This window comes from Alnus glutinosa, chromosome 7 (genome assembly GCF_958979055.1).
Source record: "Alnus glutinosa chromosome 7, dhAlnGlut1.1, whole genome shotgun sequence".
NCBI lineage: Eukaryota > Viridiplantae > Streptophyta > Magnoliopsida > Fagales > Betulaceae > Alnus > Alnus glutinosa.
This window is the reverse complement of record NC_084892.1, coordinates 29,967,680-30,029,981: the sequence shown is the minus strand read 5'-3', so window position 1 is coordinate 30,029,981 and position 62,302 is coordinate 29,967,680. Positions and strand designations below refer to the sequence as shown.

General features: G+C 36.6%; 7 protein-coding genes and 1 long non-coding RNA gene across 12 annotated transcripts; 5 read left to right on the top strand and 3 right to left on the bottom strand.

Annotated features, from left to right (window-relative positions):
• The first annotated feature begins 6,482 nt into the window (after positions 1–6,482).
• Positions 6,483–15,633, top strand: LOC133872547 (phospholipid-transporting ATPase 1-like). Of its 3 annotated transcripts, XM_062310102.1 has the most exons (10): positions 6,483–6,939; positions 7,043–7,127; positions 7,251–9,062; positions 10,312–10,648; positions 10,767–11,559; positions 11,758–11,881; positions 12,303–12,522; positions 13,450–13,908; positions 14,000–14,298; positions 14,968–15,633. In XM_062310102.1, exons 3-9 carry the CDS (start codon positions 7,343–7,345, stop codon positions 14,178–14,180), a joined length of 3,834 nt encoding a protein of 1,277 aa, XP_062166086.1. In that variant the 5' UTR covers positions 6,483–6,939; positions 7,043–7,127; positions 7,251–7,342; the 3' UTR covers positions 14,181–14,298; positions 14,968–15,633. The 3 variants fall into 3 exon arrangements, with proteins under 3 accessions (XP_062166086.1, XP_062166087.1, XP_062166085.1); XM_062310103.1 differs by having other exon boundaries at positions 7,043–9,062; positions 10,318–10,648; XM_062310101.1 differs by having other exon boundaries at positions 7,043–9,062.
• Positions 15,634–20,579: 4,946 nt separating this feature from the next.
• LOC133874181 (WRKY DNA-binding transcription factor 70) lies at positions 20,580–22,482 on the top strand. Its single transcript, XM_062312030.1, has 3 exons — positions 20,580–20,993; positions 21,113–21,217; positions 21,784–22,482. Exons 1-3 carry the CDS (start codon positions 20,647–20,649, stop codon positions 22,244–22,246), a joined length of 915 nt encoding a protein of 304 aa, XP_062168014.1. The 5' UTR covers positions 20,580–20,646; the 3' UTR covers positions 22,247–22,482.
• A 5,642-nt stretch (positions 22,483–28,124) lies between these two features.
• Positions 28,125–33,245, bottom strand: LOC133872765 (glycine--tRNA ligase, mitochondrial 1). Its single transcript, XM_062310365.1, has 10 exons — positions 33,087–33,245; positions 31,776–32,169; positions 31,254–31,636; positions 31,047–31,164; positions 30,703–30,897; positions 30,362–30,586; positions 29,920–29,979; positions 29,687–29,767; positions 29,179–29,584; positions 28,125–28,669 (listed from the first exon to the last, which is right to left on the bottom strand). The coding sequence occupies exons 2-10, from the start codon at positions 32,142–32,144 to the stop codon at positions 28,437–28,439; spliced, it is 2,070 nt and encodes a 689-aa protein (XP_062166349.1). The 5' UTR covers positions 32,145–32,169; positions 33,087–33,245; the 3' UTR covers positions 28,125–28,436.
• A 1,481-nt stretch (positions 33,246–34,726) lies between these two features.
• Positions 34,727–35,844, bottom strand: LOC133873536 (uncharacterized). Its single transcript, XM_062311251.1, has 2 exons — positions 35,558–35,844; positions 34,727–35,286 (listed from the first exon to the last, which is right to left on the bottom strand). The coding sequence occupies exons 1-2, from the start codon at positions 35,738–35,740 to the stop codon at positions 34,744–34,746; spliced, it is 726 nt and encodes a 241-aa protein (XP_062167235.1). The 5' UTR covers positions 35,741–35,844; the 3' UTR covers positions 34,727–34,743.
• Positions 35,845–40,744: 4,900 nt separating this feature from the next.
• LOC133873468 (uncharacterized) lies at positions 40,745–44,169 on the top strand. The gene is made up of 5 exons (XM_062311170.1): positions 40,745–41,081; positions 41,664–42,594; positions 42,976–43,071; positions 43,208–43,344; positions 43,786–44,169. Exons 1-5 carry the CDS (start codon positions 40,858–40,860, stop codon positions 43,967–43,969), a joined length of 1,572 nt encoding a protein of 523 aa, XP_062167154.1. The 5' UTR covers positions 40,745–40,857; the 3' UTR covers positions 43,970–44,169.
• Positions 44,170–44,966: 797 nt separating this feature from the next.
• On the top strand, positions 44,967–45,763 carry LOC133874382 (uncharacterized). Of its 2 annotated transcripts, none has more exons than XR_009901257.1 (2): positions 44,967–45,181; positions 45,412–45,763. It is a non-coding gene; the product is annotated as an uncharacterized LOC133874382 (long non-coding RNA). The 2 variants fall into 2 exon arrangements; XR_009901256.1 differs by having other exon boundaries at positions 44,967–45,201.
• Positions 45,764–48,028: 2,265 nt separating this feature from the next.
• LOC133872552 (vacuolar-sorting receptor 1-like) lies at positions 48,029–56,856 on the top strand. Its single transcript, XM_062310110.1, has 12 exons — positions 48,029–48,751; positions 49,424–50,116; positions 51,750–51,838; positions 51,955–52,024; positions 52,120–52,203; positions 52,563–52,639; positions 52,755–52,836; positions 54,024–54,106; positions 54,649–54,712; positions 55,298–55,426; positions 55,792–55,895; positions 56,486–56,856. The coding sequence occupies exons 1-12, from the start codon at positions 48,457–48,459 to the stop codon at positions 56,582–56,584; spliced, it is 1,869 nt and encodes a 622-aa protein (XP_062166094.1). The 5' UTR covers positions 48,029–48,456; the 3' UTR covers positions 56,585–56,856.
• A 554-nt stretch (positions 56,857–57,410) lies between these two features.
• Positions 57,411–62,097, bottom strand: LOC133873020 (protein FATTY ACID EXPORT 3, chloroplastic). Of its 2 annotated transcripts, none has more exons than XM_062310728.1 (7): positions 61,798–62,097; positions 60,604–60,994; positions 60,133–60,300; positions 59,062–59,108; positions 58,936–58,973; positions 58,027–58,131; positions 57,411–57,828 (listed from the first exon to the last, which is right to left on the bottom strand). In XM_062310728.1, exons 1-6 carry the CDS (start codon positions 62,050–62,052, stop codon positions 58,041–58,043), a joined length of 990 nt encoding a protein of 329 aa, XP_062166712.1. In that variant the 5' UTR covers positions 62,053–62,097; the 3' UTR covers positions 57,411–57,828; positions 58,027–58,040. The 2 variants fall into 2 exon arrangements, with proteins under 2 accessions (XP_062166712.1, XP_062166710.1); XM_062310726.1 differs by having other exon boundaries at positions 57,411–57,795; positions 61,798–62,096.
• Positions 62,098–62,302: the final 205 nt, after the last annotated feature.

The following is a 62,302-nucleotide window of genomic DNA, read 5'->3' as shown; positions in this document are numbered from 1 at the left end:
CTAATAGGTATGATTCTTATTTGGGTCTTCCTACTTTGGTGGGTAAAAATCGGATTAATGCTTTTAAAGAAATTAAGGAGAAGGTAATCCGAAAGCTTAATAATTGGAAAGCCAAATTGTTGACTTTGGCGGGTAAAGAAATCTTGTTAAAAGCTGTTGTTCAGGCTATTCCCACTTATTCCATGAGTGTTTTTCTCCTTCCTATTAGCCTTTGTAAAGACTTAAATAGGCTAATACAATCCTTTTGGTGGGGGTACTTAAGCAATGACTCAAAAATCCATTGGATGAGTTGGTCTAAATTGGGGAGATCTAAAATTGCTGGGGGCCTAGGTTTTAGAGACTTGATTATGTTTAATAAGACTCTCTTAGCTAAACAGTGTTGGAGATTAATTCAAAATCCGGACTCTTTGATTGCCCAGATTATTAGAGCCAAATATTACCCTCGTTCCTCTTTTCTGTAGTCAGAATTAGGGAGAAGACCCTCTTTCATTTGGAGAAGTTTTATAGCAGCTAAAGAGAATCGGTGATGGGCAATCAATTAAAATATGGGGAGATAATAGGTTGCCAAATGTTGGTTCTTTGAGTGTGTTCCTGGAGTCTGGTCTTTCTTGTGATGCTTTGGTGGCGGATCTCATTGATTCTTCTATTTCGGGTTGGAATTGCTCTATTATTGATAATATGTTTCCAGCTAATGTGGCAAAGATCATTAAAAGCATTCCTTTATGTCATTCCCTGCCTCCGGATAAAATTATTTGGAGTGGTACTTCGAATGGTATGTTTTATGTGAGAAGTGCTTGTCATATGGGGCTAGAATTGTTAAGGAAACAAAAGGGAGAATGTTCTTCCAGGCTGAGTAGTGCTGATTTTTGGAAAAAACTTTGGGCTATTAAAGTTCCTAATTCCTCTAAAATTTTTCTTTGGAGAGCTTCTCAAAATTTGCTTCCTACTAAACAAAATTTATTGAAGAAAGGTGTGGTGGAGGATGATTTATGCCCTTGTCGTAAAATTCAGGAGGAGTCCATTATTCATGCTTTATGGAGTTGTCCCAGTGCTCAAGATGTTTGGGGAAGTGGCTCTATTATTTTCTAAAAATGTCCTACATTTCCAGGTATGATTGAGCTTGTTTCATTCTTGTTTAATAGATTGAATGATGATTTTTTGAGTTTAATGGTGATTGTTTTTCGTAGTATATGGCTGAGAAGGAACAAAATGGTTTTTGAGGAGCAATTTTCTTCCCCTTTGACAGTCTTCAATGATGCTTCTAGGCATTATAAGGATTTTCGGTTAGCTCATTTGAAGGAGAAAATGGTAAGGCAGTTAAATACTAACACCTTTAATAGTAGTAAATTATGGACAAGCCTAAATTTGGGGTGTGTTAAGGTGAATTGTGATGCTTCTCTTAATTCAAGAAATGGAGTTATTGGTTTGGGTTGTGTCATTCGAAATGATGAAGGATTGATTGTGGGTGCTAAATGTTGTGCTTGCATGGTTGAAGTGGATCATCTACTAGCATAAGCTATGGCTGCCCATTTAGCTTTAAATTTTTGTAAATAAATGGGCTTTTCTAAAATTGTGTGTGAAGGTGATTCTCTACAGGTGATTAAAGCAATTTGTGATCCAGGCTCCCATTATGTTCGAATTGGGCACTTTGTAAAAGCTATTAAAAAGGATGCTTCTGGGTTTACTTTATGCTCTTGGATTCATTGTTGTAGAGAAGCAAATAGTGTTGCCCATAATTTAGCTAGAGATGCTTTTTTTTTAAATGTTTGTCTAATAGTTAGTTTGAGGAAGTGCTTTTTTTTTTATTTATGATGTTTCTTATAAAGACTTTTTGGTCTCTAGACTGTAATTTGATTATCTCTTTTTAATGAGAAGAATTCCAATGTTCAAAAAAAAATATATAAAAAATTAAAAATTAAAAATTATTTTTTAAAAATAAAATAAAATAATAGAAAAACGTGAAGGGATGGCTACTGGTTGGGCAGTCAACCCCAGGCCTGGGGGAGGCCACACGCCACCCCTAGTTTCTCCATAAATTTGTTGTACCACATAAAATGATTTATAATTTCGAGTAACTCTAAAGATTAGTAATGCAATTAAGCCTTTTTTTTTTTTTTTTTCTTTTTTTTTTTGCTTCACCGTCGTTGTTATTAGAGAAAACCTTCTATTCGAATGAGGTGTAAAAACTCACTTTTACGGCCTTCAATAACTACTTGACACGTAAGCTAAGAAAAAACAAATACAATATGAAGGAAAACATCGAAACCTCATTTCTCAAGCACTTCTCAAAGAAACCTCATTTCTCTGCACGCGCACCACTACCGATAAAATATCAAGCAAAAGAAAATTTTCCATAGCCTGACCTCTGACTAGTGTTCAATACTGTAAGAGTATTGTCCATGGTCACAAATTGGCTTCTACTCCCTGAAAAAGACACAACCATGATGAATAGAAACATGATATGGCAACAAAAATACAAATTGGCTTCTACTCCCTATACGAACAATTCAATTTTGTACTCAGATTCACGGTTTCAAACCCAAAATCAAGATTTTGCCGTGTGGGGCGGGACAAGTAGTGCAGGTATTGCAGGTTTTGCCCACTCCTAATCGGCCCTCTAACATTGCGTTATGGATGAGTTTTAAAGTTTTCTAAAATTGAATATGTAGATAAGCATGCAGCGTTATCTATATATAATATTGGCAGTTTACATTATTTTTACTCTCTCACGATGAGTAGCTTAGGAAGCAATAGTAATAATAGGTAGTAGGCACTATTATTTTAGTACTTACTAATCAAGTAATGTTATAAATTATTTTCTTTTTCTCTCTTTCAAAGTTGGCGTGTTTTTAAAAAATTATTATTTAACTAATATTAAATTTTAATTAAATGATAATTTTAAAAACCGCGTCAATTTTAAGATGATAGAAATATGGTCATTGGCATTACAAAAATATAGAAAATCCGAAAAGATTTATGCGTAATAATAGGTACTTTTTCTAATTTCATGTATTCTAATGTTTGAAAATATTAAAACAAGCTCGAATAGTCTAAAATAGGCCGTCAAAAGATGCCAAAGTAATGCTCAAAACACTAAAATAGACCAAACTGACCCATTACATTAAAATCAGTTAGCAGTTAATAACCACCAGCCAATAATAACATTAGTTAGTAGTTAAATTAGTCTAACGGTTGCGGTTATTTAAAAATAATAACTGCCTAAAATAGTTGCGATTAAAAAAGAATAACCGCAATTGCTTATAAATGCCTACGATATTTTATATAAGAGAAATGCTACATGTACGTAAACTTTTATAAATGGAGCCTTAATAAGATGATGTAGAAGTTATTCATTGGTACTCGTATCATTTATTTTTATTAATTGTTTTGATCATCTCCAATGAATAAACTCCACATCAGTTAGTAAAGTTCTATTTGTAAAAATTTAAGTACATGTAACATTTTTCTTTATATTACTACATGTTGACATGTCCAAATTTGTAAAATAATTGTAACTGTAATATTACACATTGTTCAATACAAATCATAATTTATGTTGCTGTCTTATCAAATTTATAATTTACATTCGGCCTCGGGATTTCTACTCCAATTACATGATGCAAATAATTGTTTAATGGCATTATATTGTATCATATATTCAGGAAATAATAATAAAAGTTCAAACACTCCAAATTTAAGTTATCATACTCTAAAATGTTTGTAATTTTACCCATTCATTAAGATTTTGGATTAAATAAAACGGTCAAAATGTAAAATGACCTTTACATCTCTATAAACTTCATAAAATTACAAAATTACCAGGCCATTTGATTATTATTTTTTTAAACAAAAATGATGATATTTTGGTCATTTTTACGTTCTCCACTAGGATTTAATACAAGCCACGCACCCCTCTTCCACCATCTCTAGCTACCTCTCACTTTATGACGTCTTTCGTTATGGTGTGAATGTAGCATGCGCCGCAGCAACCCAAGTGGGCTACATGCGTTACCGCCTTCCTTTGTTTTTTTTCCTTGCTCTTCACCACAACAGTGACACCCCCAACGGCCACCGTGGTGCCTTAACTTTTTTCTAAAAAATATTTTTAATTTTCTTTTATTCTATAAACATATTTCTCAATTTTAAATTTTAAATTTCTACAAAATAATCTGTCAATTATCTAACTTTTTCTGGTTCAGAACCCAAAATTTTAATCAAACAGCCTCAGATTTGAAAAATCAGGTAAAAGTTAAAACACGTGTATTTAAGAGAAAGTGCAATATCATTGAAACATTACATTGCAACGTCTCTCTCACCTTGGACGTATGGGTCGGACAATATATAATTTCTGCCTTGAGAATCCAGCAAAATCGATCTGCCGCTCAAAAGCTACAAATCGTGAAGAAATACAAATACGCCAGCTAGAATTTGATTCACTGCATCTCATACTTATTGTTTGATACGATTCTTTTAATTAGCTCATCCGAATATACTTTTAACTTTTAATTACGTGTCAAATTTTGATATATATGTTTATAAATTGTTGGTTGCTTTAATTAATTTACCTCTTGAAGTTTTAAAAACACTCAAATATTACTCATACCCTTGAGAAATTTTAATTTCTTCAATAAACTACTGAAATTGGGGGGGAAAAATGATTGAAAATTCAATTTTAAAAGCTTTAAAACAATTTAATATTTATTGTACTGCCTTTCACCATCATTAGTGTCACTAATTTAGTGAATGCCAATCGTTGAGAATGATAAACATCATTTTCGTCAGTATTTTTTTTAAAAAAAATTGGAAATTAGAATGTCATTAAATATCTGAAGTAATTTGCTCAACATTTACAATTTCCGATAGACTGATTGGGTAAGAGTCAACCCATACCTTGTTTACCTGCTCTAAAATAGCAAGTTTTGCAAGGTGATGGGCAGCTTTGTTTCCATCTCTCTGGACATAAATTGCCTCTCATGAGACAAAACCCGTAAGGATATTTCTAGCATCCATAATGAGGCTGTCATATCTACCAAACCCATCATTCACACGACCCAGAGCCCACACGACCTCCTTTGCATCTCATTCAGCTCTAAGTCGCGCACCAATGTCTTCTGCTATAGTGGGATCTGAAATGTATTTATGTACGTAGCACATAGAGGCTAGCACTGTACCCAAATAGTCTTGGGCAATAATACCCACCTCCATCAAACTTTTCTTTTGATCCACCGCTGCATCCCAGTTCAATTTGATTCTTCCAACCATATGGTGGCTCCGACTACAGTATCTGGTGATGGTGAAAACACATTATACATAGATGACTCGACTTCTGTTTGCAACTCAAAACAAGTGGCATAGGTGTCAAATATCTCATTCTCTTTAACTATGCAATATATGCTGCATGAGGCTTGCTACACAGGGAACGGTCATCCGTCTTCTATGAGCATTTTTTTAATAAAAAATTAGTTTTTTATTAAAAAATTGGCTTTGATGGACTTTTTAATAAAAAATTATTTTTTTATTATAAATGGGTGATGAGGGACGGATGAGTGTCCCCCATCAAGCATTTCCCATGCTGCATAACATGCTCACATGAGCAATACAAATACATTTAAATAATATTTTATGTAATTAACAATTGCTCTTCATCTAATGATATAAGACAATGATACTGGCAACATTAAAGTATTTTTAAACTCTCAAAGAAATTATCGATAAATAAAGAATAAAATTAGAATTTTGATAAATAATTCTATGACTAATATCATATTTTTGATCTCTCTATTTTAATTTGTGCTTATTAATGATTAGCTGTACCCATGAAGCAAGTCTTTAAAAAGCTGTGTTCGCACGTGCATGCTCTCAACCCTCAAGTCTTTTTGTTTATTCTTTGAAGTTAATAAGTTATACATAGCAAGCATATATTTTTTTTTAAAAAATGATATATATTACATTTTATTTTATTTTATTGATATGTTATTGTCAATTTTAGTCCTTAAATTTTATTTTTTAACGCCTATATTGACGTGTTACGTGTACTCTAAAATCTAACCATGTGCATGATCTTATTTAGCCTTTTGAACTCAATAAAAGAAGGATCGAGAAAATGAAAGTAATCATTTCTCATAATTATATCATATTTTAGGACAAGAAGCATAAGAGAGTTTAATGGCAAAAAAAATAAAATAAAAATCATATTAGACATAGACAAACAGGGACCTTTCCCCTATTACTTGAAATTGAAAAAAAAAAGTTATTTTATTATAAAAAAAAAAATTATTTTGTTTTGTCTGTGTGATAAATATGTTTTTACATTATTTAAAAAATTTAAATAGCGTCTTACATAGACCAACAAAATAAAATATTGGCATGAAAACCCTAAACCCTTGGCATTAGTTACAGTACAATAAATGCTAATAATCTTACCACGTCTGCCTATTTATCATTCTTTTGAGCGATTTTAAATGGAAAAATGAAAAAACAAACACAAGTAACACGGCCCTGCCAAAAGGAACCAGGCGAGACGAGGGAGAGAGAGAGAGACAGGGAGGTCAGTAAAGTGACCAGGCAAAGCCAAGATTCGTGTGGTGTACCGCTCGTCTCTCTGTTGTGTCCCTGCGATTTTCTCGGCTTTGGCGCCCCCCCGTTCGATCTCCCCCAATTTGAACAAAATTACAAACCTTAATCATCCCCCAAAATTCAATTTTCAATTTTGTTTTTTTCTCTTGCATCGAGTCCTAAGTTTTACGATCTGTGGTTATTACTCTCTGATCCCACTCTGCCATTTCACTGTGATTTCGTATTCAGTGCATTGAGAGAGATCTGATCCCGTCCGATCAGGTCCGTTCTCATCGATCAGCTCCGTTTCACCAATTCCGAGACGATAAGGTGCTGCGCTTTCCTTGTTTTGCACCCATTCATCTTTCTACGCGCGACAATTAGGTCTGGTCTAACACATTTCCCTGGTAGATTCGCGTTACGGATTGCAGTGATTTTCTGATGTATTTTCTGATCGTTTTGAAAACTGTCTTATTTGTGTTTTCAGTTTTTGGCATTTGCACGGAAGATCCGTAGACGTTTGTTGCCATTTGCTTCAAAGAGGAATTGTCGACATTGATTTGAATCGAGCTGTTAGTAAATCTTCAGCCAGCTTCTGATTTTCTGATCCTTTTTGCGTGTGCTTGTAAGCGTATTATCTTCGCCATCATCATTTTATTAATAATTATTGTCATTTCTTGTTTATATACACAAAGGGGAGCTTAGTGAAACACAAATCAAATTACTATGAATTGGAATTCAAACCGGTGGAGTTTCGGTGTGGTTGGAGAACAAATACTATCTTTTTATGAATTCTGATTCTCATTTGCCTCTGAAAATCGGTTCCTTGAACTGTCTCTGCCACAATGATTCCCCCTCTTCTTCGATTTTCGACGAGTCTCAATGCAACCTATTAGGCGACTTCAGTCCGGTCGCTTCGATCGGAGGCGAGAAACCGCCACCACTGGAGCATCATCGCACTTGTTCTCTGGCGCAATTGGAATCGGCTGCGGAGTCTAGGGTTTTGGAGCAGTTTCCATTGGAATGCCCCAGGCAGGAGAGGAGGCGACGCCTGGTGTCTTGGGGTGCAATGGAGCTGCAGCATAATCACATCAGTAACAATAGCATCGATTCCACTTCCGCATCGTTTGAAATCTCTAGTAGTAAGCCTCGGAGGAGCCTCCGCCGTAGCCGCCACAAGAGCTTGCAGTTTGAGGATAATTTTTCGTCAAATGAAGCGAATCCGAGGTTGATCTACATTGATGATCCAAGGAAGACCAACGACAAGTATGAGTTCTCTGGGAATGAGATTCGAACGAGCAAGTACACGATCATAACCTTCTTGCCCAAGAATTTGTTCATTCAGTTCCATCGCGTTGCCTATTTGTACTTCCTAGCTATTGCTGCTCTCAATCAGCTTCCGCCTTTGGCAGTGTTTGGGAGAACTGTGTCACTTTTTCCCCTCCTGTTCGTGCTTTGTGTCACGGCTATCAAAGATGGGTATGAGGATTGGAGAAGACACCGATCGGATAGGAATGAGAACAACCGGGAGGCTCTCGTGCATCAGAATGGTGAATTCCGATCGAAGGAATGGAAGAAGATACAGGCGGGTGAGGTGGTGAAAATCTGTGCTGATGAGACCATCCCTTGTGACATGGTTTTGTTAGGGTCCAGTGATCCTAGTGGACTTGCATATATCCAGACTATGAATTTGGATGGTGAGTCGAACTTGAAGACAAGGTATGCCCGGCAGGAAACTGCTTTAGCAGTATCTGAAGGGATATCAGGGCTCATCAGATGTGAGCAACCAAATAGGAATATATATGAGTTCACTGCCAACATGGAGTTCAGAGGGCAAAGGCTTCCCCTTAGCCAGTCGAATATAGTTTTGCGGGGTTGTCAGCTGAAGAACACGCAGTGGATAATTGGTGTTGTGGTTTATGCCGGACAGGAAACAAAAGCAATGATGAACAGTGCAGCCTCCCCTTCCAAGAGAAGCAAATTGGAGAGTTACATGAATAGAGAAACCCTTTGGTTGTCTATTTTTCTGTTTGTCATGTGCCTAGTGGTGGCCGTTGGGATGGGCCTATGGCTCCTACGCCACAAGGAAGAGCTTGATACCTTGCCTTATTACAGAAAGATATACTTCACAAATGGGAGGGATAAATGGAAAAGATACAAATATTATGGGATACCCATGGAGACCTTTTTCTCCTTTTTGAGTTCTATTATTGTGTTTCAGATTATGATTCCAATATCTCTTTATATTACAATGGAGTTGGTTCGTTTGGGTCAGTCATATTTCATGATTGAAGACGGGGATATGTATGACAGTAGTTCTGGCTCAAGGTTCCAGTGCAGATCATTGAATATAAATGAGGATTTGGGTCAAATACGCTATGTTTTTTCGGACAAAACCGGGACACTTACTGAAAACAAAATGGAATTCCAAAGAGCAAGTGTGTATGGTAAAAATTATGAGAGATCCTTGCTTATGGTGGATCCACTGCTCGAAAAGAACATTGCTGGTAAGACAAAGTACTTAGCTTTTCACAATCTTCTTAATTTTGTGAAAGAGATCATGCTTATAGTTCTGATTAATTTTTTCTTTTTTCTTTTTTCTTTTTGTTCTAGAAAATTAACTTCTTTCAATTGTTGTAATCAAGTTCTTATTTGTTTCTATGCCATAGTTGTGCAGGATTTTGCATTGTTATTTGCTCATAAACTGTAAAACTGAGATCTAAATGTTATTACTTCAGGCTAGTTTTTGTTATTGACTGAAGGATTTCTAGCTTCAATAGCTACTTCTTATGCAACAATTGGTTGGTGCTTGAATTCTTTGTTTCAAAATTTTGTGTTGGACTATTTGCATTGTGTTCCTATTCATGATTTTTTTTATTTTTTGTTATTTTTATAAATTTTAAATTTTTATTTTTTGCAGTTGCCTAGTCTTCCCCTTGCCTACAAAGTCATTCAACATAAATCATTTCTCTTCCTAATTTAGATAATAGACATCAATGTGACATGGCCCTCTTGTAGGTCGGTCCACATTCCGCATGCTTCATGTAGCACCTCAGCTTCCACTATCTGGAAATTGATGGGCATGACCATGTTTACGTTGTTCAAAATGTTGTCCGTATCTATTGCCTTCAAGAAAACCTGCAGCAGTATATCCTAGGTCAAACCATTAAGTCAGGGATCATGGGGAATTGATTGAAGCGGAATCAGGCTTGTTAGAATTGTTAGATGGCAACATCATTTTTGTTTTCAATTTTTGAGATTATATGTTCTTAGGGATTTATATCCTCCATCCAGTTAAAAGCTTGGGAGACATTTGATTGTTTATTTATATTGTGAGATGAGAATTGATGTCTTGTCATGCAGTCCCAATGTCCCAACATGGGAAAAACTCGTGACAGTTTTTGTGGTAAGATTTCATCAATCTGCAAATGAAGTTTATGGTACATGGCATTCTAAACAGAGAAAGATTTGAATATAAAAATCTATTCTATTGATTATTGATTGATCAAAATCGTTACAGATTTTGACTAGTGTAAACATTGTTTATATGTTTCTGTGAGCGTAAACATTGTTCATATGACTTATTGGTATTTGATACTATCATATTTTCTCAGCTGATAAGCTAAGGTCAAGCTAGTGATATAGATGATGAATCGATGATCTTTTTCAAAGTATTTTAAATGATCTGGAATTGAATATCTATGATTCATGCATGGTGCCCGTCTAATTTTCTCTTGTATGCTTTTGTTTTTGCAGCAACAGATCGAAGGAGGTGGAAACTTAAATCTGAAGTTGCCGTTGATTCTGAACTTATGGAATTGTTGCACAAAGATGTAATTGGAGATGAAAGGATTGCTGCGCATGAGTTTTTCCTCACATTGGCTGCATGTAATACTGTGATTCCTATTCTTGACCGTGGTACATCTTCTAGTTGTATTAAGGGTGAATTGCATGAAGAGGTAGAATCTATTGATTATCAGGGAGAATCTCCTGATGAGCAAGCACTAGTTGCTGCAGCCTCTGCATATGGATATACTCTTTTTGAGCGCACATCTGGGCATATTGTGATCGATGTCAATGGTGAGAAACTAAGGTAGAAATTCTCTCACTGATGACATACTTGTATGTGATTACACCAAGGCATTTGTTTTACACGTGTTTTCTACACTTCTTAACCAACAACTTCACTAAATGTTTTTTTGTGCATCTAGGTTGGATGTGCTGGGGCTGCATGAATTTGATAGTGTACGAAAAAGAATGTCTGTTGTTATCAGATTTCCTGACGGTGCGGTAAAGGTGTTGGTGAAAGGAGCTGATACTTCGATGTTCAGCATTTTAGCAGATGACACTGAGATGGGTGATCATATAAGGAATGCCACTCAAAGCCATCTTAGTGATTATTCATCACAAGGTTTACGTACACTTGTAGTAGCTGCCAGGGATCTTACAGATGCAGAGCTTGAGATGTGGCAATGCAGGTATGAGGATGCTAGCACCTCATTGAATGACAGAGTGATAAAGCTACGTCAAACGGCAGCTTTTATAGAATCCAACTTAAAGCTTCTTGGGGCTACTGCAATTGAGGACAAGCTACAAGATGGTGTTCCAGAAACCATTGAGGCTCTCAGGCAAGCCGGAATCAAGGTCTGGGTTCTGACAGGTGATAAGCAAGAAACAGCGATTTCGATTGGTCTCTCTTGCAAGCTCCTGACCTCGGATATGCAGCAAATTATTATAAATGGCAGTTCTGAAGATGAATGCAGAAATCTTTTGGCTGATGCTAAATCCAAATATGGTGTTAAATCATCGATTGGAAGAAATCAGAATCTGAACTCAGGGAATGCTGAAACAGACTATCTTGAGATACCCGTCGATATGAAATTGTCCAATGTGCCTAGGTGGAATGCAGGGAAGGAAGATGGAATCTCAAGGGTGCCACTAGCACTCATAATCGATGGAAACAGTTTGGTGTATATCTTGGAAAAAAAGGATCTCGAGTCAGAGGTAAGAGAATCCTCCCCCCCCACCCCCCAGAGAGATTATGTTGCAGTATGATATGTATTTGAGAACTGTTCTACTTCTCTTTATTCTTGGGATAATGCTTTGCTTTCATTTCATAATTTCTCTAAGTGCATTCTGTTACGTTGCGTTCCTTGTGTATATGACTTTTGCTAAAGAATTACTTCTTTCATCTCTCTACAGCTTTTCGACCTTGCAACTTCTTGTAGAGTTGTGCTGTGCTGTCGTGTTGCACCCTTGCAAAAAGCTGGAATAGTTGATCTGATCAAGAGTCGCATAGATGATATGACGCTGGCTATAGGTGATGGTGAGTTGTAACGCTATTAATATTTTTACTATTGAGGCAGAGGGGGTTGAGTTTTAGTTTGGTGTTTTTTGGCAAGCTTGTGTTAACTTATGTACATGTGTTAACTCTTGGACAGCTGCGTTCCTCGCCCCTTTTGTGCTTAGTTTTAATGTTTTCCTTGTATTGTTTTCTTATTCTTCTTAGCCACCTATCTTGTATACACTCGGTGTACTTGATTGCGCTCTGCGTTTTTTAATGATATTACTCTTACTTAAAAAAAAACTTATGTACATGGAAGTTATACCATTGATTTTAATCTGCTCTCTTCAACATGTGTTTTTGTGGTTGCTACATGGTGCATGTAAAATCAAGACTTTATTCAGTCTATCTGTGTTCTTCTTCTTTCATTTGAATCATTTATCTTATTAATGACATGTGGTAGGGGCCAATGATGTTTCAATGATCCAAATGGCGGATGTTGGTGTTGGAATATGCGGCCAGGAAGGGCGTCAAGCAGTGATGGCATCAGATTTTGCCATGGGACAGTTTCGGTTTTTGAAAAGATTACTTTTGGTGCATGGACACTGGAATTATCAGCGTGTCGGTTACTTGGTTCTGTACAACTTTTACCGTAACGCTGTCTTTGTATTGATGCTATTCTGGTATGCACGGTTTCCTTTCGGTGTTACTGGATTGCTATCTATGTTAGATACTAGCAGAATCCCTGTTCACTGCTCCATGATCTAATTGTTTGTCTTGTCATTCCCATCCCTTCTCTCTCTCTCTCTCTCTCTCTCTCTCTGTATATATATATATATATATATATATATATATTAAATAAAAAAAATAAAAAGTGCAAAAAGAATTTCCAATATCCAAGTGATATAGGCACAAGTAGGTAAAAACATCTTTCCCTTCCCCACTATATTCCCTCTTTCTGGTTGATGTATTAAAAGAGTGTCAAATTGATAAAGATTAAAGAAAAAAGAAGTTCTGAGCACTATGATGTGGGCTTTGGTACTGTGCTATCGAAGCCCTTGGCTTATAATAAATGAGAGATTTAGATGTTTGTGTTTGTGAACAGGAATGATGTTGTTCATGCAGTTATCTTCATTTTTGTTTTTGCATACTAGTAAAGTTGGATTTAGAAAGTATAGAATTTATGAAATCTTGAATCTTGAATGTTGAAATCTTTGCAAATTCTTTATCAATTATTGTGTAGTAACAACAAACTAAAACAATTGTGGAAGAGTCTCTAAACTAAGTTCTCTCAGAATTAGATGTAATGAGGCTGCATATATTTTTGCCCAATTTATTATTGACGCGTTATTGATCTGAGATTTTTTTTTTAAAGATATAGTTATGGGCCAAAGGGTAATAACTCAAAATGTGGGGTGTACCTATATTTTATTCTGAGAATTCAAAGCTGTACATATATTATGGGGCGTACCTCAAAATGTTATGGGCCAAAGGGCAAAAATCCAATATTTTGATTGAATTCTTTGATGCACAATACTCTCATTGCTTTGAATTCCATTTTATGCAACTTCTCTTGCAGTTGTTAATGTGAATTTCTTTTTTATTCGTAGGTACATATTATGTACAGCTTTTTCAACAACTTCTGCTTTAACAGATTGGAGCAGTGTATTTTATTCTGTTATTTATACTTCTATTCCTACCATTGTTGTTGGTATTCTGGACAAAGACTTAAGCCATAAGACACTGTTACGATATCCAAAGCTCTATGGTGCTGGGCATAGACAGGAAGCTTACAATATGCGTCTCTTTTGGATCACGATGGTTGACACACTATGGCAGAGTCTCGTTCTGTTCTATATACCCTTGTTCACCTATAAAGAAAGCTCAGTTGATATTTGGAGCATGGGCAGTTTGTGGACAATTGCAGTTGTTGTTCTGGTGAATATGCACTTGGCTATGGATATTTGGCGCTGGGAAATATTTACTCATATTGCAGTGTGGGGATCAATTTTTATTACATACGCCTGTATGGTGGTATTGGATTCTATACCAGTCTTTCCCAATTACTGGTTAGTCATGACATCTAACATTACACTTTCTGCAATCTAACTTGTGATGATTTTGTAGAACATAGCTAACATTGCTTCTAATCTTTGGCAGGACAATTTACCATCTGGCAAACTCACCTACCTATTGGCTTACCATTTTGCTTATTATAGTTGTAGCGTTGCTTCCTCGCTTCCTTTTCAAAGTTGTACATCAGATATTTTGGCCTTCAGATATCCAGATAGCTAGAGAAGCTGAGATACTAAGAAAACATGATGGTTGGGGTCAAAGCTAGATCAAGCTGCCAGTTAAGGTGCATGGTCCCTTGTACAGACGAGCCTCATTTTGTATGGCTTCCCTTGGGTTTGTCTATCATATGGCTTTCTTGGAGAGCTTTGTTGTAAAGTTTAATGGTAAGCATGTGTTTAATTTTTCTGGTGTTTTTTCCATCCTACGCACACTGTTTTTTCCTGAGCTTCTATACACTTCAAGAAATTACTCATGATTGTCCTATCCCATCTGAACTATGTGCAAGTACCACAAACCTTGCTTGGGGTCGTGACATCAGAATTCTCCAAATCCTCTATTATTACTTATATAGGAGAAGAATAATGCTACAAACTACACTCACATTTCACTGGGATGATGTGGCAGTGCCCATCAGCCCTTAGATTATTTATTTGTTTATATAGGAAAAGAGTAATGCTACAAACTACACGGATGATGTGGCAGTGCCTATCAGCCATTAGATTATTTATTGGTTTATTATTATTTTTTAAACAAGAGCTTATGGATATAGTCACATCAGCACAATGGGATAGGAGTATAGTATGTAGCATTAATCATAAGAGAATGAATGAGTTCATATTTTTTTTCTTCATGTTTTTATATGAATATAATGTCTTGTTGTACAACAACTAGACTTTAGATGTTTTACCAGGTTGGGTTTGATCACTTATCAACAAATACTCTAGCATAAATGTAAATCATTTGCCCGTTTTTGTAATTTTGACATGGTTATTACTTCTTCAAGTTCTCTATAATTGTTTTGACCTATATATTTTCTGCATCTCATTCTTCAGATGGGTGGCACAATATAAATTATAACCCCCAGCAAGCAAAACAAGTTATTGACATTGGACAACAGAGCGGATTAACCAGCTGAGGATAGACAGCAGATGGATAGCTTATGCCAAGAAGAGTGTCTTTTGGTGGATGCAGGTAGGGGAGGGAAAAAGGTTGCAAAAGGAGGTCGAAGAGACCCATCAAGATAGATCTTCAGCAATTTAATTAATTTTTACATGATTTGGTGTTGGCGGAAGTGAAATAACAGTGTGGTGGCTGGCCAAGCACAGAGAGTTGATGTTTGAAAAAAGAGAGGGGAAAAAAAAAAAGGTACATAATAGTTATACAGGTTTGACTTCTTTTGCGGCTTAAAATGAATGAGAAAGTGTAAAAAATATATAGTTTAGTCTTTCTCAATTACCATCGGCCATATATTTGCACCTTAAAAAGAGTCTATAAACTTTTTAAATGGTAAGCCAACGGTTTTGCCATTACTGTAATTAAGGCAATTTTAAGTCGCTCTACCCTAATTCAGGGATGGGGGTTCTCAGTTCGGTTGACTCTTGGATGAAATACTAGGGGCTGAGAATCCTAATACCTGTATTCACATCCACTTGATACTCCGGTTGGCAGGGGATCAAGAAATTGTATTCAAAGTCGAATCAATTAAAGCTCAGTTGGTAGGCTGGTTTTGGGTTAATTTTTTTATTCTTCTGTGGTCCTATTGGGAGACGTTATTAAACAATAGAAATTAGTTCAACTTTTTGAAGAAATCTTTTGTCTTGTTTTGTGAGCCAGCTTCCTTTTGGATTTCTCTCATTCTTCCAAGGTCACAACTAGGACCACACCAGTCGTAATTGCCAGTTAAAAGGATCCGAATCCCATGTGCTCCTTATATATTCGATTGTATTTTATATAACCAACAAGCTGTGCCATTTTATATAACCAATAATTTGATGGTCCGTTTGAAGCATAAACATCAGCCCTAAAAGCACGTGTCTTGTTTTATAACGAGCACAAGGTAGTTGATAGAGCTACACCTTATTAACCTTATAAGCCAGTGACGTAAGTCATATTTCAATTGTTTTTTTCAGACGTGTGTAAGTTTGGTAGACTGAGTTAGAGAAATTTACTTAAACCAGTTTGAAAGAAAATTTTATCATTTCTTTTATAATACGGTAGCCTGTATTCCTTTCACTAACATTCTGTTTTTCCTGCTTTCGTATTGGTTCATACATGACAATAACCCAATCAGAAGCAAAGTTCCTTAAAACCCAAAAAATAGTACTAGGCAGCTCTTTATGGATCGGGTCCCCTGCACTTGCTTCAGTTGCTTGTTTCGATTGCAGTGTAATCGGAGATGCCATTGAGAGAGGCTCTCTCGATGGGGGTCCACGTGTTTGAGGATGAATTGGGCTGCCCAAACACGTTTGAACATATGGGCCCATTAATAACCTCTCACAATTGGAATCAAACTGGCTGCAATCTTTGTCAAGATTAACCCTACATGAAGTAGGATATATACGGAGAGAGAGGTGAGCAATTTATTTGAATTGAAAATTTTCAAAACAAAATCACTAATCAGTAATGTTGTCTTCTGGCATATTTATTGTCTTCTCCTTTTGTCTGACTTAACTTATTCATAGATTATTGAACATAAGAAGCTCTACTGTTCGGGACAAACGTTTTAAAAAAAAATAAAGGATAGCAAGAATGACAAGAAAAGAACGAATTCAGTGTCTTCAGCACAAGACCTTAACTGTCTTTTCAATCAAGTTTCAATTTATTATTATTATTTTTTTATTAACTCTCTTTTACAACATCTGAGAAGATGATTTGGCCTGCTGGTAGAAATTTAATCAATTTTATTGTTCAGAACGCTAATGAGATGTAAAACACTAAAACTCATTTGTTCGAACAGATTTTGAACAATTCACTTTTTATTCGGACAGATGAATTAAATAACAATTATTATGTTTAAGTTTATTTTGGTACGCATAATGATTGTTTCATTAAAAAAATAAATATTTTTTATTGAAAATTAAAGAATAAAATGAAATAGTTTTGAAATTGTTATTTTTCTCCTGAACAATAGAAATTACTATTTCAATGAAAAAACATATATATATATATATATATATATATATATATATATATATATATATATATATATATATATATATTTATAATAAAATAGCGAACGTACAACTAGAATTGCAATTCTTGGGATCCCGTCCATTAAAAACCGTATATGAATCCGTTGACTAGAATCTTGTGAGCTGTGACTTGTGAGGTAGGGAGTGTGAGTCGTCCTAAATGGTAATTACCAGTGTGAACGCGTTTTTCTCTTCAGACTTGTTCCAAAATGGTCTATTTACCAGTGTGAACGCGTTATCCTTGTCACAGACTTGGTCCCTCCACGTTCTTAATTGATTTTGTACAGGTACAGCAACCCTCCATTGAAAAAGGAAGGAAATAATAACCAACATTTGAATTTGGAAGCATCATTTTAGTTTCTCTTTTACTTCTCAAATTGTTAGATTATTAATTTGGATGATTCAGTATGAGTCTAAAAGAGAGGTTGTTGCCGTTTTTCCAAATTGCTTTGATGAGATAAAGATGGTCCCATCTGGCATCAACGTCTTGCAGACAATTTCAAAGCTGTTTTTTTTAATTTTTGTACTTCTTAAATTAATTATGCCTTATTTCAAAAGTTGAAGACTTCTTCTTAATAACTACAATATTTAATACACCTTTATCCCAACTTCTACTCCGTTGGACTAGTATATGAAATTGCTAGTTTAAGTTCAAAACTCGAAGGCATGTAACAATTTATTGGCACAAAATAAAACGGATGTTTCTCACTCTTTGTAGGAAACTCCCTTTAAACCAAAATATGAGACCCAAAAAAACAAAAAAAGTTTCAAACCCAGATGCAAAACAACATTGGAAAAAACACGAACAAACAGGTCTTAGGTGAAGTCGAGAGAGAGTGAGAGACAAACAAAATCACGATCGGGGGCTTTATGCATAGGAGCAGGCAGTGCAGTGGCTTTGGCTAATTTAGGCGGCGGTGTTTGGCTTTCGAATGATGGTGTGGGTGGATCTGGTGATTTCTAAGGAGGAAGAGGAAAAAGAACACCGCTTTGGTTGATGACAAACTATAGGGCGTTGATCCAATGGTTTCATGTGTATTCTATCTTGTATTTGAAATTGACACGTCAAACAATTATTGAATGGTGTAAATGTTGGGGTTCACAGCACATGCGGCTTTGAATATTCAAGTTAATAATACTCTATTTTTCTGACAGTATTTAAGGCAGAACAAATAACGTTTGTTTGTTTGTTTGTTTTTTTTTTTAACAAAAAATAATAATAAAAAGAATTCAAAGCCCACTGACTTGAAGATGCAGTGGTATCAAGATCGAATATCCTTAAACATGTCCTACTTGTATTTGGTGATCATTTATAAACGAGTAAAGCAAAAAACCACACCCCTCTCCTAATTCTATTTTATTAATTAATTTATGGATAGTTTTTAGCATTTCTTTTTTTGTTTTCTAATTATTCAATAAAACCAGCCAATGCAGATAGGACAGAATTTTTTTTTATGAGTGTTAAAATGTTGGTTAGATAACAGATAATAGATAATAGATATTTAAATTATTTAAAGAATCCCATACACCCTCCCTAGTCCCTATACTAGAAAAAGAGAACATTCTAATTAATGACGACAGAAAGGGATGCATCTGGGAAGGCGCATACATGAGGCACATGGAGGATGATGATCCTTTACTACACACTATCACTCCCCACTTAATGCTTATCCAATAGCTCATATTAAAAAGAACCAGGACTTCAAACTTCAAGCTTCAAACTACCCGCTTATCGTCGTATTCTATTCGTACAACTATAGGAGAAACCCAGAATACCCTTTTCTTTTCTTTTCTTTTCTTTTCTTTTATTTTCTTTTCTTTTGGTAAGTTTGCCGAGGTGGCGTTGATGTGTCAAATGTGGCAAGCTTCGGAGATGGAAAAAATTGTAAAATTTGACATAAAGGGATAGAAAGGCCTATTTAAAATTTAAATGAAATTTAAGAAATTGATGATCGAAATTCAGGAACTAAATTTAAATAAGCTAAAACTCAAGAACTAAATTTTGGGTATGTTAGATAATGTGTTTTGGTTTTTCTTTTTTTTTTTTTTAATTAAAAAAATATTCTGATATATGACATAAAGATTAAAGTAATTTTTCTGTTTTGAGGAGTGTTTTGTGAACAAACTTGACCAAATTTTCTTCTTTAGAACTTAGAGCACTTGTAACATTTTTCCTAAACTCTTTTGGCTTTCTTAAATTTAAATAAAAACCTTCCAAAACTTCAATTGAGCATCTTCTCCAATCGTTTCATAAACTATCATCCAGTTATAGTACCACCATATATTTGATTGGCAATGTAGCTCATCCTATCAACTTGTTTATTCACAAAACTCTCTCTCTTTCTCTCTCTCTCTCGTGAACGACTAATTTGGTTCTCTTGTCTCCACTGACGAAAACTAATGAATGATTAAGCAGTATTCTGATGACTCCGACTCTAGTGGCAGCGAGTGTGTGACAACAACGTCCGTATCATCGTTAGCATTTTGTTTTTAATGTTGTCATTATTGTTATTGTTATTGTTATCCTTGTTGGTGGTGGTGGCCGGTAACGGTAACGACAACGACGTCGTCAATGATGGTCAAAACGGCAGTGTTGAGGTCAAACATATGGATCTCTAAGAAAAAGATGCCTTCCTCTTTAGTCGCATAAGTGATTTTGCTTCTAGTTAATTATGGCTTTCGGTGTCATTTGGCGAAAGATCATCGTCATTAGATGGATTATGACTTTTGGTGGAAGGTCATAATGTGATTATGGCTTCTCTCTCTTCGTTGCTGTTGGAATTGGGTTTTTAGCCATTTTTCTTTCTGTTTGTTTTCTGATTGAATTACTTGAAGTTTGAGAGGGGTGTGGACCGTTGGATGTATGAAATGGACGGTTAGGATTGGATGAGGATAATGTGATAGATCTTTTGATTTGTTTTCTAATTAATATTGATTTTGGAGGTGTTGGAAAAAGAATCAAGAAAAAAATTTAAAAATAAAATATTTAAATACTATAAAGAAAAATTATAAGAAAGTTAATATTTTGAATTGCTGATAAAAAAAGAAAAGAAAAGAAAAGAAAAATCACTATGATTGGCCTATTGCTCTTAGAAACCGAGAATATATCCCTTGCTTTGCCTTTCTCAGCTCAAGGTTGTAATCGTCTTTGTGTTATCTTTAATTTATTCAATTAGAGAAAATGGTGGTACCACTTGGAAATATTTACGATTAAGGGCCCCGCGTGGGTCATGCTAGTGACGATTTCAGCCTGACATAAGACCATGACGTCGCATACGAGTCGTAAGAGGCAAAGCACCTTACCCACGCGCTATCAATGTAGGTGCGAACATTTATCGGTCAGGATGAAGAGAGTGACGAACAAGTTCTTAACGGCGAGTGGAGTTTGCAGACCCCCCTAAACGTGAGGAATTTTCCCTCTAGGTTCCTCGGAATCTCTTTCTTTTGCAACATAAAAAGACTCCCTCGGCTTGCTTCACCTGGGCAACTACATCCACACCAAATCTCTCTCTCTCTCTCTCGCGCACACACTCACCAAAAATGGAGTGTTCTTGGCCGGAAAACTCGCCCTCCAAGCCCAGAAAAGCCATTGAAGAGCTAGTTCAAGGCCATCAACTAGCAAAGCAGCTCCGGGGTCTACTCAGTAGTTGGCCGGGAGAGGATGGGTCAGCCCCGGCGGATGATCTTGTTCTGAAAATCTTGAACTCGTTCACAAACAGTCTTTCGATATTGAATTCCGCCGCCGAGTCCGATTCCGACGTTTCTCAGATTCAGCCCAATGCCCGAGCCAGTTCGCCGTGTAGGGATGCTCCCAAGTCGGAATCTTCCGGAGAAAGTTGCAGGAGTATCTCTACGGTGAAGGATCGGAGAGGATGTTATAAGAGAAGGTGAAAGAGGATATATATACCAGTATTTAATGAAACAAGTATTTTCGATTTTCGTCCTGAAATTTTCAAGTAATTAAAAGTTTTCTCACAAATAAATACAAATTCTTAATTACTTGCAGGAGGACTTCACTGACGGTAACTAAAGACACCCCTGCTCTGATCGATGACGGCCATGCATGGAGAAAATACGGACAAAAACCGATCCTTAATGCGATATACCCAAGGTATTATTTCATATATATTCACACATTATCTTTAGCTGGTTTATAATTATTTCGGTGTTAAAAAAAAAAAAAAAAAAATATTGTTTTCAGATATTATATTTTGGCGTCTCGCTCAATATTTCGCATATTTATATATATATATATATATATATATATATATATAATTTAGAAGCTACAAGGAAGAGAGACGAAGAAGTGTTGTAGAAAAAAATATGTCTGAAAATAGAAGATGTTGATTGTTGAGGTTGAGGTTGAGATTTAGGGTAATTGTTGTCCATATTGACCCTAATTTGGGTAGCCAATTGCGAGAGGGTTTTGTTTGGCTCCTCTGTTTTGGACAGATGTTTGAGCAGTTTAAAATCTGTTTGGTCAGGTAAAAGCTCACAATTGACTAATATTTTATGCTGAAATAAACAGAATTTTAGTTTATAAATCAGAAAAGCATGCAAAGAAAAAACGATTTCAAAAACAAAAATAAATAAATAAAATCGTTTTTTTTTAACTATTATTATTATTAATTATTTTTTTAAGTATAGCACAAATTGATTCCATTTTGTGGTATGCAGGCATTACTACAGGTGTACTCATAAATTTGATCAGGGATGCCAAGCAGCCAAACAGGTGCAAAGAATCCAAGAGGATCCGCCGATGTACCGGACGACATATATTGGCCATCACACTTGCAGAACTTTCCCAAAAGTTTCTGAATTAATCTTGAATTCTTCTCCTACCGGCGGCTCTCCCTTTGTTCTAAGTTTCGACAACTCCTCCACAAACAAACAGAATCACCCCTTTCTCTCATCCTACCAACTAGTCAAGCAGGAGCACAAAGAAGATATCATTCCGAGCGATGATATGACCTACAACCAATCATCGTCCTCTGATTATCTTGTGTCCCCGGATCGGACGGCATTCGAACCATTCTGCAGCAACATGGCTGTCTTATCGTCATCGATGGAGTCCGATAATGGGGATGTTATTTCTGGGGTTGACTTTGCCGATGATGATCTGCTATTCTCTTCTTTTTAAGGTTTATATATATGACTGTCCCTAAGGGGTAGTTCAATTGATTAGAAACCATGCGTTATGAAGCGAAGGTCACTAGTTTGAATCCTCCCTCCCCCTCTTGTGTGGACATGTCAAAAAAAAAAAAAAAAAAAGTACCGTTAGTTTCTTGGAACAGAGCGCTACTAGTTGGCAGCTCCATTAGTGTATGGACAAGATGTAACCCTCTTTAATTTTCTAGTGTTTACCATTTTTGTATAGTGTTTTTACTTCTTATTAGTGACGCTTTTTTGTTAAGTGTGATGGTAATATTTAGTGTTAATGGACTTGTAATTGGATTAGGAACCCTAGAATTCACTTTTTATAAGTTTAGTTAGGGAGCTCAGAAAATTTTAAGGAATTATGATAAAGATTTTCTATCCAACCAGGAGCTCTCTCCTATTTGAACATCTTCTTTAGACTGCGGGCCATTTGGGATCTAACTTTCTGTGAATTAATCATAAAAAGGAGAGAGCGCATAAATAAATAAAGTGTAATGTTGAGAATAAATCAGTGAATTAATCTCTTTATATATATACATATATAGCGTTGGATTTTTTAAAACACAAAATTGCATACAATAGAGGTATGAACAAATATCTTGAGTGCAATTCGGCTAGGGCTTTTCTTCTTCTCTTTGTGTTGCAAGGCTAAGATTAGGTTTTCAATTGTGGTTTGAGACGAGAGTGTGTTCGATTAAGAGTTGATTTTTACTGTCACGACATTTTAATTGTATGATAGTCTTTCAACAGTCTATGAATTGAATGACATTATTTCTCATAAATAAATAAAAGAGAATTACTTTTTTTTTCTTTTTTGTTGAAATTTCATATATTCAAGGATTTCATATGAATATTAGGTTAGGTTCACTGAATCTTTAAGGGCATATAGGATAGGACTATCCTGGTAGGCCCTTTGGATTAAAGATGACTGCGATGGCCTGTGGAAATTAAAATCGTATAATAATCATGCTGTCTGTCCTTTGAAAGTGAATGTGAAGGGATCAGAAAAGGGAAAGAAAAAAAGAGATGGGAAACTTGGAGGCCAAGCAGTTGAATAATCCTTATCAACGTACCACGTACGTTGAAGATATGAAACAGCCCCCTTAATTCTTCCCACAAAATTGAAAAAGTAAAAAAAGTGAAATGTGAAGCCGAGTTGAAACCGAATTTATGTGCAATAGTTTTTTTAATAGTATAAAAGTAATTTTATTTGATTAATTTAAAACACAAAATACTCAATAATTATTTTTATTTTTATATCAAATTAAAACACCTTTTCAAACAAAAAGGATTATCTAAAAAGTTTTGTTAAACAAATACAATGAGAAACTTCCTTCCCCAATAATGTCACTATCATGCGCAAAGCGTATAGGAGCCCGTCCCTGAGCTAAGAGAAAAGAACAAACTCGACGCGGCCACGAAACCATAAATAGATCGCTCAAGGGAGAAACTCAAGATAGATGCAAGATTCTTTTTCCTACCCTTCACTTAGAAGGAAAATGCCTTTTTTTTTTTGGCATGACTAATTCCTACGTTTTGCCGGCTGATTAGCCTTCTTGTGAAGGGGTAGAGATCGAAAATACTTCGAGCCAATGTTCGAATACCAAGAGTTATAAGCCTATAACATTGAAGTAACCCATGCCATATATACTTTCAAGAAAAGCTTGAACAACTTTCAATAAAAGGGTACTTATACTCGAATCCGACATAAATAAATAGGTAAAGAATACTTAAGAGCGCAAGACAACTCTTTCTAAAGAACTCGACAAAATAATTCCGTAACTTTGAGAGAAGCGGTGCCTCCTCACAAAGAGGGTGGTTCTTACCAGGCCAAATAACTGTTTTCCAAAAACACATGTATACAAAATATTCAAACCTTTGTATGGGGCTGACTTATCATCAATTGAAAAGAATCTCAGGAGTGCATGATGATAAAAAAAACGTCGTCTCATTGTTGACATTGTTTTATGTAACAAACACCTCCTTTATGTAGAGATATGGGTTCATTTTAGCTTCTTAGAGTACATTAGGTTGACATTTTATTTTATAGAAACTAAAGAAAGAGAGACATAAAGTTGAGAGTCGAAAGGTATATATATTTCCTAATCACATGGATTTTAGAATGAATTTACAAGATCCGGAGTAGGAACAATGTAGAATATAAATTGAGACAATTTGTTCCAAACCATGTTAAGGAGGGATTCAGATTGGTATCTTCAAAATGTTTTTCAAAATATAGACTGCCCACAAGACAATGAAGACAATTACAAAAATGTCGGTAAAGCTTCTGGTTTGATGACGTGTCGCCTGGGAATGCGCTTTCTCCACCACCTACAAGACAAAAATATTAACCAAAGGAGCTTGTCGAGTGTGCTAACAATGTCTTACTTCGATGTCTAAGTCAGATTTTTGTAGACAAAAATATGGGAAATATGAGACCAAGAAAATTCAAATTACCTTTGATACTTGGGGATAATAGTCTATTTATAAGCATGTAGTTTTAATGTATAGAGAGTGATTAAAATTCAGCTAGGATTCTAATCCCACATAGAATGGGATTAGGATATATCAGTAGGGGAGAATCCTATTCGACTAGGACTGTTCCCTCATTGAATTCAAATAAATCACCAATCCTATCTCGTATCATGCGGGATATGAAGTTATCCTGAAAGATTTGGGATTGAGACCTTCCAGCACCTTTCCGGGGATTATAGGTCAGATCTTTGCTATAATTCCCTGCTATAATATTGGAATAAGAATCAGTGCATATTTCATCCCAATCGCCTCGTGGTAGTCTCGAAAAATTTAGTCATGGGACTATTTGGATATGGGGCATTCCGTATAGATTCTTTTCGTGTTCCCAGGATAGTCAACTCCTGTGACTTATCGATTACTTTTATTCCCGGTCCTGGCAACCGAGGGATATTTGTATTTAGAAGTCCTTGATTGAGTATTACAGCATGAGATTCTTTGAGTAAGCTTGGAGCATTCGAGATGTCCTCTATCCGAGGTCCCTATGAGCCAATTTCGAGGCATTTATAACCAATCGGATCTTCATGGGATTCTGACGAAGTATGACTCCTGGTTGGGCTCTATGGACCAAATGGATCTACAGACTCAGTCGTGGCTTGTACGGACTATGGGAATAATAATTTTCCCAACAAAAAAAGTTTCTAAAAATTATAGACCGTATATTGGAGAATATCAATCCTCAATTAAGATTCGACATGTCCATCACTATCGAAGAATAAGCTATCATCCTTAATTAGAAAAAAGAAAAAAGAAAAAAGAAAGAAAAGCTATCATCCTCTTATCTTTTAAAATCCATCCAAATCTCACACTAAAAGTCACCATGAAGCTTTAATTTTGTACCAAGTGAGACAAGGCTATGTCGAAAATTGTGGTGGGAGAGAAAGCAAAGAAAAATATAACTAGGGAGTTTTAGAATGAAAATTATTTTTGTAATTTTAGGAATATTGTTACGCTTGAGTCATTTGTTGATAATTTTTTGTTTTAAGAAAATAAAAGCAAAATACATAAAATAAAATTTTAACAAACGGAGCCAAAGTCCGTAAAATGGTGCTCTAATTTTAAACTTTTAGATATTTATTGATTGGTAATGTTTTTAAATGTTATTCATATGATATAATAGTTATAGGGCATCAAAGGGGAAGACATGAAATTGAACCCTTAAAAAGGAAAAGAAGTTGGATGCACCGCAATGGTACTAGAGTCCCTATCCTACGAGAATGGTAGGTGGACGCGAACAATTCAAAATTTATTCGGACAAGCAAATTGCTCGGGATTTAAATGCATTATATTACATTATTCTTTTCTTTTAGTGAGTACTATATGTAGCAGCACACATGAGAAAAAAGGTCGTTTCATTACCAACCACTAAAAGACTGTAAAAGGGCAAAAAGAAGAAGGAAAAAGTAATAGAGGGCCTTAGAAAGTGAGAGGGGGCAATCAATGAACAATCGTGCCTTGAAGGTGCTCGACAAATGTCCCAATGGAGACTAGAGAGAGAGCAGGGATGAGGCCCTTTCTCTATCCACGTTGCCTTTTCAATCCTCGTGCCACGAAAAGTAATCAAAGTATGACTCCTCGGTGCTAAAGACAAAAGTGATGGCATTGGGCCATTCCGGCCCATTCGCACCCTGTGCGTGTGCGTGGGGGTGAATAAATAAACAATAAAAGAAGGCGACAAAAATGTGAGCAAAAGGCGCAGGATTTATCGTCCTTTGATTGACCATTTTCGGCCACATGAACCCATCTATCTATATATCTTCTTTAATATTTATTTATTTATTCATTTTACAATGGAAAATGTTTGGTTACTACTATTTTCTTTTAGGGAAAATTGTACCGTTGATTTTGTGGTATGCCATAATTATTTTTCACTCCTTATGGTTTAAAAAGTTCATGAGAGATCCCTGTGGTATGTAATAATTACAAATCGATCCCTGGTGTCAAATTCTGTTAAATTTTTAACAGATTCCGTCAAATGCCACGTCAGTGCCACGTGTCGTCATCTTATTGGTGACACGTGGCGCTGACATGTCCAATCTTAATAAAAAAATAAAAATTTATTAAAAAATAAATAAAAATACTTATTTTTTTAAAAAAAATTAAAATTCAAAAACAAAAAAAAAAGAAAAAAAAAAAGAAAAAACAAAAATGGGAAAGGGGATGGCGCGCGGCCACCCCCATTGGCTGGAGGGGTGGCTGGGCCACCTCCTTTCCCATTTTTGTTTATTGTTTTTTTTTTTTAATTTTTTTTTAAAAAAAATAAGTATTTTTTTTTTTATTTAGATGGACACTTGTCGCCAATAAGATGGCGACACGTGTCGCTGACGTGTAGGGCTAACAGATTCCATCAAAATTGTGGATGGAAAATCGACCCAGGAAGTAAAACGTAATTATTGCATACCATAGGGATCTCTCATGAACTTTTTAAACCATAGGAAGTGAAAAATAATTATGGCATATCACAGGGACCAACGGTGCAATTTTCCCTTTCTTTTATATATAATTGGTTTTTTTTTTTTTTTTTTTTTTTTTTAAAAAAATACTTACCAGACAGATTACATAATTTACGTACTCCAATATGAGTCACTAAACAAACTAAAAAAAAAAAATAGCAGGTAAATTTATTTGTTTAAAAATAGCATAGTAAGTGTCACTTTCAATTTTTAATAAAAACTATAATACTTAATGCTGACAATTTTTGACATAACTCGTGAACTTGATATGAACTTAACGCGAAATTAAAAGATTATGTTTAGCAGTTTAATCCGTTTAATTAAATGAGAGTTCGTATCTTCCCACAATGGCCAATTGAGCCTGTGGAAAAGGAGCTCCACTCAGTCTTTTTTTCTTGGATAGCACTATTGGGGTTGGGGTATGGCTTAATTATAGCATTAAAAGGTCTTACCCATTTAATTCAATAAATTAAATTAAGATTAATCATATAATTTTAAACTTATACTTCGACACGACCCGCACCTCACATACAATCACAAATGGCTACCCGACATACAAAGACATACAAACACAAAGGGCCACACGAATCGCTCGTTTAGTTTGATTTTGTTAGCAACCATCACGCAAGTCAATGGACCAGAACAATATTTATTTGAGCCACACAAACAAATCTTAAACTGACATTGATCCGCACACATTACAGCAATAGCCAAACCATTATCGAAGTTTCTTTACAGGATGCAACTCTCATATATCCAATGGAAATAACAAAACCCTAAACTCAGGATTTGACAATAGACTGATTATCAAATTCTTAAACCGATTCGGCTGGTGGACCGACCTCTATCGAATAAGAAATGTGAATGCAAAAGGCCTAAAATTGAAACATCCTTTCGATTCAGAAATGCACTTCAAAAATAGCAAATAACCGTCAACCCGGTCAAGTTACACAGCAGGGAATGGTTGCACTCATTGCAGGATAGCCTGCTTCCCACCACTGTACAAAGCAAATTGCTAAGAGAAACATGGAACTGCCAGATTCTGCTTAGCAGACACCTATACTTTTCATAATCTTATAATTGCATATCACAATGCAAAACGATATTCCAGGAATCAGTATAGAGTAAGTGTCTGGCTGAAAAATTTAAAAATAGGCAATTGCTTTAATGGTTGTTCCCACTCAAACTTCACTCATCTGCAGATCCAGAGGACTGATGGGGAAAAGTCGACCACACATCAGCCCACGTCCTCCTTCCTTCGGTTACATCCTTAACAACTGTTGCTGCCTCTTCCACATTAACACGAACTTGATCCTTGCTGTCCCTCTCCCGGATTGTCACCGAGGATGTTGAATCAACAGTGATTGCAAAGGGTACACCAAGTTCATCGGTTCTTGCATATCGTTTACCAATTGAGGTCCCTGTAAAAATCATTTGAACATACAGACAATCAGTACGAAGCCCATATACACATGCATTGTGCAGCATTTTCAATCTCATAATTTTTTGAGGCAAACAATCAACTTTTCTATTGTAATTGGAAGTGGAGTCATCACCCAAATGATAAAGATGGAAGCGGAGCATAACTATTAAATTCTAAGAAGAGTTTGAATAGGCTGATCAACAGAGAATGCCTACATGAAAATAATCACTTGGACATCTATGGGGGTAATTGTACCTAATTTTTTTTCCCTGGGCAAAGGTACCTAACAGCTTTGGTGAAAGTAAATGAGTCACTAGTTTAATACTTATAAATTGGAAGGGACTATAGATCACATAAATGGATGAAGAATTGAGAAATTACAACTTACATATAAACATATGCAATCAAGCAAGCAGGTGAGACGACATGCCTATACCAATGTCCATCTTCACACATTTATCCAATGACCCAATCAAGCCAAAGCAAACCAATGGAAAGATGAAATACCTGTAATGTCTATCTTATGTGATATTCCAGCTGAAGTCAATGATTGAGAAATCACTTTTGCCACCTCCTCATACTTTTGATTCTGAACAAGTGGGAAAACTGTGCATTTTATAGGTGCTACAAGAGGCGGAAAACGGAACACATTTAGCTGTTCATCCCCGGCTTTACTTGGCCTCAGGTAGAAAGAATGTTCAAAGAGGCAAAATATTATCCTTCCAATGCCAAAAGAAGGCTCGATTACAGATGGTGTGAAAACTCTCTGGTGTTCTTTCTTTATCTCTCTTGAAATTGCCACCATGTTCTTCTTAATAGTTACGTTTTTTTCAAGAGTACACACATAGAACTCCATCTCTCCCTTGGATTCTAAAGTGTCCTTCATTTCGAAAGCTTCTTTTTCATTCATTACCTAATGCAAAAAAACAAGTAATATATCAAAAGAAAGCAGGCAGAAGATTTTCTAGCAATCGTGGCATTAAGGACCAAAGAGGGGCGCAATTAAATTGTTTACCTCCAAAGCTTCAACCACCATCTTTTGGTTCCCTTTGAATGCAAGGCCCAGCTCTTTTTTCACTGGAGTGATAACTAGTTTCTGAAATTATACACCGTCACTCGATTAATGTTAGCCAATGTCAAGCAGGTGGATTAAAGAGCTTATTGTTGTCTTGTCAGGTAAGTCACGCACTCATTTCTATAGTACTAATTATGTCAATGATGTGTATGGTTAATAAACAGAAGCACTACCTCCACTTCTCTGGGTTCCAGGAATTTTTCCTGAGCCACAAGAGGGACACCACTTTTCTCCTGTCACGGATCAATTAAACAACACTCCATAAGCATGTAATATTATTATGTCAAGATAGCAATGCAGATATATGCCTAGCATTTTCTTTTATCTAGCACTTGTTCTAAGACTCGATACTACAGCAGATATGCTATTAGCAGCAGGCAACAAAAGCATTATCTTACTGATTATGGTAAGTAAAGAGGAGATTCAGACCACAATAGCAAGCTTTCGGAACAACAATGTGGCTACATGAAATTAAATGATCCATTTCATTTTTTAAAATTATGCCATGCCACATCATAATAATGACTGGGCCATCTAGTTTAAAATTATGCCATGCCTCACCATCCAGTTTTTCTTACTAATTTAATCCTGAAATAATAACAATCAAATTCTTACCGAGTGAGCACGCAAGTCATATGCAGACCTATCTGCAATACCAACACATTCAATCCACCCATAGGAACACTCAATCTCAGCATCCCAACAGTCGGCGGCATAGTGGGCCATTTCATTGGCAAGATGCTGCCGGAACCGTAAACGGTTTTTGTCTATACCAAGGCGAGTTAAGAACAGATATACTCTCCCAATGAAGTACCCAAGAGTTTCGTTGTTGACAATCCCCTAGTAGACATTTAACCATAGCATTGTCACAAAAAAGAAGCAATAAAGCAAGCAGAGAAAGAAGGAGCAAAACCAAACACAAATAAATAATAAAAGCACATATTCTTCAAACCAACCCTTGAAACTGCTTCACCCAGTGGAATTCTCTTTGCAGAATGGCCAGACATCTGTTCTTCCCTTGGGAACATCAGAAACTCCAAGTTGGCAACTTCTGAAAATTTTGGGTGGGCCTTGTTTTCAGGATCAACAAAGTGCTCAATCTCTGCTAGTGTGAACTCACGGACTCTCAAAAGGCCTTGGCGCGGAGATATCTGCCCACACAATAAAGCACTTTCAGATCAGTTCTCTCAACACAAGGAAACAGGAGTTGGAAATCATTCTAGTTCCACACAATATAGCCATTTCCATTAAGAAATATCATGCGCACACACAACTTTGCACTTCTAAAGAGAGAATTTACCTCATTTCTGAAAGCCTGACCAATTTGAGCTGCAGCAAAGGGTAGCCTGTTCCCATTGTAATAGTACAAGTCCTTAAAATTAACAAATATGCCTTGCGCAGTTTCAGGACGCATATACCTGCAAACAATAAATTAATTAACAATTCTATCAACCAAGGGTAAGCATGCATAGTGCTGCACACAAATTCAAGCCTATCCAATACTCACCCAGGACTCAAGCCAGATGGGCCTATTGAGGTTTGAAACATTAAGTTGAAAGGGTAAGGATCAGAGAGCGGATTCTTTGTGTCAGGAGCTGTAATTCCATACTCCTTGATCTTTGAACCCAGCTCTTCGGACGAGAGATCGTCCAAGACTGCTAGTACCCGTTTTAGCTCTGCTGCCTTCTCTGGACTAATGCTGAGGTCTTTCTGTAGCTTCTCGTTGCAAAAGTCCTTTAGCAAGTGGTCTGCACGGTAACATGTCCCAGTTTTCTCGTCCTTGACCATAAGGTCTGTGAATTTTTCAACGTGACCGGATGCCTTTAGAACTATCTCCGGTGTGACACAAGGGCAGTCCACTTCAAGCATGTTCTCCTCGAGCACAAAATGCTGGCAAAACACACAATGTATGAGATAATTTTGTGTTTATGTTCTGTTTGAATCTAATTCCTAACAACAACAAAAATGCAACGTTTTGGTCAAATTATGGAGTGTAATTGATGTGTTAGAGAGAGAACTTTGGGCTTACCTGGCGCCAGAAAGCGAGGACGTTAGACTTTACGGCACAACCCGGCGGGCCATAATCGTAAAGCCCAGCAACTCCACGATAGATTTTGAACGACGGAATATAGAACAAACGCCGTTCCAGAGTGTTCACCACCGCTTGACGGAAAGCTTCCCTATTGAGCGAGCCCTCGCTGCCACTGACGGCAGCTTGGAGCTGCCTCTCGATTGAAGCCTTCTCGAGCTTCAACCCGTTCAGAGCTTCGATTGCAGCGTCGATCTCCTGCTTGGTAGCACCAGCGGCTTTCATTGTCCGGACGGCGTTGCCTTGGGCTTCCAAGGCTGTTTGCTTCTCAGCCATGGCTTTCCGGAGAATGTCCTCAGAGGTGTCCATTGTGCACGAGATTTTGTGATTCACACTGCAGATATGTAACAGATATTACCCAACGTACAAAAGAAAAGCATAGATGTGTGTGTAGCTGTGAGTGTGTGCAGTAAGGTGAGCAGAAGATGCAGACGTTGCAGACAGGAGATGTGTGTATGTAGGCGTGAGTGTGTGTAGTAAGGTGTGCAGTACAGACTGCACAGTGTTCAGTACAAGGAAGAAGATGTTGGCGTTGCAGAAAGGAAAATAGAAGGAGAGACGATGATATGAAAGAGTTTGAATTAATATTTAAGTAAAATAGTTACAAGGCTCACATTGATTGTAAATTTCTAGTATCTTATAATTCAACCAGAACAACTCATTAGACACAATTCACTAACATTTTTATTAAGACCCAGTAATTCAAAGTACAATAAAAATCTCTGCTTATTTGCCCGTTACATGCAAGAAAGATAAAAGACAAACAACCAAAATCTACTGAACCTTACAATTGTGTGGCGTAATATAAAATTCATTATCGAGCACTAATACAACACAAGACATAACAAAGATAAAAGATAAACAAATCACTTTCCGCTCCGCTTGGCTACCGAAAAATAATGAGAGAAGACAAGAATAACCAAAACCCTTCAATACCCAGTAAAGCATTTTCCCTTGTTTCATCCCCAACCAATCAGCCAATCAGGGGTCACACAACACCAAAACCAAAACGCACAACAGCTACCCCCGTTTGGTTGCTGGGAAAATTCAAGAGAGCGAAATCCTACATCATGGGATCTAAAATTCAACGTTTTGCGATCTGGGTATGTCTAAAACAGCCATAATATCTCCTTCCAGATGAGTACAACCATACAATTTTCGTTTTTTTCTTTTTGGGTAAACAACAAAATACTGTAACCAAAAGCAAACATCAACGCAACGACAGAAGTGCAAACGTAAAGGAGAGCTTACCAGACACGAAGAAGCTGAGAAGACTCAGACAGAGCACTGCGCGGCTGCGAAAGAGAGTGGGAGGGGAGCTATGAGGAAGCGAAGGATAAAAGATGTAAGCGAGAAGGCACTGAAAAATTCGGGTTTACCGAGTTTACATTAAGTGTGGACGTGACCACATAGACTCGCACACTCAATGTCAAATCAGGTTCTAATTTTTATAGTATTGGCTGGGCTGGGCTGGACTTGGGCTGGGCTTGGGCCGAAAGATTACTTACTTATGTTGAACCCTACATTACGAGGCTAGCCTGAGTGTTAGGACCGTGCTTGGTTTTGACGGGATGCTCGTGACCAGCAAAAGAATATAAGTAATGTTAAATACTATAATTTTATTTAATATTTATTTAATAAGGTTAAAGTGGCATTTTGAACTAATTATTGAATTAATTATTGTTAATAAAAAAATTGATACTAAAAATTATATTTTTTTATATAACTATCTTATAATGCTGATGTGACAGTTTCAACCAATTTTTAAATTAGTTATTATTACAAAAAAGTATGATTTATAAGTAAATTGAAATGCGCAATTAATATTTAACCTTTTTTATTGCTACTATGAGATTTAGGTTTGTATCAAATTGCTTATTGGGATTTTAATTTCTCTAATCAGTTTCATGTATTTACCTGGTTTTCAAATAGATGTTTTTCTGATTATGTTGTTATTATTGATTTTCTAATAAATAAAAGTGTTGCAATGTATATAGATGGCCACATCAGACTTATTAACACACGCTTCCAAGTGTCTTGAATACAATATTAGATTTGTTAAAAAAATTATAAATGTAAAATTAATCTTTTGGTTTGGAGTTCTGACAAATAGTTTGATAGATTTTTAAAAAGTGATTAAACACTTTCTAAGATAATTAAGCAACAACCAAAAAAGAAAAGAAAAAGATATTGGTTCATGTTGTTAGAAAAGTTGATTGAATTCGTTAATATGTTAAATCAACATCAATTAACAAGTATCACTTATAAAAAAATATATATATATATATATATATAAAACGCAAGGGGTAGTTGGTCCACCCCATATGACCAAATGGGGGGTGTTTCGACCACCCCCTCAACATATCTAGGGATAAAAGAATCTTGTCCCATAATAAAAATGAGAATCGCTATATATCACATTTTTATCTTAATAAATACATCACAATAATTATGTCATAATCTTGACTAACCCTTGAAATATTTGTGGGATATTTAATTTGTATAATAAAAGAATATATATTGTCTCCTAATAAAAATGAGTAATGATATATATCACATTTTTATCTTACAAATATATCACAGTAATGATGTCATAATCTTGACTAACCTTTGAATTTGTAGGATATTAATTTGTATAATAAAAATGTAGTTTCAAGCATTACTCAACAAAAAGATAAAAGACATTAAAAACATAAAAAAAAGAAAAAAAAAGAAAGTAGAATAAAAAAGAAACAAGAGATAGAGAGCGAGTAAGAAATGAAGTAATCAGTCGATTGTATTATATATGAGAGTAGCTTTTCCATTCAGCTGTCACCTCGTTCGAGTCGTTCTCTTTCAATTAATCAGGTTCATGAGTTTTTCATCTTAATTAATTTGCACAATATTTAGAATTCAGATGAATAATAAATCATGCATACATATTATGTCCAGTACTGCGCATGCGACTAATTTGCATATCGCCACTAATCAATTTCCCAGAAAAATCAAGTTCATAAAGCCCCCAAACTAATCCCACCGAGGACAAAGCCACAAGCACTGGACCAAGCATCCATAGCAACAAAGGGAAGCTAATGCAAAGCACCCGGTTCCCAATTAGAGCCAACATGAACCCTCGCTCGAGCATGGCATGCGTGTGTCCAGGAGATGATGAGAATTCACCACCGGAAGCATTTATCAGGAAATTGGCATCGATCAGGTATCCAACGGACATAGAGCTGCATAAGAAGCTAAGCAGCAAAAGGAGTGACACCGACCCAAACTTAAGGGCCAAGATCCCGCCCGACTGCAACCCGAAAATCGGGTTGTTTAGGAGGTGGCTTGCTGTGAAGGCGTTGTTCGATAGAGCTGCCAGTGCCACGTTAACAAGAATCGCTATTGAAGCTGTGAGTATGGTGGCCATTAGAGTGTTTCTCAAGCTTTGGACTGCCAGCATACCCTTCTTGTCACCAGCCTACATATATATATATATATATATATATATATATATATATATACACACACATTATTAGCAAATTAACCATGCATATATATCAAAAATTATCATAGATATATGAATAGGGAATGAGAGAGGGTGCGAGTGTGGGCGTAGCTTGCACCCTCTGCAACTCAAGGACATGCATGGACACCCTGTGACCCGCATCTTCTTCTCTCATTCTCTGTTAAAATTTTCAGGAATTCGGACGGGCCGGGGGATCTGGATATATCTATATATCTTTGGTTACCTCTTTTATGTCATGAAACCATGCAGTCCTCCTTAATGCGTTGATTCCAATGGTGGTATTACAGGGCTTGTTCTTGAAGCTGTGCCATAGATAGGCATGGTAACCAAGTGTAAGGAAGAGACTCAAGGGGACCAATATGGTGTCCAGAAAAGCCACCACTTCCATATCTTTCAACAGAGGCATGGTTTGGTAGCTCAAGGAGCCTATTTATGAAGGCCTATAACCGAGTGATTTCTAGCTAGCTTCTTCTGCAAGTTCAATTCATGGCAGTAAAGTTTAGCTGACGAGGTGGTGCGCGCATTTTCTTTTTCCCGTAATGGGTGGGTTCTTTTGTGGAAATCTCAGAGTGGACATTACATCCTATTGCAACATGCATGCCTAAAAATATCCCACTAAAAAGCTTACGGTATGGAATATTATTATTCAATGATGCCATGCCTTCCCATTACGCAACAATAAGATAATTAATTATTTCATTTGCACCACAGAATTGATCCCCAAAGAGTCTACTTGGCTTCATTTAAGCCAAGTTAATCTAATTAGTACTCTCATCTAATGTATAGTTTAGGCCCAAAATTTGGTGGGGTACGGTGTTTGTCTTTAATTGGCCATCTATATATATATATATATATTACCAATTCTCTAGAATCACGTTTTTTAATGGTTGCAAACTAAGCATTTTTTTTTCCAGAAGTCTTCAGAATTTTCTAGATTGAGATGCCACTTAGGTGGCGCGCATTTCGGCGTGACATCAGAAATTCTGTGGAGATAAAGAGATCAAGGACCGAACGATTAGATCAAATGGTGGCAACTTTTATTGGGTATAAGACTCGAATTTTTTTGAATGCAAATAATTTGTTGGGGTCACTCTTATTGGTAAAGTCGAAGTCTTATTTGATTGGTGGGGAGTGAGTGCTTTGTATGGATCTAAAATTTGCCCGAAATAAAATAAGTACACGAAATAACCGTGTCTTAGAGAATTAATTCTCCGTCTTCAAAAAGAGAGGGAGAGGAGTGACTTAATGGTAGTTGTTATTGACAATTATTTGATCAGTTGATGGCATGATAATTAAACTCCGAACCACGAGAGGTAGAAAATAAGATCCGAAAATTGCTGGAGATGTTGGCCGGTGATAACTTTGATATTTAATATTTAAGTTAACAATGATGATTGATGACTAGGAATCTCTCTTAGAAAGTAGTAGAAAGATGAAGAATGTAACCCAATAATGATGGGATATGGTCGATCTCTCTACCTGCGTGGATTGCACGCCTCTCCTTATATGAAGGACTTGCAAATGATGCACGGTTTCAACTGAGTGTACATTCTAATGTGTATCCTCTAGCAAGGCATGTCCTTGGTCAAGTGTCCGAAGTGTTACAATTTTAATTAGTTGTAAATTCTCTATCTATTATTAAGTGTTAAGAGTTTCACATTGTCAATATATACTTGGGTTGTAGACTTTGTAAGCCTTGAACAAACCTCTTCCCTTAATATCCCTTTTGTAAAAGAGTAAAGTTCATTGGACTTTATTATAGTATCAAAGTTTTAGGACTTTGGACAATGTTGAGCATTTTTTCCTGTTGTACACGTGTTTGGGCAATAGTCTCACGCGTAAAGGGGTGTGTTAAAAGTCCCTCATTACTAAGGTATATATAGCGTCTTTCGTTTCTGTTCCTTGCTTCATGGGTGGCGGCACCCTTTGCGGTTTTATACCATCAGCTCTAGGCATATAAGCAAGCTAGATCCCAAGCCTCGTGAAAGTGATCGAGCATCGCTGTTACTAGATACGGATTCGGTGATCACTTACATGATTCCACTGAAAGCATACTCGCAGGGAGAGAAAGAATAATATGTATTAGAATATTACTGGTATAATAGTACGTAAAAAAATGTAAAGTTACTAATTAAAAGAGAGTGAAGTGACTCATTCATATGGGGCACAAACGGTAGAACAAAACAAGAAAATTGAGTTATGTAAAAGAGTAAGACTCAATTAATTTAATCATTATTATCAAAAAAAAAAAGAATTCTATCATTAAGTTGTGGTAGTCTAATGTGGTGCAGAATTGCATGCCAGCTGACATATTAAAAGCGTTGCCTTATTTTTTTCATAAAAAATAATGGGACAATTAAGATAGATAAATCAATAAGGAATTATTCTCAGCAATCCCTCTAAGTTGTTATCTAAGTAGTAGGTGCATGGCCCTTCAGCACCCATGACTCGGGCCTACTTCCCTGGACTCAGACCTCTATTTTCCCACTGGACTGGTTGGGAATAAACTGGATATATCACAATTAATTTTTTTTTTTTTTTTTTTTTTGAAAAAATAAAATCTATTTAGGTTGTGATCTGTAGGCTGTAGGCTATTGAGCATTGACATCGATCGGACTAAAGAAATGTCTCTAGGAAAAAAAAAGGAAAAGAAAAGAAGATGCCCACTCACTTATTAGTTTCATGTAAAGTGAGTCATGCCATTATCTCATCATTATTTATTAGAAATAAATAACCTTACCAAATTGCTTATCTAACGGGTTTTAATTGGTTATCAAATTGTTGTCACCGTTAATACTATTTTAATTGGCATTCTTTTTGAGGCGAAATTTCAACTCGACTTCTTTTGGGGCCAGTGTGTCAGAATATTACAATTTTGAGTTGAGATTCAAAGTACCGGTTTGCTTGGCCAAGTTTTGAAAATACTTTTCAAATGTAACCCCACCATTATATAGGTATAGGAACATTTTGAAACCATACTATTTCTTTCTTTTTCTTTTTCTTTTTTCGAGTGTAGAGACATGCCTTTTTATTTGTAAAAGAATTTTAAAAAATAATAATTAAAAAAACACACAAACACAACAAAAGACTAGCATCCACCATATGGAAGTTGCTCGTTCACCGGAGGTTGGAGACTCATCTCAAGTGTTCATCCCCACAAGGAAAATTGGAACTATGCATCTCTTGCGAAAGAGACTCACTCTCTTTGTGCCTCTTGTGGAGGTGCGAGATTTGTCATTGACCCTTTAAATGAAGGTCATTTGATAGAGGCGAATTCACCCGTTCTCCTTTATTATTGTCTTTATATTTTTGTCTGGAACTTCACATGAAAAAGAGAGGATGACCCAACTCCTTATTTACTGGCAGCTCACTCCAACGCACATAGACATACATCTATATGTGTGTGTATATATATTAATGAGGACTCTCTTTATAAAGGAAAAAATTAAGCAATCCGATTTCTCTAAAGACAAATTTTTTGTTCCTTTCTCTAGATAGAGGTTAGGGGATATCGCATAGGCTTGCTTGAAAAGATTGTTATACCATTCATTTCGACTAGACTCTACTCTACTAGTCATTAGATTAGAGGTCCATTTGAAAAATGGGCTCTAATTGTTAATGTATTTTAGGGAGAGTTTTTTGTTTGAAAAAATATTATCGCGTGAAGTAAAAGTGAAAATTGTTTTTTTTTTTTTTTAATAATATTTTGTGTTTTGGTTGTTTGATAATATTTTTACTTTAAAAAGAAAAAAAAATCAAAAAACATTTTGACCCAACTCTATTATAGTAACTTACCCAAAAAGAAAAGAAAAGAAAAGAAAAAAAACTCTATTATAATAGTGACTAGATTCATTATAGTAGACCTTACAGTAGGTTTGACAATTTTTGACACAATCCGCGAACCCGACACGAAAATACAGGGTTTGAGTTTAGCATAATCGGGTTCGGGTCAACCCGATTATATTCGTGTATGACGGGTCAACCCGCGGGTTAACCCGCTAACACGATTATGACCTTTTTTTTTTAATACTGAAACTTCAAGAGAAAAGTAGAAAACCTAGCATCCCCTAGCCGCACGCAGCACCCACTGCTTGGCTGCGGGGCCTTCTTTAGTTCTTCTTGGCCTTCTTGGACAAATCCTTGTTATCGGTCTCGGAAATCAGCCGCTTTGTCACCGCCGACGATCTTGCGGCCAACGACTAGGACGAGGCAGGCTTGAATCTGGGCTTGGTGGCGGCCTTCACTCTTCAGAGCCGAGTCTTCCATTGGCTTCAAGCTCGTGCTTGGGGTGGCCCTGGAGACAGGTTTTCCGAATCAAACCCGGATACAGATGAGTCACTGACCATTTCGCAACTCTTATCAGAGCAATTTTTTTTCTTCAACCATCTGTGAATTTGTAAATTTAGGAACTTTTTTATGATTATTTTTTAAGAATTTTAAAAAACCCCTCTTTTTCTTTTACATTTTATTGTTTACAAATTGCCTCAGATTCTCATGAGCGGCGATGGATTTCAATGATTTGTAACAATGTTTTGTTTGGGTTATGAAGATGGAGCTAACGATAACCTCAAATCTCAAATGCTTTGTTTGTATGGTAAATAGGTTCATATATGCAGCATCATTATTCTCAGCAATCTCTCTCTCTCTATCTCTCTCTCTCTCTCTATTGCTTTGTCTTTTCTTTGAAGTTCAAATTGATGACGACGATTGAAGCTTAGGGACCACCGAGCCAGAGTCTCGCTTTTTTGAAGTGGGGTCTTTTTTGGTGACCAGAGGCCTGGAGGGGATGGTAAATAAGAGGCTTTTTCTGCTTCAGCTTTATCTTCTTCTTCAGACGAAGACGATCCTCCTTCTTAGCTTCTTCGGACGAAGCTGCTTCTTCTTCAGGGGAAATAAACGTGTCAATCAGGTTTGTGTCGGGTAACCTGGTTTACAATCGGGTCGTGTTCGGGTCGCGTATTTTAACCCGATTAATAATCGGGTCGGGTTCGTGTCGAACCCATTTATGTAATCGGGTCGGTCAGGTTGACACGAACTTGACCTGTGAACCCGAATTGCCAAACCTATCTTACAGCCTATTTGGGATTTTAATTGGACAGGATATTTTAATAATTTTATATTGTATAAAATTATCAAAACACCCTTAATTATAACCAACTAACTCCTCCATAGTTAAAAGTTAAAACTCATGAGGGAATCCTATTGCTATTTTTTAGGAGCTATTTTTTTTAGGAAGACTAGGTATCGGTTACTTCGGGATCCGTTCGGCCAACCCTTATTAGACTACTGACCCAAGTAGGCCCAGTCACACCCGCAGCTCGGTCCGCTACTCTGCGTGCCGTGCAGGACCAGCCACGCCGTCAAGTCTTCAACGAAACGCCACCGTTTTATAACCGTGAAAAATTGATAGTACCAACCTGCCACGTCACTTTCATCGTCCTTAGACTCCTAACTGGGTTCCTTCGTCAAAGTTGCTCTCGAGTCCCTTCCTTCACCATCCGCTCAGAGCCGCCGAGAGAGGGCATGGCGCTAGGGCTTTTGATAGGGCTAATGTGCATATGCAATTCGCTCCTCGTATTCCGAGTGAGTGGTTCAATCCACGATTACAGATACGAAGCGTTTACTCCTCAGTCAAACGCCTTCTTCTTCCATGGCGGCAGTGAGGGCCTTTACGCTTCTAAGGTTCACAGTAACTCCTCCTCCCCTTCCCAAGACAGCAAGCCCCTCAAGGGAAAGTCCTTCATCAGGTCTAATTTTCTCTCTTTCTTCTCGGAATTCACCCAAAATTTCATCCATTTCTGCTTTTGTATGTGTCCGCTTTTTTCTCTGCTTTGTTTTTTGGGGTTCTTTTTTTTTTGTTAATTTTGATAGTTAACTTCTGCGGCGCGAACTATTAGTTGATAATCTTACTGGATTATGCGACCAAGGGACTTAATTTTCTATCTGGAACATGAATTTCTCGCTCTTTTTTGAATCTTAGTTGATTTTTTTTTTAAAAAAAAAAAACTTTAATCAGCTCTATGGCTGCCATATTACTCATTTCAGTAGTGCAACATAGGATCTTCTATATTGTTAAATTTTTTCTCGAATTTGTTCTCACCCAGAAGAATTTTTTTGTATCTGATTGTGGTTAAGAACTTATAATGATAATAGATTTCATAGAATCTGATCTCTGAGGATTTTGTTTACTTTTAACTAATCAAATAATGGGTTCCTGATTTCGACATCCTCGTATATGTGCTCAAACTTATAATGCTTGGGTTTGCATTTATGAGGACTGCTTGGGTATCTATTTATTGAGGATTCTCACTCTGGCTACGGAATCTCAGGTCTGAAACTGTCACTTTTGTGAGGCCAAAAGAGTCTGCTAGTGCGGAAAATGAGATGCAGCAGAACACTGGGTTGGTGGAAGCCATCATACTTGAGGTAAAAGATAGGGAAAGGATCGGAGGTTCTTTCCTAAAGTCCAGTGCGATATGCTGCAACCCTAGTCTTGCGGAAACTGGAGTCTGCAAGGTGGGAGAGGTTATTATACAAACGAACCAGGATAATCCTGAGTGGCCTAGACGCTTTCAAACCTTCTTTCGAGGAACAGGGGTAGAAGCTAAAATGGATTTTCAAGTTGAAATAAGTAGTACCGGAATGTACTACCTTTATTTTATGTTTTGTAATCCACGTCTCAAGGGTACATTAATCAATGGAAGGACTGTGTGGAGGAACCCAGATGGTTATTTACCTGGGAAGATGGCTCCTTTGATGACATTCTATGGTTTCATGTCTTTAGCTTACATTGCACTTGGCCTAATCTGGTTTCTAAGGTTTGTTCAGTTCTGGAAGGATATTATACAGTTGCACTACCACATTACAGCTGTAATTGCTCTAGGCATGTGTGAAATGGCTGTCTGGTACTTTGAATATGTTAATTTCAATTCAACTGGAAGCCGACCAATGGGCATTACTTTGTGGGCTGTAACTTTTAGCTCTGTGAAGAAGACTCTATCTCGCCTTCTTCTTTTGGTGGTATCAATGGGCTATGGTGTCGTGAAGCCAACACTTGGTGGTATAACATCTAAAGTACTTAGTCTTGGTGCAATATATTTTGTTGCTACTGAGGCACTTGAGCTAGTTGAACATTTGGGAAACATTAATGATTTTTCTGGAAAAACAAAGTTATTTTTGGTCCTACCTGTTGCCTTCCTGGATTCCTGCTTTATTCTGTGGATTTTCTCATCATTATCAAGAACTTTAGAGAAACTTCAGGTAATTTTTCTCTTTTATCTGTTCCTCTTTCCACGCTATCGCTGCTTCAGTATGAATGATGATATTCCTTCACAGTCTATTTTATGTGGCATATGGTATTGACAGATTATCTTATTCAACTGCATGTGATGTAAATATGTGTGTCTGTGTAATGAAGTGTGTTGTTGTTGACGGATGAATGTATACATCGCTTCTCCCTAATAAAATATGCAGTTGTCACCAGTATAATTTAAGAATATGCAAGTACAATGGTTTTTAATGCAACTACTTAGCAATGGGATACTTTTTCCACATAAAATCATTGAAAATTATGCCTTTATCTTGGTGCAATCTTTGATGCGAATTATATTTTGCACTTCTATCTGTTTATTGTTGATGCAGATGAGGAAAAACTTGGCTAAACTGGAGCTGTACCGGAAATTTACCAATTCTCTTGCAGTGTCTGTGCTGCTTTCTATTGCTTGGATTGGCTTTGAGGTAACACTTCTGTTGACCAAATAGTTTGCAATTCCACGGGGTGCAGCGGCAGACGAAGTTTGGTGAATTATTTAGTATTTGCATTTGCATATTGATCTTAATGAATCTAGATCTCATTTGACTTGTGCTGACTCAGCTATACTTCAATGCAACTGACCCATTGAGTGAGCTGTGGCAAATTGCGTGGATCATTCCAGTGTTCTGGACTCTACTTGCATACTCTCTCTTGGTGGTAATATGTGTCCTTTGGGCTCCTTCACGTAACCCAACTAGGTATTTGCTTTGACATGGCCACTTGACTATTCTTTGGTGTCTTATACTTGCCCTTGCTTCTTGGGTGGTGATGGTTTATTTTGCCTCTAATGATTTAGACAGGATCTGATCTTTGTAGGGTTAATCGTGTACTCTCTTTGTTTGTTTGTTTGTTTGTTTTTTTTTTTTTTTGAGGTAACCAGAAAATTAACTAACATTCTCCTGACATTGCTTGATGGGTTTTAATTCTTGTTCAAGTTTCATGACTTCAATGGATAAGTTATAACTCTACAACTAGTAATGGAATGACTTCCTTTTGTACATAGCAACTGAGGTGTGAGTCCACCCACTCAAGGAGGCAATGCTAGGCATTTTAACTTCATTTTGGAGTATTAAGACAATCTAGTTTCAAAAAACTGATCACATAAATATACTGCTCTTAATTTGGTATTGGACTTGTAGATATGCATACTTCGAGGAGACAGGAGACGACTTTGATGAGGAGGGTATATCTTTGACAAGCGGTGGGATGAAGGCTAGTGGGGATATGGCGGTTAAGCTGGAAAAGAAGGAAAGGAAGGGGTCCAGTGCGACAGACCTTGTCTATGGGCTTGGGGAAGATGTTGAAGAAGATAAACGAGAGTAGTTTTCTACTGCCCCTGTGTAATGGTCTTCTGTTGCTTATCTAGGAGAGTACTGTAAATCTGGATGTACAATCTGCTCTGTACCTAGAAAGGGCTTGTAAAAGGGAAAGAATGCAATACTAGTGAATTCTTAAGAGTCGTATAACTATAACGATCTGACCATCATCAATTTAAGGAACCATACAAAAGAGAATTTTAGTCATGCTCAGTGCTTACATTATCTTCCTGTGACATACTGCAAGCCTGTTTATATTTTCTTCTGGATTTGGCTTGCCTCCAGATTTCCATTTTTAATAATCGGAGATCTCCTGTGCCTCTAATAAACGATGAGAATTGCAAGATTAATCTTAGCCTTTATCAGTGTTGGTGAATTCTTTCCAAATCTTTCAATCCTCACCGTATATTTGAATTAATAATTGGAGGCAAGCCAAATCCATTTCTTCTATGCCAATAGGTATCTAGCGTGAGAACCTCATTGGGGGTGGATTACTTAACTAATTAATAGATTAACAAAGTAATTATAACAATTTCGAAAGATTATATTTGTTCAACTTTCTTTGACTTTCCTCGTAGAAAATTGATCTTTATTATTTTATCAGAAATTGACCGTTTGGGAGTTCCTTGTATGCTCTTCTTTTATATTGGTTTCTTATTTGAATGCTTGCTTCAGTTGCTTGAACATCCTGATAATTTCGTTAACTTTTTGCTTCAATATTACAATTTTAACAAGCCATTTCCCTCGCACAGCACAGATTTTAAGATTATGGCTAGCGGGGAAATGACTAGCAAAAGTGATCAGCCTATTTCAACCACACCTTTAGGTGGCCAACCACTCACTTGAACATGAGGGGTGGTCCGGCCGCCCTCTTAAGAGTGTCCAAAATACCCTAAGCTTCTTTAGTTTCTTTTTTTTTTTTTTTTCGCTGGCATGGCTCAACCCAGGCCCTTCATCTTGGAATTAAATGAACGGTATGAATCAATAGAATGGTAGGCCAGAAATCCAAATGCTCTCTCTCTCTCTCTCTCTCTCTCTCTTTACACTACAACTTATGTATAGCTTTTTTAAAACGCCGTTCAGGAACTGTTGAGGAATTTGATTCCCTCGAGAAATATCCTTCGAGGATTATAGCTTAAAGCCACTGAGTTCTCTTCTCCTCTCTAATCTGGCAGCCAAATTTGTATAGTTCCAGATCTTCGTATTTGCATCACCTTGGGTACGTACGAGAATTACAAGGTTTGATTATCGATTGTGGTCATTCATATTCACTCTTCTTACTTACTTTCAAGAGACAAACATTCATTCTAGTATGTCAAAAAGTTGTCTTGGTGATAAACCCAAATAGTCAATTACTCATCATTTGTGTTTGAGAAGCTTTTGGGCAAAAAAAGGGTCTCCTTAAATGTGGATTCTGATTGATGGGCTGTTGTCGATTTTGTTTCATAGTTGAAGGAAGAACATACATGGGGCATCATCAGCATCCTGTTCATTATCAATCCTATCGCCGACATCATGATGATGGAGGCAGCACAGATGATGACCCATTTTTGACGAGTTGCTGCTGCCCATGCTTCCTAGTCTGTTCGTTTTTCAGGGGCATTAGAAGATGCATTTTTGTGGCGTGTTACCCTGTCTTCTTCAAGTGCTTTGGATGGGATGACTAAGGACACCAATACCATCACCACAACCACAGGCATTTCATGTAAAATCCCATTTGCTTAATAATTATTTGGATCAGGATGTGTACTTCTCCAATGGCTTGGAAATTTTATTGAATAAATCAAGATTTGTTATGAAATGGGGTGCCAACATATTCATCACGTGTCGTGCCAACAGATTTATGTCTGTATGTGGGGTGAAGCCGATTTTCCTTGTTTTGTTCCTTTCAATTTCATGTTGTATGCATTATTGAGGTCTAGGCATTTTGGAGGGACTTGGTTTGTGAATTGTGATAACTGATAAATGATTGGGAGACGAGAGTCTCATGCTCTTTGGCTGTGTGCAAGTGGGGATGTTGTGAAAAAAATAAAAAATAAAAAAGAAAATAAAAACTCATGATAGTCATGGGTGTAAACCCTTTGTTCAAATGGTACCTATTGAAAATGAAAGTGAAAAATGGTATCTAATAAAAATGTCACATATTACCGATCAGAATTGAATATATTTTCATTAAGTTTTTGGGCTTTATGTCGTATAAGGTTTACCGAAGAAAAAACATCTCTTTAAAAGTGAAGAAAAAACCTTTTGAAAGTTTTTTTTTTTTTTTTTTTTTTTTTTTTTTTTTTTTTTTGTCTCGATAACATGTCACATTTTTAATAGGTAGCATTTTTCAAGTCGTTTGATGTAAGAAACAACATGAATTCACATAATTTGATAATCAATCATTTAAAAAAAATTATAGAGAATCTGTCATTTAAAATTACCATTTAGTGAAAATTTAATAATAATCCATTACAAATTCAATAATAATTTTAAAAGTCGTATTAATTTATAAAGATAAAAAAAAATAAAAAAATGATTCTAGCATTACTTTTTCAATCCATATAATATGTTTAGGATAACAAAAAAGTGATATCTATTTCTAAGTATTTGTTCCAGGGTTTAAAATTGGCTTTATTTTATGAATAACTATTTTCTTCATTTTAAGTATAATAGAGAATGATTATTTTGTGAACAATATTTTATTTGGTTGTATCTTATGACAATATATATATATATATATATATATATATTAGACAAAAAATTATAAAATTTAATCTTTATCATAAAATAATGATAATAATAATAATAATAATAATAATAATAATTTTTTCACTTGAAAAGATTGATCCTATTCCTCATATACTCTACACCACAAGAAAGTTCCACGCGTCCCTTCTGCCTCTCCAGTCTTAACTAAAGGCAAGGGGTAAAATAAGTTGCCGTCCACGTGCTTCACGTTCAGTTGGCACGACACGTGATGAAACATTCCCGTTCAAAAAAGAAAAAAAATGATGATTCGGTGTTACTTAAATATATAATTTTTTATTACATTTTTTATGTGATAAGGTGGGTGGTCCTCCACTACTTTTTGAGTTTTTTTATTTTTTAAAAATAAATTAAAGTGATGGACCACCTTATCTATATGATAATGTGATGAAAAATTATATATTTAAGTAGTAGTAAATCATTACTCAAAAAAAAAAAAAAATTATCCTACATGTCTTACATGGGATTATCCATTAATTGACTTTATTCTTTATATTAATCGACAAAAACTACGTGGAGATTGAAAAAAAAAAGAAAACAGTAACCACCTAATTTTTCACTATTTAAATTTAATTTCAAATTTTTCATAAAAAAATAAATCTAAATCGTTGAATACCTTTTATATATATATATATATATTTTGTACTATACCATCACAATAACTGTACAACAACCCCTCACATGAAGGTGAACTTCAGTATGTAGGATCCACCCTCTTGTGAGGAGTTATTGTGCAGTTGTTGTGTTGGTGTTGTAAATCTAACATTTTTTATATAGAAAATCCAAATTAATAAGGAAAATGTTAGATTTACAACACCAATACAACAACTGTACAACAATTCTTCACATGAGGGTGGGTCCTACATATTGGGACCCACCCTCATGTGAGGGGTTATTGTGCAGTTGTTGTATTGGTGTTGTACAAGAATCAAATCCCAATTAATAAACATCCCCATTAAAAACGGAGAGCAAGACGTGGCTGAGTTGAGGATTCGCAGTGCGCTCGTGGAAGCGATCGAAGTGTAGTCTGCCAAGGAACCCGTTAAATAAGTGAAGGAAAAGTATGGACACCTGGATTGCATGCAGGGCGGCAATCGGCATCGATCTTCTCTGCCACGTGGGTCCCCGTTCTCTTCCAATCAAATAGATTGACAAAAGTATCACGAAAAAGGCCAACACTGTAAATCCATATCCTTAACAACAAAGTTTTCTATTTTTTTTTTATTTTTTATTTTTTATGTGATATGAGCGGTTTAGATCTCACAATATCAGAGGCAGAGAGGAATTGGGTTACTAATTACATTTACTTCTTCCGGTAAATCACTACTTGGGGATTGATTGGCAAGTTATAGAGAGAAAGGATTGGAATTACCGTTAAGCGTAATTGGCAAGTCTTTCAACTCCAACCTTCGTTCATTTTTCCGCCTTTGGATGCTTTTTCTTTTTAACACGCACAAGCAAACCCCTTTGTACGCTTTTCTCCAGTCTCCATTTTCAGCTGAAGACCCAGATAACTTCCAGGGTAAAAAGTCGGTAATTGCGATCTGGGTTCTCAAAGAAGACCAAAGTTTATTGGGAAAAAAACAGTGCTTTAGCTTATAAATTTTGGTTTTATTTATGGTATTCATTTCAATCCGAGTTTTCGTTTTGTTGGGTTTTTGGAGGAAAACGCAATAGATTGGGGTTCTTGTTCTTGGTCTTTCTCTTCTGGCGAGATTGGTTTGAGGGAGACTCGTTCAGAATATGGGGGAAAAACTAGGTTTATTGCTGTGGGTTTGGTTTATGCTATGGGGGTTTTGTGTGGGAAGGTTTGTGGTGGAGAAAAACAGCTTGAGAGTGACTTCACCGAACTCGTTGAAGGGTGTCTATGAATGTGCAATTGGAAATTTTGGGGTTCCTCAGTATGGAGGAACCATGGTTGGCACTGTGGCTTACCCCAAAGCCAATCAAAAGGCATGCAAGAGGTTCGATGACGTAGATATCTCCTTCAAGACGAAGCCCGGAGGCCTGCCCACCTTTGTCCTTGCTGATCGAGGAGGTCAGATGTTCAAAACAAGTGTCTTTTATTGATTACGTCATTTGAAGTTTCATTTTTTTTTTCCAATGATTTTTTTTGGTTGCCATTTCAATTGTAAGATACCCAGAGGGATTGATTAAATATTTCAGTCTTTGGTGATATTTCATTCTATGAATCCGATTTATCTTGTTCAAGTACTCATGTGGGTCAATTTAGTAAGGTTGTGATTATGCTATTTATGGCTTGACAGAGCAGATGGTGTCTATGTATTGTATAATTCTTTTCACTATCTAAACCCGTTGACACGATCTTAATTTGAATATGTTCAGTTGGAGTTGGTTTCTCTTCATCATATTATATTAAGCATGTTTTTAATAGATTTCGGAAGTTTCCTTTTATTTGAACTGAAGTCGGGCACAAAGTTCTGAAATTTGACGTTGGATTTTGTTTCTGTTTTTGGATAGTCTATGCAACTAAATTGTCATCATATATTGGTGCAAATAAATACCCTGCTTATACCTCCTTGAGTGTTTTATGATGACATAAACTCTTTAAATCTTACTTGTATGTATGTTGATTTTCCAAGGGCCGTGGGCCCGTGGCTAAATTGAACGGAAGCTTCTATAATTTTTGTGCTTTGTTCTTGTCTTCTTTGAATGAAAGTTTTCATCTATAACTTTGATGTGCTGGCAGATTGTTACTTCACCTTGAAGGCATGGAACGCACAGAATGCTGGAGCAGCAGCTATCCTTGTTGCAGATGACAGGAATGAGCCATTGATTACAATGGACACTCCTGAAGAAGAGAATGCTGATGCTGATTATCTACAGAACATCACCATTCCTTCAGCCCTTATCAGCAAATCTGTGGGGGATAGCATTAAGAAAGCTCTATCTAGTGGAGAGATGGTTAACATAAATCTGGATTGGACTGAGGCTCTACCACATCCTGATGAGCGGGTTGAGTACGAGTTCTGGACTAATAGCAATGATGAATGTGGGCCTAAGTGTGACAGCCAGATTGAATTTGTAAAGAACTTTAAAGGAGCTGCTCAGATACTTGAGAAGAAAGGATATACTCAGTTTACCCCGCACTATATAACTTGGTATTGCCCAGAAGCTTTTATATTGAGCAAACAGTGCAAGTCTCAGTGTATCAATCATGGGAGGTACTGTGCTCCAGATCCTGAGCAGGATTTTAGTAGAGGGTATGATGGGAAGGATGTTGTGGTTCAAAATCTACGCCAAGCTTGCTTTTATAAGGTGGCAAATGAAAGTGGAAAGCCATGGCTTTGGTGGGACTATGTTACAGATTTTGCAATCCGTTGCCCAATGAAGGAGAAGAAGTACACCGAAGTCTGCTCAAATCAAGTTATTCAATCACTTGGTAGGTTGAAGACTTCAGGTGGATGTTTGCATTTTGATATACTGATACATGTTTCGTTGGCATTCTATCTATATGCATAAAGCAGTGATTGAAATTTTCAAATATTTTAAAGAAGATCCTTGTATGTGCCAATTTTTCATTGTCAATTGTTAGTTCACATCAATCATTCTATTTTAGTTATTTATCTCTGAGATTGGCCAAATTTCACCAAATTTTTGGTTCATTGATTATTGTCACTATGAGTCATCTTTAATCAAGCTGGACTGTTTTCCAGTCGCATACCTTGGATGAGGAGTAATGCTACATATCATCCCTTTGTCCGCATTTTATCCTCCCAAAATTGATGTGGCTCTTAAAATCACCGTTGGATCAAAATCCAATAATGATCTATCATAAATTCAATGGTGATTTTAAGAGCCACATCAATTTTGAGAGGATAAAAGGTGGACAAGGGGATGATATGTAGCATTACTCCTTGGATGAGTGATACATGCTATATTCTGTGAATTGGAATATTGCCTTCATTATAGTACCTAATACCGGTGTTGCTCATTTTCTTTCATTCCTTCTATTTTAAATTGAAATTAGCCACCAACTTACCGATCTCAACTTGTTGGTATTTGTTTAAGCTGATTTTTTGAGATTTTGTTGATATCTGAACTTCGTGAATTTGGATGTTTCTACTTGAATACAATGCCTCACAATGTCATCTAGGTTAATAATTTTGTAGGGTGCTAGGGAACACATTTATTTCTTAATTGAATCATTGGTTTTTGGGCCACCGCAATGGCTTCAAAACCTCTGGCCTTCTTCTATATGGATCACTTTCACGAAAGAACCTCGTCTGCTTAAAAAACCGTAACTCAAGTGGCTGTAGGTCGTTCAATGGTTTGAAAGGCTACGAAAGAATAAACCTCTCCAAAACAACTGATAAATTGCCTATCTTCCCCTTTGGAAGTCATGGTATGAGATGCTTATATAGAGGTGGAATTTTAAGGTTTTAGGTCAAATTCAGTTAAGTTTAAAACACTTAGCGGTGTGTCTCGGTCGATCGAGAAACTAGGGTTTCAAGGAAAAATCTGCGATTTCACAAACTCAGTCGATCGAGGCATCGATCGACACTGTCGGGTTTTACTAATGGACTGTTATGCATCATCTCTGCATCACCTCGGTCGACGAGCACAGTCTGAGCCTTCAATCGAGCAATTTTGTCCTAATTTTCAGACTTCTATTGATAGCCCGTTTTGACCTAGTAAACATCGGAATTAGAAAATCTTCATGAAATACAAAGTTGTAGCCCTTTGAATCAACTTTCCAACGCCACCAAGCCTGCCTCCATCTGTCGGAATAAAAAGACATGGCCGTTTTACACTGCTATACTCGACAACATACACAAACGTGAATTCGTATATCTTGGATACACTTTTACACTGATGTAACCTTAGACTTAAAACTTAAATCAAAATTATTTTGTGACACTGAATTTGCCAACAATAAAAACCTAACAGAATTATTGGCTTTTTTATGTTCTCTTAGTTTACTATGTACGAGCAAATGAGAGCAAGCTTATCTTGCAGGTCTAAAGACTGTGAACTGATGTTATCAACATGTTTCCTGTTATGTGCTTTGACAGGTGTTGATCTCAAGGAGATAGAAAAATGTGTTGGAGACCCCTCTGCAGACGTTGACAACCCTGTTCTTAAAGCTGAACAGGAATCACAGGTATACTCCTAGAAGACTAACTGTTCATAATGCCCTTTATATCCTTGTCTCTTCATTTTTTCATTGTCTTTGCCTTATGTTTGGTTCGTCCTGCTCCTTTACATTTCTGGTTTTAGATTGGCAAGGGTTCCCGAGGAGATGTTACTATATTGCCAACCCTTGTTATAAATAACAGACAGTATAGAGGTTTGATCAAGCTCTTTATGGATCTCGTTAGCTATTTAACAGCATGAATGCTTTTTTCATATATATTTTTATTTTGTTTATAATAATGATTTCAGGTAAGTTGGACAAAGTAGCAGTTCTCAAGGCCATCTGTGCAGGTTTCGAAGAGACCACAGAGCCTGCCATTTGTTTAAGTGAAGGTCTTCATCTACCCTTGTTCTGTGTGTGTGGGTGTGTGTTGCCTTTTAAAGAAAGAACAATTGCTGTGCATCCATTTACACTACAAAAGGCAAAGCAAGTGAATTGGCTTCACTTTTCTGAATCCCTCTCATTTCCGCGTCTGATGAGCTTCATAAGAGTTCCTGCCAGAATATTTTATTTCCCTAACATTTTCTGTTTACAGCTATTTTCCAAAATATAGAGCCACTTGAAGTGGCATTTTTATAGTTTGATTTAGGAGTCTTGGAGGATGTTCGACTTATTCTTCTCAGATGATTCATTGGAAATGGAATCTGGTCAATATGCTATTTATTTTCCTTCTACGAATTGTTCCTTGCAGATATAGAAACAAATGAGTGTTTGAACAACAATGGTGGCTGCTGGCAAGACAAGGCTGCTAACATAACTGCATGCAAGGTATTTTCATTGTCTCAAAATTTGTGGGTGTGTTTTTGTTGGAAATTTTTAACTTCTCATTTTTTTTGAGTTCACTCTTTCCTTTGTTCTTATTTGATTCTCTCTATTCTTGTAGGATACTTTCCGGGGAAGAGTATGTGAATGCCCCGTTGTGCAAGGTGTAAAGTTTGTTGGTGATGGTTATACTCGCTGTGAAGGTAAAAATTTTCCCTCATAGAGTGCTAGCTTAGTTTCGAGATAAACCTGACATTCCAAATTCTTGTAATCTGCAAGGAAAGCTGTTTGTTAGTCAGTGACGGATGTGGGTTGCAGTTATTTTAATTCAAGTCACTATGGGAATTGGGCTCATAAGCTGGGAGCTTTTTATTAGTTGGCCTTCTAAGTTGCTTGTTACCTTTGTCTTCTCAAACTGATACTTTTATATGCAAATATGCCCCTTTCTGTATTCAGATTGAATTTCCCGCTCAAAATAAAGACATTAACAAACAACTCAAAGCATAAAACACTTTTCATATACTGAATTCTTACCTTTTTTAGGAATATTTTGACAAAACAGATGTTTAACTTTTGCAAGGGTAGGAGCTAATTTATTATTTAAAAAAATTAAAAAGCTAAAAAATAAAATGGATTAGAGTGGCCGTGTGGCCACCCTAAGTGAAGGGGTGGCTGTGCGGCCACCCCTCACCTCCATTGAGGGTGGCCACACGAACTCTCTCTCTTTCTCTCTATTTTTTTTTTTTTTATAAGTAATGCTCTACATTTGTTTGGGTTTTCTCAAAACAAGCAGGTGTACTCTATAGAAAACATTATCTCAAACGTGGGCCCCACCAGAATACATTCCTAAAAAACACTTCTTACTTTTACGTCACATCAAAACATTTTTTCAAACCAAAAACACAGAGTAATGCTTCTTGCACACAAAGTGTGCAAGAAGCATTACTCAAACACAAAACACTCCCCAAAATTCATTAACATTTATGTGCTCTTCTCTAACATTGTACTTCTAGAAAACGATTCTTCGTTGCCTTGTCCTCACATGGTTTAATGCTAAGAAAAACTTAAAAATGTTCTGCAAAAAGCTGCACGGCCCATGTAAATGTTATGGACTGCGCTGGTAATAAGAGAGCTCTCATACAAGAACCTAGTTAGCTCCCTTGTAAATGCGGTATTGTGGCTTTTCCCCTTTTTGTAGCAAGAGTGTGGTAAGTAGGGTTGTAAATCATATTTAAGTGGCTCTTATTTATAGGATGTGAAATCATCTAGAGATTAATATGGTGGTGTTGGCTCTAATTACGGTGTTTCCATTAATAAGAAAGCTACTATTTTTTAGTTTTACTTGTCTGTTTAATTCCTATCTATGGCATGATTCTGCCTGATTCAACAGCTTCCGGGGCTTTACATTGTGGAATCAATAATGGAGGTTGTTGGAAGAAAACCAAGGATGGCAGGACTTACTCTGCTTGTGTTGTAAGTTATTCAACTTTAAGGGTCCGTTTAGTTTATTAGTTTCAAAACGTGCGATTTGAAAATAGCAATTTGAAAATGCAATTAATGAATATGTGATTTTTAAAAACGCAGTTAAATGCTTGATAAAATTGTGATTCGGTCTTTAAAATTGTGAGCTTTTAAAAACGCACTCCCTTACCTTCTATCTGAAAATGTAGATTTTTCTACGTTTTCAAACCTCTATTGTTTTTTTCTTCTTCTTTTTTTTTTTTTTCCTTCTCAAATGCATTCCCAAATGGGACACTTTCCATGATTTTGTTTAGAAACAGACTCTAAAATCATTTAGTGGTGCATAATTTGAAAATGTGGATTTTTCCACGTTTTTAAACTGCTATTTTTTTCAAAAGCATTCCCAAACAGGACACTTTTAATGATTTTGTTTAAAAACTCACTTTCCACGATTTTGTTTAAAAACAGACTCTAAATCAATTAGTGGTTCATAATTTCGTATCACCCACTACCTTCTCACTTCTGTTCCAACTGAATCTCCAATGGTCGAACAGGATGACTTGAAAAGTTGCAAGTGTCCACCAGGATTCAAGGGTGATGGAGTTAACACCTGCGAAGGTATTGTTACTCTAGATCTCTTCAATTCATTAAATCAAACATCATATACTTTTTTTTGATAAGTAATGTATATTTCAAAAAGCGCAGAGGGCGCAACCCACAATAGACAGGATGTATACATGAGACCCCTAATTTAAGAAAAATCAAACATCATATTTATAGTAAATTGGATGAAGTTGTGGGATTATTGAATCTCAAATTAGTTTGAGGCTTGTCTGGCCCATTGTCATCAAATTTCCATCTCAAACTGAAGGCCCGGACACCGTCATACATTGTTACAAAACTAAAGAATTATAGCAGAATGTACTATTTGAAGCATATTTATGATAGGACTTACATACAAAGCTAATTTAGAACAATTTTGATTTTTAGGATTCAGTCAGCGCTTTAGTATTCCTCTTCTGATATTTGTGTGTTTTATCTATGGGTTCTACGCCCACAGTTGAAGGTCTTTTGGGGGTCGGGGGGATGGGTTAGTTGCCTTCAAAAAATTGTGCTTTTATTTTTGTATTTCTTTTATAACCAACTAGGATTTTTTTTATGCTGATTCACTGCACATGTTTTTTGACTGATTCCTTGCTCCAGATGTTGATGAATGCAAAGAGAAGATGGCCTGCCAGTGCCCTGAATGCAGCTGCAAGAATACGTGGGGCAGTTATGAGTGCAGCTGTAGTTACGGTTTATTGTACATGCAAGAACATGACATATGTATAAGTAAGTACACTCAAAGTGCTTTATTTTGTTTGTTTGATGAGATACACACAGTTGGGCAATTTCATCTTATCTTCACTACCCACTGATTTGTCTCTTGTGAATTTGCATAGACAAACCATGGTAAAAAAATCTTGGTAGTTTTCATTTTAAAGTGGTCGTTCATGTTGATTTGTTTGCATTGGTTGGCACTACATGGTTGTTGGGTTTGACATTCATCTGATATACCAGCAAAGGTTTCTGTTTATTTCTTTGTCAGTCTTATGGTTTGATTGTCCTATGTTCATTGAACACTTGATTACTAAAGTCTCCTTAATGCAATTTGCCATTTGTTTTATTCTGCTAACTTATCTATTGGAAAAAATCAGGTAAAGCTAATACAGCGGTCAGCTGGAGCTTTGTTTGGATTATTATCCTCGGCTTGGCTGCTGCTGGGATTGGGGGATATGCGGTTTACAAGTACAGAATCCGGGTATGTCTGCTGTTGCATTCTGATGTTCCTCTAAGTTGGCCTTGATTCAGGATGGAGTAAGATATACCCATATATGAATCATTTAAACTCAAAGTCTATATGGTCCAACAAGTTTTATATTGACAACCAATCTATTTGGTAATCAGCTTGTCTTCTGGGTGTAAAGAAGAATCTATTTTATTTTATTTTTAGTCAATTAAGAAACTAGTAAAGATAGTGACCATAAGATTCTGGGAGTGATTTGGGACACTGAAAACCTCAGAGACAGGGAGAAGAGGGGGAAGGCGGGGACTTACCGTAGGCTGCAGCCAACTTTAGAGTTGGTTTAACAAAGAATCCAAAGAATAGCTTAGCAAAGAATAAATTTGTGATTGAAGTGTGGGAATGAATGTCTCTTCATCAGCAATCAGTCCTAACAATTTGTTCACTGGTTGTAACGTAATTGGGTTAGTGGGGGAATGTCTTGAACGACGGTTTACAAGACATGTATGTGTGATAATGATCTAATTTGGATCATATGATTCAATTTATCGATGGGCCTACCTTGTTTATTGGTTCTAATTTTTGTTTATGCAAATTGCTTTCTGCAGAGATACATGGATTCTGAGATACGGGCAATCATGGCGCAGTACATGCCATTGGATAATCAGGGAGAGGTACCTAATCACGTTCCCCATGGGAATGTCTGAGAGTGGGGAGATGTTGAAACGCGCATACCCTTGTCCCCGACATTTGATTCATTATGAGGGGATTGTAATGTTTTCAACCTCATCACTGGCAGCAGCTTTGGTAGTCACCATTTCTTTTTCTTTTTTTCTTATTTCTTTTTTAAAATTGTGAGTGGGAAATTTTTCCTCTTCTTATCAATGTAAATCTGTAGCCTAACTGATGCACATATTCTTAGCAACTGTGAGAGATTTTCGGCCGGATCATAATCGTTTCAGCGTTGGTTTTGGTTTAATCTCTCAATAGATGCAATGCCAATGCGAGAGAATGATTGCACAAAAAGTAATTAGGATCATTTGAAAATGATGAGGATCCCTTTGGCTGGCGTACCTCCACTTAAAATATCACTGCAAATCTTCCTGTGCAAAAATTATTAATGAAGATTGCTTCCAGGAAAACAATAGTTCGAGTTTTCCTCAATCTAGCAGTCTTTTCCGTTTATCTTGTGCATCTCCATTGAGGCAAGCCAAACTCTTTATCCTTTCGTCGACAACCTTAATTAGCTGCTTCCAATACTCTTTCAAGGATAAAGAATGAGAATTTTTCATGTGCTTGCGTACAAAAATGATAAACTGGAAATAAATGTAATCAGAAAATGAAATATCGATAACATGTATACGGAAAATGATTAATGTTAAAAATTATATTTTTATTTCACTGAAATTTATCTTACGTAACATTTAGATGAGTTTTCGTGAGATAAAAATGTAATATATAATATTTCTTTATATTTCTTTTAAAGTAATTGATAGTATGAATATGATGTGTAAGAAATAAACCATTGTTCAATTAATAGAAAATATATACTTAGTGGTGACAATAAATTATTGAAAGAAAAATGTGATCAACAATCTGACAGCATGAATTTAGTAAAGCCGCAGAGAACACGCATGACCATAACAAACTTAGGTCATCAAAAAGATACAGAAAAAGATGAAAAGCAAACCACTATTTCTAGCACCTCCCAAATCAAAGGGAGCACGTAGGCCATGTTATGGTAACATCGGTATTATTTCCTAATTAATTAACAGGATAAAAAAGTACAAACTAATCTGAGAAAAGCCCAGATTATCTCTTGCCCCTGGCAGCATTCCGCAACCTCATCAAACAATACTGCCTCTGAAAAATTTGTAGTCCTCCCAAAAGCTCTATTGTAGTCCAGTAAAACCTCCACCTGGAGCGTATGGAAAAGTTTAAATTGCTTTTGCTACAAGTAGGAAACACATGTTCAGATTAAAATGCTTGATATCCGAAGGATTAAATTGATCCAGCTCTTAATTTCTCTAGTTTTTAAGTTGAATGAGTCCAAACAGACAGGTTGTGCTCGTCTCATGGAAATTATAATCCATCACCCACGAGGCATGGATCAACAGAAAGAATTCACCAACGTACGAATCAAACCAACCTTGGCCAATTGAACTAATTTTCTGTCTGGTTTTCCAAGTTTGAGCCTCTCCGCTTTTTATGATCTCCAATGATTTTGTAGACATAGAATGCCACCACAGCACCGCTGCACAGGAAAAGCAAAGTTATCACATGCTCTACTCAGCCAAAAAGAAGTAAATAACATAATCAGTTGAGCTTTATAAAACTTTACCAGCATAAATGAATCAGAAGTGAGAATATGCAGGACTACCTAAAATTTATGTCAGTATAGACCGTTAATTTAAGCTGTCTCACATAAGTGTCTGCTGGTACATGTTTCCGTGTGTGTGTGAGAGAGAGAGAGAGGGGGGGGGGGGGGGGGGGGGGGAGAGAGAGACTTAAGGAAGCAGTAGGGGTGCTCAATGGGCCGGTTATAACTGGCCCACCCACCAAGCTCTGCCAACCCACCCGTAAGGACAATGGGAGGATATTTTCCCCCATTACCTGAATGGGCAGGATCTCTATTTAAAAACCGCCCAAAACGGGCGGATAGTGGATTAAGGGCATGCAATCACAGAAAATTAGTAGAAAAACTGACGGTAAAGAAGCCAAACTCTATTATTTTTGCCCCGACTAGTGAAAGCATGTATTAGCCAGACAAGATGCACACACACCCCCACCCCACCCCCTTTCCCTTTTTCATCATTCAACTACATTATTATGCAGAATAATGAGCCTATTAAGCATCAATAAAGTCCAGTTCCAGTCCTGATAAAGTTTGAGATCAATTTAGACAATACAAGTGAGAACTGAGAAACGTCGCATTTATTCGAAATTGTTAAGTAACTTAAGAAGGCCACGATCTAATGTTGTCTAGCAAAGACTGCTTTTTCGCTCCAAATGGAATTAAGGAAATGGAAAACATAAAAGTCGTAAGAATAATAAGAACCTGATGAGGGTTGTAAAGAAACTCAGAAATGATGGACCCTGCAAACAGGATAAGCAGGAACAGCAGTCACCAGAAGTTAAATGAGTCATTAATTTGACAATAATAGATAGATGAAGAATCTATTACCTGAGACAGCCTGCGTAACTCCAGTACAAACAATATACTTGCTATTGCTGCAGGTCCAACATCCCAGAGAAATTGAGGAAAAAACATGATATACAAAATTCAGACTAAAACAAGTAAACAGTAAATAAGTTGAAATTCCAGCAATGTCAAGTTCAAACTCTTCAAAACACATAGATAACTTGAACATCTGAAGATGAATAACAATTTTAACATCCAGATGCAAATTGAATAACGACCCCAATAAAGTAGATAATCTTATATGTATCTTCATATTTAGCAATAAAACACTTATCCAACAGAATGAACCAGAACATAACAGACTGAACTAGATTGTCATTTTTACAACCAAAACCTAAAAATGCAACATTGAAGTTCACGTGTTAAATGTTAATTTTGTCTATGTCAACCAAAGACTTGGAGTCAAACTCTGCCTTCGCCAATGTTGGGAGTTATGGGTAGTAGGGCCCATCCCCACTGGGTATTCCTACCTTTGGACACACAAACAAACAAAAAATTAAAAAATGAAGAGCCGGAGGGGGACTTCAACAGGCAAATAAGGTAAACCATTTAGAGTCCCCAACTGTCCAGGACTCAGCTACATGAGTCCATTTTATAACTCCACCCATTCTACAACTTTCTCGTTCTTTAATTCATTAAGCGACACGTTAAAGGATATTTGTCCTTTAGCTCTCCCCTCTCCTTGCAGCACACTTTGAACCATATCACTCCACTCTTTATAATTTGGATGCAAATCAAATATAATATATTCTTCATTTGGTGTCGCATATTTTCATCTTATAAATTGATAATGAGATGACTTGGGTTACAGCAAATCCAACTGTAAGAATCCAGACTTTGGGTTACAGCATATCCAACTGTAAGAATCCAAACTCCCAAGCACACCAGCCTAGAGAATCCGGCCACCGGGGCAGGTTACCATGCAAAAATCCCAGTGCCCTCTATCATTTATTGGCCATGCTTTTCAAGTTAATAGAAAGATGCCTAAAAGCTACTCAAATGAACAATATATTCCATTATTTTGATTATGTATAGAAAAATAAATCTACTAACCTGCCTGTCCTTTCAAGGCTAGAGGAAATGGTTCTCCTCTTTTATATGACTTCAAACTTGAAATGCTTAAAGCCAAAAGAGTGCCACCAAGGATAACGCCAAATCTAATGGCACCAATGCTTCCCGTTAGCATGAAGGAAAGAAACCCACCAAGAGAAAGGATCAGACCTGCAAAGCATTAGCAGCAACATGAAAAAGATTGAACTGGAGAAATAAAACAAAATAAATCGATATCATGTGATGTGATTGTCAGCTTAATTTTTATACAAGCCTATAGATAGAATTAACACAAAGCACAACTCAGATGAAACCATATAGCGAGATAAAAATTTGACATTGGTGCCATTACTCTTCATACTACTGAATCTATACTGAAACTAACTCAATTGAGCCATCTGTCTAAACGCAGTGTAATAACAAAGCTTTACATTGCAAGTTTGTGCATAAAAATTTATCATAGATTACACATACCATATGGTATCCCAACATGGAAGTCATGGGCTCTAGAAATTTCACTTAGATCATCAGTTGACGTAGTATATATCTCCACAATCTCCTTGACTGGTTCAGGCGAATTTTCTGCAGCTGTGGAGATATATACTTTGCCTTCTTCACCAACTTCCTTCGCTATCACACTCAAATCATGTCTTGCCTTATCTGCTTGTATCTTCAACTGCTCTGAAGTTTCTTTCAGGACGATAGCTGCTTTCTTGGAGTATATCTCATATGCTTCTTGGGAAATACTTTGCATCTTCAAGGCTTGTTCTCTGAAAGAATCTAGAACCTCTTGCCAAGCTTCTTGTGAATCTTCAGCCCTCAACTTGGGATCATCCTTATCATTCTCCACTTCAATATTTATATTCTTTTATGGATTCAAAAAAGAAGAAAAAGAAATTATCACGAGGAAACTCTCAAAATAGATCAAGCAAGAAGAAAATTCTGAATATACTCCACTTGATAGCATGGATGTGACAGAAGAAAGATAATACATAAGTCATACTTGAAGCCATGCCTAAAATAAGCCACAAAACTATTACCTTCTCCACAATGTTGCACTTCCTTTATCGAAGATGAATTTATCAATAGTAGTAATTATCTGTTTCTACAGTAAGCTAAAAATCCATCAACATGTAACAATGTTGCTTCCTCACATATCCCATTGTCAAATTTGTCAGTGTCATTTGCGAATCATAGCAACAACAGAACTTCAATGATTCAGAAAGGCACCACGCCTTGGATAAAAACGGAAACAACACCATTTCAAAATGCAGTACTCTCCATCAAAACCATCTTAAATAAATGTAACAACTAAACGTAATTGTTACTAATATGTCTTAATAAAGTCAAAGAATAAACGCCCAGAAAGTAATTTCGCCAAACAACCTCTTCCCCTTGGCGACACTCATTTATCAGGGGAATAAAAAAAGCGCAATAAAAACTCATCTTTGCCATGTTCAACATTTAGATTACCATCTCCAGTCTCAGTTCAATCTCTCTCATCAAACACCAAACACGTAAACATACATCAAATAAAAAGGCTGAAATTCAATTCTCCAATTCATAATCCAAAACTAGAATCAATAACCCAACAACTGACGAAAATGAGAAATTTCATTTACACACCAACAGAAATTCGTGAAAGAAAATATAAAATTTTGCTCTCACCGATTCCTCGTGAGAAGCTGCGGAAGCTACAATCGAGAGGTTACACGAGCTCCGTCGATCCATAGAAAGAAACCGAACCCCAAGCCCTTTGGGAGAAACGCCTTTAGCCACAACCGAGACTCTGTAACCGCGAGGCCTGAGCAGCGGAGCAAACCGTAGAGACGCCCCCATCGGAGCCATCTTCGATGACAGTGAGCTGTGGCTAGCGTTCGGGTTAGGGTTTATGACCGCAAGCGACTCCAACGTCACACTCATCGTTGTTGGAGAGCAGAGCGTGTGACAACAAAGAGAGGCGAAGCTGACGAAGGCGAGGCTTGGGGTTTTAAAATCGCGTGACTTGCTCTAAAATGCGCCGTGGGGTGTGATGCGCATACCATCTCCGTGTGCCCCATTTTGGGAGAACCCTGCGATGCTTTGATGACACGTATTCAACAATATTTTGCGGGCCCCCACTGAATCTTTGAAAGTGGTGGGCCAGCGGTGCGTTATTCTCTGTGGGCCAGTC

Excerpts from the sequence above, each read along its gene's own strand:
- LOC133872547 (XM_062310102.1), top strand. The coding sequence starts at position 7,343 with ATGAATTCTGATTCTCATTTGCCTCTGAAAATCGGTTCCTTGAACTGT. Across the intron at positions 11,560-11,757 it reads AAAAGGATCTCGAGTCAGAG|CTTTTCGACCTTGCAACTTC; the intron begins GTAAGAGAATCC and ends ATCTCTCTACAG. Across the intron at positions 13,909-13,999 it reads CCAGTCTTTCCCAATTACTG|GACAATTTACCATCTGGCAA; the intron begins GTTAGTCATGAC and ends AATCTTTGGCAG.
- LOC133874181 (XM_062312030.1), top strand. The coding sequence starts at position 20,647 with ATGGAGTGTTCTTGGCCGGAAAACTCGCCCTCCAAGCCCAGAAAAGCC. Across the intron at positions 20,994-21,112 it reads AGAGGATGTTATAAGAGAAG|GAGGACTTCACTGACGGTAA; the intron begins GTGAAAGAGGAT and ends AATTACTTGCAG. Across the intron at positions 21,218-21,783 it reads CTTAATGCGATATACCCAAG|GCATTACTACAGGTGTACTC; the intron begins GTATTATTTCAT and ends TGTGGTATGCAG.
- LOC133872765 (XM_062310365.1), bottom strand. The coding sequence starts at position 32,144 with ATGGACACCTCTGAGGACATTCTCCGGAAAGCCATGGCTGAGAAGCAA. Across the intron at positions 31,637-31,775 it reads TCCTCGCTTTCTGGCGCCAG|CATTTTGTGCTCGAGGAGAA; the intron begins GTAAGCCCAAAG and ends GTGTTTTGCCAG. Across the intron at positions 31,165-31,253 it reads CCATCTGGCTTGAGTCCTGG|GTATATGCGTCCTGAAACTG; the intron begins GTGAGTATTGGA and ends TATTGTTTGCAG.
- LOC133873536 (XM_062311251.1), bottom strand. The coding sequence starts at position 35,740 with ATGCCTCTGTTGAAAGATATGGAAGTGGTGGCTTTTCTGGACACCATA. Across the intron at positions 35,287-35,557 it reads GGTTTCATGACATAAAAGAG|GCTGGTGACAAGAAGGGTAT; the intron begins GTAACCAAAGAT and ends ATATATATGTAG.
- LOC133873468 (XM_062311170.1), top strand. The coding sequence starts at position 40,858 with ATGGCGCTAGGGCTTTTGATAGGGCTAATGTGCATATGCAATTCGCTC. Across the intron at positions 42,595-42,975 it reads GAACTTTAGAGAAACTTCAG|ATGAGGAAAAACTTGGCTAA; the intron begins GTAATTTTTCTC and ends TTGTTGATGCAG. Across the intron at positions 43,345-43,785 it reads CCTTCACGTAACCCAACTAG|ATATGCATACTTCGAGGAGA; the intron begins GTATTTGCTTTG and ends TTGGACTTGTAG.
- LOC133872552 (XM_062310110.1), top strand. The coding sequence starts at position 48,457 with ATGGGGGAAAAACTAGGTTTATTGCTGTGGGTTTGGTTTATGCTATGG. Across the intron at positions 48,752-49,423 it reads TGTCCTTGCTGATCGAGGAG|ATTGTTACTTCACCTTGAAG; the intron begins GTCAGATGTTCA and ends ATGTGCTGGCAG. Across the intron at positions 55,896-56,485 it reads TTTACAAGTACAGAATCCGG|AGATACATGGATTCTGAGAT; the intron begins GTATGTCTGCTG and ends TGCTTTCTGCAG.
- LOC133873020 (XM_062310728.1), bottom strand. The coding sequence starts at position 62,052 with ATGAGTGTGACGTTGGAGTCGCTTGCGGTCATAAACCCTAACCCGAAC. Across the intron at positions 59,109-60,132 it reads AGCCTTGAAAGGACAGGCAG|CAATAGCAAGTATATTGTTT; the intron begins GTTAGTAGATTT and ends TTGGACCTGCAG. Across the intron at positions 58,974-59,061 it reads AGTTACGCAGGCTGTCTCAG|GGTCCATCATTTCTGAGTTT; the intron begins GTAATAGATTCT and ends TCCTGTTTGCAG.